General features: G+C 49.2%; 3 protein-coding genes across 3 annotated transcripts; 2 read left to right on the plus strand and 1 right to left on the minus strand.

Moving 5' to 3' along the window:
• Positions 1-26,107: 26,107 nt before the first annotated feature.
• Positions 26,108-31,970, plus strand: CD93 (CD93 molecule). The gene has a single exon (XM_067293854.1). The coding sequence runs from the start codon at positions 26,108-26,110 to the stop codon at positions 27,887-27,889; it is 1,782 nt and encodes a 593-aa protein (XP_067149955.1). The 3' UTR covers positions 27,890-31,970.
• Positions 31,971-45,153: 13,183 nt separating this feature from the next.
• On the plus strand, positions 45,154-47,693 carry THBD (thrombomodulin). Its single transcript, XM_067292606.1, has one exon. The coding sequence runs from the start codon at positions 45,164-45,166 to the stop codon at positions 46,838-46,840; it is 1,677 nt and encodes a 558-aa protein (XP_067148707.1). The 5' UTR covers positions 45,154-45,163; the 3' UTR covers positions 46,841-47,693.
• Positions 47,694-53,785: 6,092 nt separating this feature from the next.
• SSTR4 (somatostatin receptor 4) lies at positions 53,786-55,024 on the minus strand. The gene has a single exon (XM_013945766.2). The coding sequence runs from the start codon at positions 55,022-55,024 to the stop codon at positions 53,786-53,788; it is 1,239 nt and encodes a 412-aa protein (XP_013801220.2).
• Between the last annotated feature and the right edge of the window lie 15,791 nt (positions 55,025-70,815).

The raw sequence follows: 70,815 nt of genomic DNA on the forward strand, positions 1-70,815 counted from the left end.
CTTTTGTGAGCTCAAAATTCCAGACGTAGCTTAACAGTATGTGTTGGATCGTTTAGCCTTAAAAATCCCATGGTTTATTTTTGTGGCCAGAGGGTGTGTGCACAAGCCAGGTGTCCTGGTGGGATTCCGACAGACACGATGGAATTAATATGCTTAAATCTCCCTCTGAAATAAAGAGGGGCTTTTTTTTTGGTCTGTCATCTTCTTCACCTCCCCCTTACTACAACTAAATCCTCCCCAAAATGTGTGTTGTATAATATTGCTAGTGGTAGCAGCACATCAGCGGGGGGAAAGATCACTCCACACACAAGTGCTAATGAACAGCATCGAATTCAGTGCTTATTTTCTCTAAATTTACTCCATCTGTAAGAAAGATGTGGTGAGATCTTAGTACGACACTGCATTTTATAAATCCATTAATACGCTCCAGCTCAGACCACCCAATACAAAGTAGTCAGCAATTTCATCACTTATAAGGCGCTACGCTGAACTTCTAAATATGAGGAACAGATGAAGGAAACAAATCACTATAACAATGAACATCTAAGGGCAAATATCTGCCTAAACTGCCCAGCTCATAGGGGATGTATAACTCATCTCACGTTAAATGATACTAGATTTCCTTCGCCACGGCTGACAGTCTCTCTCAACACAGTCGTGCCTGTTCCTTTGTCAGCAAAGTCGTCAGATTTTAATCTAAGGCAAAGTGGATGTAAACACGCATTGCTGCAGGGGATGACGGCCTCTGAATAAAGGACATAAGAGACATTAGCTCAGAGCGGTTCCCAGGAGGCCGGTTGCTCTGTCCCTCCACCTAAGACAGAATCATCTATGCCTTTTCCTTCCCTGCCCTATGGCTGTCCGGGATGCTCTTAAATATTTCCAGCAACGAAGTCTCCACAGCCTCCCCTCATGTCACACGTGAGTACTTTTATCCCATCGTTTCCCGTTGTGGGCAGATGCATAACTCCCAGCTGCTCCCCCTTACAGGAGACCACCTTGCTCAACTCCCAGTTTTTTTTAAGGGTATCCAAGTGCTCTGACACAGGGGCTCCGGCTTGCTCTTCCTCTGGTGCATTCCCATGTGGGTCGACGGGTCTTCAGGTGTGCCTGTCGCCCTTCCCGCGCATCTCTGCGTAGTGTCTCGCTTGCTCAATTCGCTGTCATAACGCTACAGTACCGTACTATCAGAGCACCTCACGGCACTTACAGTATTTCTCTGCCCATCACCTTTCCAAAACGGAGAAGTGCCATCATCCCTGGATGTACACACAACAAGATACTGCCCCTGCCACCAAACAAAACCAGCCCAACGAAAACCAGCCTAACCTAAACGAACCAGGGAGAGGCAACAGATTGGAGGACTGAAGGATCGCTTCTGCAGAACGAAGCTGTAGAGGTTTTATGGAGCTTTTAATTTACAGTTAATCAAATGCATTTTAATCTATGAACAATTTGGCAAGAAACCTTAACTTTGTAGGAATTAACAGGCAAAACATCTCTTGGTGTTACTGTACTAGGACTCTATCCTTGCAAGATATTTCTTTGTGTTTTGAAATTGCTCCATGCTGTGCCTGTGCTAACACATTTCACTTAGGTGTTGTGCGAACTATTTAATATGGATGGAGCAACTGAATTTTGACTCACAATTAACAGTAAATAGCATGAGCTTGTTGCTGATATTGCTTCTGTTCTTACTAGATGATTCCCAAACTCCCAAGAGGCTTGGTGGGCAGCTGAATGCTTTCAAGACTAGTGTCTGCTAATATCCTGTTCCTGTAAGGATTTGTGACACTTTTCCCACAGACTTTTGTGTAAGCAAATCCGTGCCAATAAACTGCCCTGCCAGTTCTGACGGTTTTGTTATGATTTTCAGAGTGCTACCATCTATTTTCTTAATGCCCCTGCTTCTGCTCTCAGGTCATCCCATTTTGTGAAAGTCTGAGATTTCAGGTACCGTTTTGTCCTTTTGTTTGAAGGAAAAAATCTTGGGAAAAGTGCCATACATATAACCTAAGAGCACAGAAAAACCCTTTCAGCACTCTTGGAACTTTTTTTTAGATCTCCAAATTTTTAGGTCAACCTCCTGATATTCAGCATGATTTCAGCTCCTTGAATTCTCAGCCAACAGCACTGCATTCGAATAACCTCCAAACAAACAGAAAGGACTGACCAAAGTCTGCAAAAACAAAAGCTTACCTTAAGGCCACCAGATTAAATACTCAGATGCCTACAGAAGCAGCCTTATTTTCCGATATCCCCAACTTCCCTGCCGGTGCTAAATCTTGTTGTTTGCCTTCTGTCCTATAGTTCAGGGTGTTCTTAATGGGATACCATTGGCTTCCCCTGTTATTCCAGCAGAACTGGGTTGATGGCCCGTTGGAGACAACAGCAAGACCTGTCTGTTTACTCAGGCTTTTCCTGAGTTAGTAGCAAAAGTTGCTTTTGGAGACTGGGAACTCTTAACTTTTTTTTTTTTTAAAAAACTATTGTTATTGTTGTTGCATGATGTGATTTATTAGTCAGCCAGAGATTACTGATGGGCATGCTAAAATGAAAGAGTGTGTGTGTGTAGAAAATAAAAGAACATTCCTAAAGATGTTTAAAATGTCTGGCTTTAAAAGCACAGCCCCCTGACTCAGCCCTCACCACGCTGACGGGCCCAGCCGAGGTCTGACTCACTGCACTGCAAGTATTTCAGGCATAACAAACAGGTGCTGAAAGAAGTAGAGATGCAGCAGAATAGATGCGGGACCACTGTGAGGTGAAGCTCCCAAGGGAGAGAATGGGCAACAGAGATGAATATATATCGGCCCACATTTCCAAAAATCCTTGTTCCTATCCAGGGATTAAAACTCCAGATGACCAGCCTTAGTGTGAGCTCATTTCCACTCTAAATGCCTGCACAAATAAAAAAACACATAGTGTGTGCAGGAAAAAACTGACTATTCCCTTACAGAATATCGCATACGGGCTCAAAAGTATAACTTTGAATTTGGGTTGGAAATTGCTACGTGAAAGAGGGTGTTTTGCTAAACAAATAATTACTCCCTCCCACTACCAGGCTTCGACCCCACACGAGCACAGCTTTGCCTTCCAGGTTCACCACATCTGTTGCTTTGTGGGGGTCTGCACAGAGACCATCAGCGCCAGCATAACACGCTGCAAACATACGGTAATAAAAAGAGCGATGTCATTTTCCTACATGCCAAGCCACTAGGTTCGTCTCTGTGTTTGGAGTTAAGTGGTCATTTGCCAAGACAGGACACGAAAACCACTCAGCAAGTTCAGAGAGCCCCAGATCCGGCTCTGAACAGAGAGCACAACTCAAAAGGGCCAGAGTCAGGCTCTTGGATGAACCCTGCGCAGCCCCGAAAGCAAGTGGGAGTCCTGGGATTGCATAACCCAAGAGCCACGTTACTCCGGGACATGCTCCGACATCAGTTAGAGCAGCCAAAAAAGTTCATCGGCGCTGGGAAGGCTTAATGCCTCCAACGCCCTCCGGAGCGGGATGAGGGAGCACAGCTGGTCCCAGAGGCTCCTACAGCCACACGGACTTCCATGCACCGGGAAATGGCATACTGTCGCTACTGATTTTTGAGTACTGGCGATGCTGGGCGTTGTGCAGGTAATACTGGTTTTTGTGCAATAAATAGCCGGCTCTTGGCAGGGGAGGGTACAGGAAAGCTGCCCACCTCTAGGAGATCTACATGCAGCCGCCTTCAACAGAGCGTATTTTGACACGAAAGACCTTGATTACTGAGGATTTCAATCCAAAGCCAGTGGAGTGCATCCCTATTTGACCTCCAACAGCATATGTTACTCATTATCATTAGAGCCGCTAATAAAATACTCTGCATCAGCCTCCCTGCGCGCTCGCTCGACATTTGCTCACTCGTGCCTAGAAAAGCACAGAGGCTGGGTGCAGCGTCTGCAAACATCTTGCTTAACTAAGCCAGCGGACCGTTACAGACGGGCACAACTGAAACACAGAAATCCCACTCCGAACCTCGCGCGAGGGACAAGCGTCAGGGAAGCACGCGGGCAGCGATGACACCTTAGCCGGTGCCACAGGCAGGCTAGTGGTACAGAGCCACCGCCTCTGCAGACGGCCGTCGCTGTTGTGCCACGAGACGCCCTGCTAGCAGAGGTGCCGCAAGCCGGCCACCTTCGAAGCTGTCACCTTCTCCCGATTTTTCCGTCTTGGGTGCTGCCAGCTCAGTGTCTGTCGCGCAGATCGGAACTGGCATATACCATCTGCGCCCACCGGGGAAGGACGCTCGACGGATTTATGGTGCAGAGGAGTCGGGCGAGAAGCAGATCAGGGAGAGGCGGGCTTTACGAAATTGCACGATCTTATCCCGCTTTTGGCTCTGGGTGGAAATCTGTCCTGCTCCGCTGCCCAGCGGGGCAGATAAGGGAGAGGAACTGCTGAACGGCAGCGGGATGCTGCTGCTCCAGGGAGCAGGTCTGTGCGTCCCAGAGGGCATGGCCAAGAGGAGCTCGCGCCAGGGCTCCCTACCCCGCTTCTGCCCCGTGAGCAAAGCCCACGCTCAAGGTCAGGCCGAGATAAACTCGGTGTTATCTGCAACAGATACGAAATGGCTTGATAACAAAGACGTTGTTTTGAACACTCAGTTTCTCTACATATCTGAACTAGGGGGAGAGGCTCCTCCGTTGGAATCCATCCAGCTTATGAAATAGGTGAAAGAGCCTCCTTAGAGCGCCGGATTGCTGAAAAACAGGAGACATGTAAAATCCAGCCGGGGTCAGAGTCCACACCCAGATTCTCCGTGCTGACCGGGGGAGCTCTGCAAACTATACAGCTAGCCTGGGAATAAGCATCTCTTGGGAGAAAGCCCATCTCTGCAGGCAAAAAAAAAAGCCCCCATAAGTCACGTGTGAAGCTGGCCTGGGTGCAGCCTTGAGATCAGCAATCCAGCGTCCTGATTATATCAGACTTCCAGAAAAGAAAGAAGAAAAAAACCCTGCAGCCTGAAAGACACTTCAATTTTAGAGAAACACTGACAACAGCAAGAAACCGCAAAAGCTGATAAAGTTTTGGGGATGGTCTTAAACTGGATGTTTCCAGGATTTAAGGGGGGGGGGTAGGGAAAGGACGACCTAGACTGCCATGCAAATAGCAAAATCTCCCCTGCTCCTTTAAAAAAAGGTGTGTGTGTGTGTGTGTGGGGGGGGATTAAGAGACACGTGTGTCGTATTGCTGCTCAAAACTAAAGTGGTGTTTTGGGGGGGGGGGAACTGATCCTTCCGTTCATTACTCATTTATTTCCTTTCATCAAGATAGATATTTGCTTACTCTATCAAAAGAAAAAAAAATACTACATTCATACAATTACTCTGCTATTTAGCAAGGATTTTCCTGATAAAAGGAAAAATGTCCAAAGGACAAAACTCTGTACTGACGATTTTTTGAACGGTGTAGCAACTTGAGAGCTAAGCGGTTAAACATGCCAAGAAACGGCGCGTTTCAAGAACAAAAGCAGGAACCACCTCTGTCCTAAAACCCTTCCCCTGCTGTTTTGGCCTTAACAAATTATGGAGGGGAGGGGAGGGGGGTGGGAAAGAAAAAAAAAAGGGGAGAGAGAAGACAGAACACCCCCCCAAAACAAAAACAGCCCAAACCCCACAACAAACCACCACGCACCGCCAAAGCCCCTCTCCTAATGCTAGCAGAAAGACAACACGAAAACTGTGGGGGGGGGGGGGGGGGAGAGAAAAACTGGCCTCGCAGTGTTGTCAGATGGGGACCGAATGTTTTTAAGATGACATTCTCCCATCCACCAGTCTCTTGCAGTTGACTCCAGTTGTTACTTTCAATACCAGAAGGAAAAAGAAAAGGAAAACAAATCCAAAATAAAAAAACCAAATAATAAAAAAGAAAGACGCTGCTACATTTTTTCACCCCCTAAAAAGATGATCGCTGCTTAAAAGAAAGCTTTTGGACAGCATGCAAAAACCCTTGAATATTTTCCAAAGAGTGTTTAACTCCTCATTTTAGGGTCCTGCAGCAAGGCCTTAGATGTAATCCAGGATGTTGACAAGTGTTTTGTCATTTGTTGTGACCAGTAGCACACGGAGTAGATGCATGGTGGCCCTTTCGGAAGCAGACGCCTAGCCTACCCTCCCCTATGACTGCAAAGGACAAGAGTCCGAGGGACTGCTACGGGATGACAGCTCTCCTCCTGAATTTATGGATCAAATTCAAGCATTGATCCTGCAGCCAAATTCCCACTGCTTTGAGCAAGATGAGCAAGGAATCACTACACAGGGTCGGTTCCCCTAGCCATGGGGAACCTCCAGCCTTGAGTAAACCACTCACGCAACTGCAAATACTTTTTTACACGCATGGCTGCTGGTGCACAAGCTGCTTCCTTGACCAGCACTGGGATGAAGCCTGGGCAGCAAGACGACACTGCTCCAGAGCAGTGTGTCCAGCTCACCAGTCCTCCCCATGTCATCTCACCAAGGGCAGTTGTTGTCAGTACCCCAAAAAGTGACCATAAGGACCCTAATAAAACCATTGTCCCCTCATCACATAGAAGCAGCCTTGGAACTCGGTTTTCTGGGAAGACATCTCAGGAAGTAAGGGTAGTTCAAAGGAGATAGGAAGGTAAGAAAGGACTTGGGTCCCAGGTGGTCATAGCTGCAAGGTTTTGCTGACCCAGACACTGGATCTCACAGCTGGGCTCATCCCCAGGGTCCGTGGATTGACAAGGCATAACTTCCCAGGCCCACAAACAGCAGTCTAAGCACACAAAGCAAGACACGATCTTCACCGCATCGTACCACTGACACCTTGCGAAGAAGGTCATACATGCCATAAAACTCAAAGTTGTTCTCAACAGTGGAAAGCAACTGAAGCTCGGAAACCACAAGCATATATCCTTGGTATAAAACTATTGAAGAGCAAATACCGTCACAAAAAGAGTGTTTTGTCTAGCCGTTCCTTAAGTGGATTATCCATCTCTGTGGGACAAGTGGCCAAACTTCACATGATACGCTGTCTTTGATGCCCAACGCAGATATTTGCTGCCTGCAGTGGGCTCAAGCAGCTGTCCCAAATGGCCCCCTGAGGTCCTCTGCTCGGGCGGAAGAGCCCATTTGTAATCACCACCTAACATCAGTGTCATTTTCCTCAATATCTCAGCAGTTGCCCAAAGCAGTGCTGACAAAGGTTAGTAATAAAAGCAGAGATGCCAGCAGATCTGGGTGCAAGCTGCGAATAGCTGTCCTTTTCTGTTTATCCCTAATGTCCATGATCAATGGCCTGCATACGAATATTCTCATGACCAGGTTTTTGAGACAGCTAGTCCTATGAAATAGAGGATGGAAGAGATGTACTTAAGAGCGTGACTACCTCCACAAGATGTCTATCCTAGCCAGCACTGCTACATACAAACACAATCTCATCTTGAAAATCAAGAGTTTGACTTTGATAATATAGTGAAAGGAAACAACCTGGGATGTCAAATCTGGCTCAGATCCTGCATCACTCACGATATTTGTGTGTTTAACTCAGAAGTTTTATTCCATGTGCACTTCTCGTTGTATATTTTTATATATATATATACATATATATATATATAAATATATAAAAGACAGTCCCCCCCTTGTTAAGGGCCTGTGAAAAAACACAGTAGAAGTTCCTCTTAACAACAGTATTGAATAGACAAGTTTAATAGAACTAAATGGATGTGTGAAACTTTTTGCCCTTTTGTAACTAGCATAAACTGACAGCAAGCAAAAGGATGATCCAGTACACAGGACGATCACCTGAAACCTGGGAGTCTTTTAGCTTCCTGCCTCAGACTTCCAAGACAGCCGCTTAGTCTATCCACGCCTCAGTTTCCCCATTGGTAAAACTGAGATAATGGCATTGCTCAGTTCAGTAACACATTAATTCTCACCAGAGCCTGAAGACTGCGTACAGCAGAGCACAAGTATTTAAAATAGAACAAACTATGATTTCCCATATACTGCATATGCTTATGTTTTATAAATGTATTTTCAGTGAAAAATGCTTGCAGTTGTCCTATAAATTGCATGGGGCATGCTTTGCATGTTCTGTGTGTATTGCATGATGCAGGCTTTTGCAAGAAAACTGTCAAAATAGGACATCTTTGGAGTTTTACATATGCATATATTTAGATTTTCTTAATATCTGAACTGGGTTAAATACTGAAAAGATGGGACAAAACAGTCTCTTATCTGGAATACAAAATTCTTGAGGGAAGCCAGTGACCTCATAGAAGTGACCTTAACTACCACTTGGTCATTACTGCTCAGTTTTTGGAAATGCTAAATAACCCTCAGCAGTGTGGGGATTGACTGCGTGTCAGAGAAGTACGCAAAAGCCTGAGAAAGCCAGGACTCCGAGAAGAGAGCTGTTAGGACCACTTTGTTTTAAGGACATGACTCATCACCTATGGTCTCACTAGTTATGGGAAAAGCCCATAATGAGCATAACAGCTTACTTCTTGCTTTGCTCACAAGGCTGAGATAATAAATGTCCTTGAATGCTGCTTCGATGACAGAAAGCATAATAGCACTACTAATAATGTCCTTCTGACTTTAAATGACATAAAAATTAACCTTCTAACCTGCCCCAAGACAGCACCCTTCCTCTCCAGAAAGTCCCCAAGCTTTTTGCCTGCTTATGACTTGTATTCAATGCAGATGAGCCAGAAGCAGAGAAACTGAATGCATCAAAATTAAGAAATGCTCTTGCTTATCTATTCAAAATTGTGAGGGAGCATTTCAGACAGGAACATTCTTTACCTAAACTAAAAGAAAAAAACCACCCCAAGAGATTTAGCTAGCAGCAATACAGACTGATTAGTATGTCCTTGGATACAAAGTCATCCCTTCCTGGAACTCAAAAAAGCAAAGTCAGTGGACCAGATAATCTAGATCTCTTTTGCCACAGCTACACAACAAGGATGGCTTGAAGCTACCTTAAGACAGCAGTCAGTCTTATAACCAAGACTAAGAACCTTAAAATCTCCAGTTCCACAGCAATAGCCTGGGGGCAGATGGTCCAGGACACACCATAACTGAGTCTCATATCTCTGTCCATCAAAACAGCTTTTTGAAAATTACCATCTGGCAGTACTAGCTAAAGCAACACTAGATCAGAATCCAAAAATGACAACGCACGGCGCACCCATTTCATTCCTTGCCTGGCGTAACAAAGCCCGCGGTTGCTCACCTGGAATCCACTGGACCAGTAGGTATCTAATTTGGAGCAATAGTTGATGCACGCCATGAAGAACTATCCAGGGCCTTACATCGCAAGCGCTCAAAGGAAGTGCAACTGAGAAGCCACCTAGCAAAACAGCTGCAACTTGACAAGGCTGACGCTTATCAAGTCTTACTCATCACAGCCTCATTGGGTTGCATGATTCCTATCAGCTGAGGAAAGGTGCTCCACGGAGGTGGAGCCACTCGAGACAATCAAAGAAACTGTTGGCCTCAGACCAAAAGAGATGATGCTGCTCGTCACACCTTTGTTTTGGCAATATGATAGGTGCTTTGGCCAATAGGGACGCTTAGCTTCATCATGGGACGTTTCCTCAAGGTTTGCAGCGAGCTCTGGTTTCATTATTTAGGCTGAAAAGAGGAGCAACTGGGAAAGCCTGCCAAAGACTTCTGACTCTTCCCCTGTGACGCCCTTCTCAAACCTCCTGTCAGGCCCTTGAGCACACTGCCCCTTGCCTGGCTCAGAAGGGTAGAAAGCTACTCTAGGAAAGGTAAAGCAGTAAAGCAAGTGGACTGAAGACAGTCTATTCCAGATGGTGAGGAAGGGAAGACACATTTCTTCGTCTTTAGCAAAACAGAAGCAGCTGCATTGACCCCTCAGTTTAACTCTGCAAATTAAAGCTATTCAGAGATTATCCCAAGTTATAGGAAAAAAAATTTTTTTTTTTGGAACCAAGACATGAAAGCGTTTTTCCAAAGCTCTTATAAGCACGAAAAGAAATATCACAAGTACATACATGTTGGGGCTGACTCAGATATTTAAATATTATTAAAAAAGGCATTAGCAGTGTTCTCAGAAGGGAGCCAGACCTTTGGGCAACTGCAGTTTAACTCAGGCTAGCTGATCAAAATTAGAGGAGTGTCAGAGACTGAAGCCAGCTGAGGATCCGGCCCATTGAATGCCTTCTCCTCCTTGCTGCTTGCTCAGCACGGTGGCCTCCTGAGGGCTGCAGAGCTGGGGTTTCACAAGCACAGGGACCACGTGTGCAAGCAGACATCAAAACAGCTAGGTGTCACCCAGTCACCCATACTGGGAGATGAAAATATGCTCCTTCAGCGTGAAAACAATGACTTAATCCAAACAGACTGTAATAGAAGAATAACAAAACAAATGTTATTTAACCATTGCCAAAGTATCGCACGCCAAAAGGGAGGAAGCAGCTCCTCCCAAACCTCTGCACATAGCACCAGGGATGCGCCTGTAAAAGCTGAGTGCGTTGGTGCCTGCACTGTTGGCTCGACGCAGGCCAGCTGGCAGGCTGCAGCTCGCCCTCTCTTTGCTGGTTAGCATCTGCCTGTCGCAGGCATGCATGTCCTTCACCAGCTCCTGGTTACATCACTGCTTTTTCCAGCTTGTTAAACTGAGGCTCATCTCAAACTCTCAGCTGCAGGCTAGTTATGCGGTAAAAGGTACAGCTGTTGGGAGCAAGCTGGAGAGGAGAAGGATGCTAGTTGATGACAGTGATCATCCTTAGCCTCGGGGAGAGTTATGTTGTAGAAAGCAAACAGCAATGTGCTGGGGCGCGGAGGGGAAAAAAAAAGAGGAAGACAGAGAGATGGTGGGCTCTGATAGTTCAATTCACTACACTGGTATTAAAAAAATTCTTAATGTTTGGAATGCAGAGCCTGAGGAGATCTAGATAACGCAGCTCGATTGCACTGCAGAGTTTGACACCAACAGAGCAGCTAGACTTCTAGGGTTTTCTTTTCATTGTCCCCTTCCAGCTAAGTTGACTGGAAAATTAAAAAAAAGAAGTCTTTAGAAGGAAAATCAGAAGCGGCAAATGTCCATCCAAAGAGGTTAATTGCCTTGATTTACTCTGACTATGTCCACTTTTCCAGCAGATGATACTTCCATAGGTTTCATGGGTTATTGAAAATGTGATTGTAACCACATCTTTGGCATTACAGCAAATGCATTAGCCGTTTATTAAAACATCCAGCGAGTACTCGCTAACCTTTCATAAACCATTAGTAAGCAGAACCTTGCTGTTAAGTGAGATTATTTCTGAACATGCTGCAGATCAAACTCTCCAAAAATCATCAACACAGTGTTGTGCGACAACCAGAAGGAAACATTTCTGTGATGATTGTGCGTCGTTTTCTTTTTTTTCTCCCAGCAAAGCCCACAGTCAAAATGAGTTACGTGAGTTTCGCCTAAGCAAAGTGGTTCGGGATCCGTACTAACTGCCATAGCGTCTGCGCCGTGCCCTGGTGTATTTAGAAAGGCTGTTTTTTCACTCTGCCCTGTCTTTATATTGTATGCATAGCAGCCCTAAGGTGGTTCCTTCCTGGAGACAGGACAGGCAGGAAGAGCTACACTGCTGCGCACCAGCCACTCCATTTTTATTTGTAAATAGCCTATTTTTGAAGATGAAGATCACTCTGTGTTTGAACAGTTCTTTCAGGGAATGATCTCCCTGTGGCTATTGTTTCACGTCCGGCCCCGTTGCTAGGCTTTGCTAAGACGGGTTGGACTGGTAGAAGCGTAAGGTGTTTCCCGTGCGATAGGGAAATGGGCCAAGTGTGCCATAGGCAGGGGCTCTTCAATTCAGTCCTCAGGGGAGGTAGAATGGAAATAACTCAGAAGAAAACGGGCCGGGTGCGTGCGGGAGCTGCGTCTCACTCCACCATGGGACACAGCACAGCTGGAGTTTTGGGCAGGGATGTTCTCCTTTGCATTGCGAGTCCATTTCCCACTCCTCTGCTCTCCTAGAGGCTCATACTGCTCTAGGGCTTCAAGTGGCTAAAGCAAGACCTAGCAAGGTGGAAGAGGGCAGGGGCTTCGCTCCCTCCCATCTCCCTTGGTCCCTTCTGCGTCGGGGTAGAGCGGCCGGAATGAGGGCTAGCACAACAGGATCTGGAAGAGGAGCTGCCTGGGGGAGAAGGGTGCTCCATTCCCCTTCTCTCCCTCGGTTTCTTCCTGTCCTGCTGCATCTCTGATCTGTCTGGAGATGACAGCGAGGAGGTGGGAGGAAAGGAGACCTGCACAGTGGCCCCTTCCTCCTCACGTGTTTGAAGGTGCTCCTTGGGGTGTGGAGCCTGATTTGACTGGGCTTCGCAGGCTCCATTTGCTGGTGCTACTTGTTCAAGAGGCCAGGAGGAGGAAGAAAAGGAATTTTGCTCCAGCTCCTCCAACTTCTTCTCGGTTGAAGTTTTCAATAGTTCAATGCTTTCAAGGAATTCCTAAACATGACACCTATATGCTCATCAAATCAGATGTCATGGCTTTCCCTTTTATTTCTGCAAAGTCAGATCATCAGCCAGTGTATTTCAGGGAAACTACACTAAATTCACATGCATTAGGCTGATTTATTCATCTGAAGATCTGGCCCATTGCCTAGGTCCATTTTGCATGGTTACCTGAGTTTTAGACTCTGCTCCTCCTGAAATGATGGGGAGGGTCTGTTGTTGATTTATAGCAGGATGGTAAAACTCCCTGGGAGTTAGAGAGGCATATGCAAGCCGGTGGCATAGACGGGTGTATTTTACCTTTGCCAACAGTATGGCAATATGCTGTGTGAAAACACTGGTCTCCTAGCAATTTGTATTTTCACCCAGGCAATTTTATGCTTTAGTGCCTATAGTCCCTGGTGTCTCATGGAAGCAGCTAGGAGAGAATCCAACTCCCGTTGCTCTAAAACATCAGGGTAGCACCGCGCAGACTACGTATGATGCCGAAGTGATTCACCATTGAGCAATGTTGAATCTGTCCATTGAAGGGCAGGGCTGTGACCACCCCACGTTACACAAAACCACTGGGAAATGGGTGGCTTGGGCAACTGGAAGGGTTATGACACAGTGTCAGCGTTTCCACAAGAAGATCCTGTTTTGCGGAAATAAAATGACAAAGGCAAATAATTCCAGCCTACCGTGTTATGATGCATGTTAAAAATTAAAAAAAATCCCGATCAAAATTGTTGCTCTTCCCCGGTTCAATTAGATGTTGTGTCAGTTACCCCTTGCATTTACTCTCTTTTTCGGGGCCGTTGCGATGTGGACAGGTCCAGCATGGCCACAAACGACCCACAATAACAGATCGCGATGATCTCCCGTGCTGCTTACATTTTACGCCGCAGTGTGACTGTTCTGCATTGCTCTGATCCCAGCGTATGTTCTAGTGCAGGAATCTGTCATGAAGCCAACTTTCCTTCCTCTGTGGTGCTGGCCTGGAGCAGGGAGATGTTTTCTTTTTCTTTCTTTAATTCCAAACACATGGAGGAAAGTATACGACTATTAAGTAAGCATTACAAACAGACACAGAGAACTAATATTTTACTTTATGAGTTAGCATCAAAACATCCCACTAACATTTTGGTTCTTTCCTTAAATATTGAGTAATAAATTCTCTAACTAATGTTCAGGGAGTCCCACAGAAGAGAAATGAAAGACTGCAAAGTTTGGGATGCAGTTAAAAACTCCTTTACAATAAATATGGGAAAGTTTCACAGTTTCATTGCATTTGTACAGGTGGGAAATACAAATATTTCAGGCCAAAATTGTTGACCTTTCTTAGTTCAACAAGATACTATGTTAGTTATTGCTCACAGCATATACAATCTAGGAACAGATATGTAAGTACGTGAACACAAATCCTGATAAGTAATAGAATGCAATCAGACTTAAAAAAGCAGTTAATTTGCATATACAAAATACTACTTAGCATTGCTGATCTTCTCATTTGGGTACTGTGGTTCATTGTGGTCTCGTCAGTAATACTTTTGGCCCATGCACTATTGGATTTTATTGTGTATTTTCAACCCAACTATCACACTTTTCTTTCTTTTTTTTCTTTCCCAGAGTCCTGGGGAGCTATATCAGAGCTGCTGGAATGTGTAAAACATTATTAGTGAAAAGCCTTTCAGAACAGCCCCCCCCAAAAGACATTTTTCATGCAAAACCATCTTTTTGCTCTTTTCTGAAAGATGTGCCTTTGTTGCCACGACTGAGATGGTGGAGTCTGAACATCTCTTCCCCTCTGCATGCAAGCTGTGAGTGTGCTCAACCTAAAGCTAAGCCCGAAAGAGGAAGGCACGTTTCCTCTGTCACCAGATCTTTTGGACAGACATATTTAGGCTCAGACATATGTTTTAACTTTATATGTAGCACAAGTCCCAAGGCAGTGGGTCTATGGAAGTACTGACATGCATATAGGAAATGTCCCCAGGAGGACACCTAATCTGACTCCCTGCCAGGAATACCAGTGCTTTATTTTGTTAGGAAGTTCTCCAAATATTTAACTTGAATCTCTCTTGCTGTGATTTAAGTCTTGACCAGGGACCCAGAGAGCAGATTATTACCCACTGAGTGAAGTGTGAGCGTAATCATGAGCAGGACAGGAACTACAGGGCCTGTAGGGCCAAGCTGACTGCAGGCATTGGAAGCCTTGCAAAAACCAGTCAAGCAGGCTGGAGGGGCGTTAGCAGGGTTTGCACTTTACGCCTTTCAAAACCAGCCGTGCTAACCTTGATTGCACACGCTCTGTGTGCGCCGGCTGGATGGCAAGCCGAGTGTCCCAGAGCAGCGTGTTTCATGCTGCGATGGGAATAGCATCCTTATAGCATGAAGGTGGAACAAACGTTCCCCTCCCAGCCGACGGCAGGCAAACAGGACCAAGGATCATGATCCTCCTTATTTGATCACTCGGCACAGATTTTAACAGTTTGCTGTCCTGCGGCGCAGATAGAAGGACCCTTCCCCAGTTAGCTTGGCATACCATATCCCCATCCTGCAGAGAGCCTCGTGTGCCTGTTAAGAGCAACACTTACAAGACAAGGTAACTGAAAGACGGTGATGTCAAGTTTATTCCTATGAGAATTTACTCTTTTGCATAATGCATGGCCGCAAATTGGCTGCTGGTTGTTTTTCGGTTACAGAAATACTGCCATTTGGTAATTACCATTGCCTGTAAACATGAAAGAAAAAGTCACTGAGGAGACAACGATCCATGGCCCCACTGCTGTTTGAGGTGGAAAGCTAACAGGTTTCAAAGCAAAGAAACACAGACCTGGTCACATCATGATGCATTCTTCGTTCAGTCGCAGTCTGGGTTTCAAATCCCTAGGAGGATTTTAAACCAGATCCATTTCAGAAAAGCTGCCCTGACACCAGGTGAATTTGTAGTAGTACATCCTATTGACAAGGCAGCTGAAGGTCGTCCTCCTCACCCAGAAAAAACAGTACAGATTTACCATGGACCATCAGGATCGCACTCAATCCCTAGCAAACATAAGAGAGGACAGAGTGATGAGAAACCAAGTCCAAGATTTAATTGGGTAACAGACTTCATAAAAATAACATTTCACAGTAATTTCCAAATCACCAGTAAAGACAGATACTCAATTTACATGGGAAACTCATATCCAGAAAAATAAATAAACACAATAAGAATAAGTGAAAAGGGAACGTTTTACGGGTTTGGATTTGCACTGCTTTTTCTTCACATCTTGCCCTCTTCACATATATTTTAATTTTCCTCCTACTCCCATCCTTATTGTATTTTTATTCCCAAGGAGACAAAACAAAGTGATCTTGTGACTAAAACTGCCAATAGAAGGAGGAGTAAATATAGCCAACTTAACCCCCCTTAGGATTCAATTCCATCCCAGCATGTCCTCTGGGCAATCCCTGTGCCTTCCAGACCACTGAAGTCTGCAATAAATATTGTCCTGACACGACCCAAGCAGAGATGCTGAAATGTCCTGTATTAGATGTGCTGGCATGCGCTCAGACAAAATCCATGGGCTCGAAAGTTTTGCAAATGAATAGCATCCAAAAAATCAAAGCGTGGGAGAGTCTGCCCTGGTGAAATATTACCTCTGCCCACAAAGAACTATTGGAGAGCTAATTGAGCCAGGCAGACAGGCGCCTTCAGGGTCCAGAACAGGCTGAAGTGGTGGTAGAGGGCTCAAAAGCTGGATTTAAGATGACAAATATTGTTACGATCATGTCAGAGAATGTGATTCTGTAATGAAGAACCCAGGAATGCCACTTTGGGCAGTTAGTAAAGTGAGAATTCAAAGAATAAGGCACATCTCCACAGTATTTTTAAATTAGTAATCATTTTGATACAAAAGCTGTACTGAAAAGGGAATATGTGGGCCAAGATTTAAAAAAGATATATGCTGAACTGCCAGACTCCTCAGTCTGTCTTTACAACTCTGAACAGTGGCTTGGTCTCCGAAGACTCTAAGCACATTTCTCAACTTTGCAATTTGTGCGAACAAATTTGATAATGAGGTCTGCAGCCTGCTGGAATTTCGTGATTTTCATGACTCCTGGATACAGCAAACTCTCTGTGGGACATCACTGCACAAGATCATTTCCATCTAATGATATTCCTAAACATAATAATCAAAGTAGAGCTTTAGAAAGCCTTGTGATTTTCTGCTCGAAAGAACGGAGGGGTATCTTGAGCAGCTGGCAAAAATGGCACGATTTCCTCTATCATTAGGAAGGAGAGATGAGAGTTGGCGAGTAGGGCATGGCTCATCAGGCCAGGGTTTCTCGCTGAAAGACCTGATCGTTATTTGCAGGCACCTTTCCACTGACAATCTGTGAAACTTCCCTGTCAAACCCTATGAAGTTACTGAGCCGGCACTGGTTGGAAAACTTTCTCAGTACAAGTCACCTATATGAGATACGCTAAGAGTCACTTACAAAGGAAAAGCCTACAAAGCTCATCGCTTTGGAACCGAACGCAGAGAACAGTCAGTGACTTTAGCCGCAGGTCACGTAACGCACGCTTTGCCCGAACAAACAGTCATTATATTCCTCCTAAAAGTGAGGGGTGGCGGGATCCAGGGGGACGGCGAAAAGCAAGTCGTAGAGGAACACTCAGCAGCACCCAGGCAGTAACGTCGCAGAAGGGGAGATGCAAGGTCTCGGCGTCCTTCCAGACCACCCCTCGCTGGGAGGGAGGAGGGGGGGACGCATGGCAAGGCGCTGGGCACTACGCTGCCTGACCGCCGGGTCCTTTGGTCTGCGCTGCGAACCTCTGCCTGCTCTCTGTATAGGACTAGCAGCACGCTCATAGCCATAATCCAAACATCCTCTTCTTCATCTGTCTAATAAATCAATAATACTTCGTCTGTTCCTCTGACTGAATCCCCAGAGGTTTCCTAGTACCACCGCTCAACTGCATAAGAATGTTTGGCCAAATGCTCATATGGTACAGGCATTACTTGGGTGTGGGATTAACGTTGTTGTGCAGTTTTCCAGAAAGCAGAGTTTATATCTGTAACTCACGTGCTCTTTAAAACGATATGAGAAATGGGAATGATCTTTGAAACCCTCAAGCTTTGGAATGATCGCCACTCAGAATATTTTCCCTTACTGCTCGATCCAAAAAAAGAGAACACAAACAAACAGAAGTGCTATGACTTTTATGTGCCTTGGCTTTGCAAGATAATTCCTGTGAACATACTGCAACATCAGAATGGAGAACAGGACACCGGGCAGATAGGAGATGTCTTCCTCTTTTGTGCTTACATGGCAATTCTCATCCATGAAAGAGGCTCACAGGAACTGCCTTCATACAGCTGAACAAATGATCGTCTTCACCGCTATGACATAGGCATGTATTTGGCTCAGCTGGCAAAATTATAGTAATTTTTCAAAGTCAGTATAATTTTAAAGATAATTTTGTTTGCGCTGGAAAAGTTGGCCGCTTCCTGGAGTGTTCTTTGCAGAAGGAGAGGAAAATCAGAGCAGATTGCTGGTGGCCCTTGATAATCCTTTCCTCAGGATGAGGGGAAAAATATCTTTGTGAACGTATCCTAAGGAACATCCCAGTGAAATGTAGCCTGTCCTACAGTTCTTCCTAGAAGAGTCCTATTTATAATTAAAGGCCTTAATGTAATACTATTGCATGCCATACTCCCCATTCCAGATTGCAGTCCTAACTCATTTCTCACCATCGCTATTCTACCTCCAATGCTGAGCTTCCTCCCGCTTTGATCAGACTGTTAATTTCTTAAAAACTCCCCATTTTTAAACATGTTGAATTTCTGGTCTTCATGTCCTGATCCACACAGAGACGTCCCTCCCACGTCTCCCCCACACCTGCCAGCTGGTGCATGCCCAGCCTTCAAGTTCGGGCGAACGTGGCACTGGCTGTGACATGGGCTGCATTTTCCGAGACCATAATCATTGAATAGCCTTTCCTGACTCCACCGTTTCCACACAAATGGCTCAGTCAAAAACTAGCAGTCTGTGAAAAAAAATCACCAGCTTTAGAGAATGAAGGAGCTGGCCCTACATTAATTACCTGCTGAGGTTCTGCCAACCCTTTTTCCTGCTTAAATGCATGTTTAGGTTTCAAGAGTCCCCATCCCAACACACACACTCTTTGCTCCTTTTTATCCTCCATGTTTCAGTGTTGAACCTCTAATTGAAAGTATTGTCCATAGTAGAAAGGAAAACAGAACAAATAAATAAAAGCCCACAGCACAATGCCCAGCTCAACCCTTTGTTGATAAAATACCTGATTTCTTCTCTGTTGTGTGGGTAGACCAAGCTATGGGCAGATTAGCAGGAAAGGAAAGGGCTCTCTTCATGTGGCTGCCTTTCATGCGGGATACTGATAAAAATCTTTTTTAAAATCTTGCTTTTCAAAAGCATCCAAATGCTTGTAACTGTTGTATTTGCATAGCCAGACTCAGAAATGTCTGCTGCAGCCACGTTTAGGCTGTGCTAACCCCGTGCCCTAAGAGGCTTCCTACGAGGCCAACCTATACTCTTTCGACGCTGGGAGTAATTAGATCTCTAGGCTCTGCAGCCTATCTGCACCTCAATAAATCAGCATTATAATACAAGTTCTGGTCTAGTTTGCTGTTATAGGAAGCTGGTGCCGGCTGACTGCTCAGCCTTGTGCTTTTGGCATCAGCAGTGACTTTATGAGCATTCCCAGTTGCTTTAACAATTGAAAGGAAGGTGGAAACACATCCTTTCCTTCCACTCCGAGGCCATTTATTGTCTGCTACTTAAAGAAAACAACAAGACTTAAAGGACTTATAAAATTGATTCTGAGCAATTATCACTAAAGAATGTGAAATATTTTCATTTGTTTTTTGTTTTTTTGTTTTTTTAATAAACCAGGCCTTGTTACATTTATCCACAGGGAGTATTTTCTTTCTCTGTGTAAAGCCCCACGCAAAAATCCTAGGATTTGTGGAACATGATATTCCTCAGTTTGAGTTAGGACAACCTAGTGTAACCCTAAGTGAATTATAATGTACACGTGAATATAAATAAGTATAATAATGTTTATAAATATAAAACACACATATGTGTGTTTGCAATATATAATGCGCCTACATATATAAAATAGTTAATAACTTCAGAGGGTGTAGATGTCCTATAAGGACAAATATGTTGGATCAACCAACGAAATGTGGCACCAACTGCCACTGCAATTGTACTTCACTATCCTGAAAAGCAGGCTGCACAAGCTCAGCCCGCTCTTGGCTAGCGCGACAGCCCAGGCTTATAACTTCATCTGCGGTGTGAGAAGAAGAACACGAGGACAAGACAACAACAGCTTGCAAATGGGTCCCCCCCCGAGGGTGAAACCTCACTTGCTGTTGTCCCAGTTGTGCGGGTGTTTTCCATTAGCCTGCTTTGGCTCTTGCGGCTGTTTGCAGAGCATTTCTTGATGGAGTCAGTGATCCATCCCATTATGCTCTCGGTTTTGGAAGAGTTTTTTTTTTTTTTCCCCTTGTATTCAGTGTTGTTTGCTTTTCTACATCCTTCCAGGCATTTTGAATAATTCCCAGGGTCTCCAGCAGCTTGGCTAAAGCATGTGAGTCTGCTTTGTGACTTCTGGTGCCTGTCTCACCAGAGGACCTTCAGACGAGCGCCAGTGCGTTCTGCTAACCTTGTAAAGCAGCGGCCTAACTTGTGGCCCGAGTTGCCAGGCTGAGCAAGGGAAAGTGGGGAGGAGGGAAAGAAGAGCACGTCCTGATCCCCTTGCAAAGATCACCCAGATTTCACCCTAAAAATATGTGGCCTTATATTAGAAATACTTTTTTGGAGTGCTCTGGCTTTGCTGAAGAAGCAACATCATAACATTTCACAGCTTCATAATGCACAGGCATAGGAATTCAAATTTTGAGAATCTGGGTTTTCCCCACATAACTAAGAAACGACCTTCTAGATGAAGTGCAAAGCTGACCCTCTGTCTCATATTCAAGAATAGGAGGAAGACTGGAAATCAGTCAGGAATGCCAAACAGCCCAGTCTTTCATAAGGCAGAATGGGAGAAAGTCACCTGTTTTTTGTTGTTTTTTTTTTTTATCCTCAAGGATGCTAAAATTCCCGCAGAAAGAATATGACATGGATGTACATCTGACAGATCGAGATGCCATTTGAATAATGGGAAGACACTGTATTTGGAACCCGTGAAATATATGAGAACCTCAACCACAGTTATTTTTCTTTTTACCTAACTTCTGTTGCCATAAATATAATAAAGGCGATATAGCTAGAAACTAAACAAAGAAACACTCTTTCCCAGTACTTATCTTCGACTTTGTTTTCATTATAGCCTTGCTAATTCCTACTTATTAGCAAGGGACTCCAACACTGGACCCTAAGCATCATCCTTCAAAAATATTTAGCTGGAAAATGTTCCAATCAGCTCTCACAGTATTAAGATTTTATTACTTTAAAAGTAGTTGATAAAAACCTTACTTAATGTTCCAATAAGGTATTACTGTGAATCGTCAAAACTAAGGCACACTTGCCAAAACACACAATAGCCTCTCTTCTGAGGCAGAATGTCCTTCGATACTTTTTAATTCATCTTGTTTGCTTGACAGTTAGTGGATTTTAGCAACCCCGCCACAGATGAGTTTGTCGTCAGTGCAAATTAATCAAGTTCTGCCCTGCTCAAATTCACTAGTGAGCAATTACGTGCAAAACTTTAAAATACTGCCCCCACCCCCAGTGTCTGTCCACAGCATTTAAGTCATCTCGGTCCCACCGAAATGTGCTTGCAAAACACTTTTTCCGGCATCCATCACCCCCCCAGAGGATGCTGCACCATGTTGAGTCACGGCGGAGGACACCTCTCGGCAGGTCCCGCTCCTTGCGCGGCGGCGACGAGGCAGCTGCCCGAGCTGGCTAAGTTGTTGTCATGCCACCGAACACAAAAAATACACGTTTGCGCCGGCCGCAGCCCGGGGCCGGTTTGCTATATACGGCAACAGCGTCGCCGCAGAGCTCCCCAGGGGAAGCGCCGGTTCCTCCTATTCTTCTGCGGCGAGGCCGCGGCGCTGCCGTTCGTGCCGCTCGCGCAGGTGTGCCCCGCTGTTGTCTGCCTGCTGCTCTGACCTCGGGGTTGTGGGCACGCATTTGCTGCGGTCAAGCAGACCGTTTCCTCCTCTGGCCTTTGAGAAGCGTTTTCTAATCAATTCCTTCAATAAACCGATATATTTTTATGTGCAGCTGGATTCCTGACCTTGAAGAGATAATTTGCTTTTGATTATTTTCTGAAACATGGCTTTATAGGATTGCTCAACTGCAGGGGGAGGGCTGAGAAGCAAGAGAAAGAAACAAAACCCCTTTTAATTTAGAACTGGGGCTTTTATTGGTTTTCTGATGGCAATATCAGCCAAACCGAGAGGAAAATTTGAAATGCACGGTGTATTTAATAAAAGCTATGGAAGCAACTCTGTTGCCAACACGCTGGGTAAAAACGTTGACATAAACTTCATAAATGAAGATGATCTCATTAAAATGTGCGTGTGTTTGGGCTAGATTTCCTGTCCATGAAATTGTAGCTAGCCTGTAAATAGCTCTAGCAGGAACATTCAAATTGTTATTAAAAGATTAAAATTCCGGTGGAAAATTTGATCAGCTGTATTCTTTCAAATTTAATGAAGGGACCTGATACTGCAGTCTTGAAAGAGAAGTTCCATTTCATTTGGTGGGAATCCCTGACTTACAAATCTTCCACTGGATTAGACCTTCTATACATCATAAAGAAAAATATTGTCAGCTATCAATTAGTGCACTGAAAGAAAGTTTTAAAAGTAGCTTTTTGTCACATATCAAAGTATTTTTTTTTCATTTTGTTCATAGCCATGACTTTGAAGTGTTTAGAGAAGCTCTAGTCAGAACTGGCCATTTTTTTTGTGCGTGGAACTTTGTTCATCAAAAAACGCTTGTGTGGATTCGACTAAAACAAATTGTAAATTAAGTACTCAGTTTGCCTAACCATTTCAGCTGGAAAGAGAAAACACAAAGTTTTCATAAAAGCAAAGACATATTTTGAATTAACAGAGAGGAAATGCTTTTGTGTTGAGCACCGTATTCCATATAAATTTAAAAAAAAATTCCCCCATATCTTCCAGTAGGAAATTTTGAATTAAAACAATTCTAGGTGGCATCAAAGTATTTTTTCCTCCCAATCCTTTTTTTCTGTTTGGTTATTGACCCCTAGCCCCCAGTTATTCACAAGTGTTAGCGGCAGATATCTGGGAAACTGTAAATGACTTAGGTTAAATTCCTCCCTTCTCGGTCTACTTCCCTTTCCTGTCAGTCTGTCCTGTCTTAACGCTTGCTTCCTCCGTTACTGCCGTTTTTAACAGTTTACGTTACGCGGAAGCCTGTGGCATGCACCATCCGACGCAGGAGTCCAGCTCAAAGCCTCCTGTCGATCACCTGTCGGGGTCGGCAGTGGTTGAGGCTGCAGGAGCGTTACGGGCTGGGTTTTGGGTCCAGCACGCAGCAGTAAAGGTTGGGAAGCGCTCCCAACCTGGTGGAAAGGGCTGGGCGATGCAAGACCCTACCGTCACCTTTGGCTGCCTCCCCGGGCAAAACTTGGAATACGCTGCTGGGGGGGACGACGCAGCCCTGGCCTCCGCTCCTCGTCACTCAACCCCACCGAGCTTCCCCTCCTCTGTATCGCTCCCTTTTGGCATCCCCAGGACCCGGCTTGGCCAAAGAGCTGCTCCATCCTGCGTGAAGGAAAGAAGGGCAAGCGAGAGCCATGCTGTCAGCACCCGACACCGACACGAGGGCCGCAGGTCCTGGAGCATCGGCTGATACGATGGCCTGACGCTGTTCTTCTGTTGGGAAGCCACAAATCAGATCAGCACCAGAGACAGAAACTACATTTTTCTTTCTTTGCTCTTCTTTCTGCCTTCGCATCTCATTCTGCCAGATCAGACAGGAGTGACACTTCTGCTTTACCAAATGATACTTTTCCCTTTTTTCTCCCCCACAATGAAGGCAGTTAATGTTGTCTGGTCGCTTGCCAAGCTGCAGGTTTCATCGGTAAAGGGGATCCGGCTCCTGCCCCCTCCTCCTTTGGACCAAAGGTCTCTGCTACCTTCAGATGTGCAGAAGACCAAAACCTACCCTAACCTAGTTAGCATAAGTATCTGCTAGCCAGAGGGTATCCCAAAGTCTAGATGTTGCACACATGTACACACTTTTATATGTAGGGTATAAAATAAGGAAATGAACAGTGGGTTTTCCTTCTGTTTTGGTTCCTTAGATTGGAGCTTACTGCTGCGTTACTTAGCAAGCACAGCACACAATGTCAGATAAATCAGCAAATAAGCAGATTACCGGAAAGAACATTTGAGAGAGGTTTTGAATTAATGGTCATTACTCGTGTCTGCTAAGCCAAAAAAAAAAGACGAGAAAGACTCATGAGTCGAGGGGTTAAAATCCGAGTTGACTGCTGCGAGAAAAAAACTTCAGGAGAAGAGCCTTGGGATGCGCGAGGACAGGCAAACAATCTCAGCGAGGAAACGGCTGATGCAGATAGTTATTCCGAAGACTGCAGCCGTGGTTGCTCAGACCCCACGCCTCTGCTTTTAAATGGTTGCTCTGCCTCGACACGCTGCAGGCTGTAATCAGGACCCTTTTGAAGCCCAAGAGGATACACTGAAACTCCCAATTAGGGGATAACAGATGTGAAGATATCTCCAGATCACAGCTGTTACTCATTCCGCTTCTGCCTATCAGACTGCACTTTCTCATCTCAGATCGTGGTTTCTTCTTGTGCCAAGACACTCTGCTCTTTATTAGCTTTTTGCTCTTTTGTTATTTCATCCTCTAACGCTGCCATATATTCTGAGGATTGTGCAAATAAACTGTCCAGTGTTACTTGACATGTGTAAAGCCTCTATCGGCTGTCATCAAATCAAGTTACGAGTTTATCTTCATCTAAATATCTCCAAGCAACAAACAGAAAGAAAAGGAAGAAAACTGTGTCTGGAGATACTCTCACAGTTTTCCCTTATTCAGGACGTTCCATTAATCTTCACAGTCTATAATACTGTCACCATCTTGAACTCTGTGTCCATACTGCTCCAGCTAACATGCAGCAGGTAGGAATCAGCCTTAAAATAAGGGCAGTTTAGAGATTAAAAAAAAAAACCAAAAAAGCCCTCAAACGCTGGGGGATCTTTGCATGTCTGTCTGCAGGTCTACTTCTGAACGCACAACGTATCCAAACCAGGACATACAAGGAGGTGCTGGGATGTGTGAAATATTTGCTTGCGTATGTGCGCAGCCAGATTACATGCGTGGCTGCAGTGAATGCACACTTGAAAGCAAACGAGCAAGCAAACTGTGAGCAAACCCATTACGGTGTTGTGTTGAAAAAAAGGGAAGAAATTACTCTGTTGCTTTGTGTTTAGGACATCTCCTGGTCTGCAAAAAAATGACAATCTAGTAAGTTCTGCTCCAGTAAACAAGTAATTTAAATCACATTACTAAAATGCTTTTGGAGTCTGAAATACTGTTGCAAAGGAGTAATTTCAAGCCCGTTTAAGGGCTTTCGTAATGTTAATGTGTTTGTTTAAACATCAAAATGTACTGTATTAATGGCTTTCCCCTTTCTTTAATGGCCTTTTCTAAAGCTACTGACATCAAGAGGCAGCTCTTCTGCACTAGACCGGATTTAGGGTCAAGTGATTATTAAGATATTGACTTGGAGCATCACAGCAGGAATCTTCACGAGCGGCATCACAACACTGGCCGGCCAGTGTTTTTCTCCTATTTGGAGGGATTGCTTTTGATCGTATTAGGGACTGGCTGACCGCATGATGATGGAAACTCCCTTCTGCCTACCGAATAGGAATTGGTTTAGCGCCGATAAAGCACTTGGCTTAGTTTTTACAGCCTGGACATTCTCACGACCTAATTCCTATTTAAGGGCTTGTCCATCTATTTAAAGTGCATGAACAGGGGGGAAAAAAAATGCATTGGAAACATAATGTGCGCATGAGATATTGCGCCAAACACTCAGTTTCTTTTAGAAGCATGATACTGAGGGATCCCACGACTTTTATTTCCCCTTTTAGCAATAGATGCTTGAAAACTGTAGCACCCTATTAGGGATTAGAAGAATTATCTAACTGGTAAGTAAGTAGGTTGAGCTGTTTAAAATAAAAAAAAAGGAAAAAAAGAAAAAAAGCAGGATTCCAGCTAGTTTCTCATACAGAAAAGCAACGTGAGCCAAAATAAAGAAAGCCCCTTAACGGTAAAGCATTTAAAATGGGAACTAGGAGCCTTTTTCGCCGAGGGAGACGGCAAGAAAAAGAGCCAAAGATCTCAATAGCGATCAACAAGCTCTGAGTAACAAAAATACGCTACAGGAAGCGCTAGTCTCCGGCGATAAATAAGAGACCCGGCAGCACAGGATGCGTGCGGGGCGAGCTGCTGGGGCCGCAGGGATGTGAGCGGCAGGCTACACAGGCTGTCCTCGCTCGCTCGCGCGGCGCGGCACGGGCGGACGCGCAGCCCGCAGCCGAGCGCCGCGGCAGCCCCGGCCCCGCCGCTCCCGCCGGGGCAGCGCGGAGGAGGCATGGGCATCGTCCTGCCGCCGCTGCCGCCACCGCTGCCGCCGCCGCCGCCGCTGCTGCCGCTGCTGCTGCTGCTGGCCCCGGCGCTCTTGCGGGGGGTGCCCGGCCGCGCGGCGGAGCGCGCCGAGGTCCTCTGCGCCGGGGCCGCCTGCTACACGCTGCACCGGGGCAAGGTGGCCTGGAGCGGCGCCCAGGAGCGGTGCCAGAACAACGGGGGCAACCTGGTCGCCATCAGGAGCCCCGAGGAGGCCCGGCACGTCCAGGAGCTGCTGGGCAGCAGCCAGGCCGGGGCCGGCTGGCAGGGCAAGGTGTGGATCGGGCTCTCCCTGGAGAAAGGCAAGTGCGTGCAGTCCCACGACCCGCTGCGGGGCTTCGCCTGGGCCGGTGGCGGCGAGGCGACCAACTACTCGGCGTGGCTGGCGGAGCCGCACACCACCTGCCTGAGCCACCGCTGCGCCAGCCTGCAGCCGGCGGGTCCCTCCTCGCCCGCCGGCTGGGCCGACGGCCCCTGCCGGACCCCGCTGCCGGGCTACGTGTGCAAGTTCAGCTTCCAGGGCATGTGCGGGCCGCTGGCGCTGGCCGGCCCCGGCACGGTGAGCTACACGACGCCGTTCGGCGTGCAGAGCGAGCGGCTGGCGGCGGCGCCCTTCGGCACGCTGGCGCAGGTGACGTGCGGGGCGGGCGGGCGGGCGGCGCAGTTCGCGCTGTGCAAGGAGCGGCAGCCGGCGGGGGGCTTCGCCTGGCACCCCCGCGGGCCGCTCTGCGCCGCCGGCTGCGCCCACCGCAACGGCGGCTGCGAGCAGGAGTGCGTGGAGGAGGAGGAGGAGCCGGGGGCCCCGCCGCGCTGCGCCTGCCGCCCGGGCTACGCGCTGGGCCCCGACCTGGCGTCGTGCGCGCCCGCCGACGCCTGCGACCCCAACCCCTGCGAGGGGCCGTGCCGCCGCCTCCCCGCCGGCGGCTTCGAGTGCGGCTGCGCGCCCGGCTACGCCCTGGCGCCCGACGGGCGCCGCTGCCTCGACGTGGACGAGTGCCGGGGGCGGCCGTGCCACCAGGAGTGCCGCAACACGCCCGGCGGCTTCGCCTGCGCCTGCCGCCGCGGCTACGAGCCCGAGGAGCCCGGCTCGCCGCGCTGCCGCGACGTCGACGAGTGCGCCGCCGCCGCCGCCGCCGCCTGCCCCCAGCTCTGCCTCAACGTGCCCGGCTCCTTCGTGTGCGCCTGCAGGCCGGGCTACCAGCGGGACGCCCGGCAGGAGGCCTGCGTGGACGTGGACGAGTGCCTGCGGGACCCCTGCCCCGGCGGCGCCTGCCTCAACGTGCCCGGCTCCTTCCGCTGCGCCTGCCCGCCGGGCTTCGCGCCGGCCGCCGACGGCGGCGCCTGCCGTCCCCAGCCTCCCGCCGCCGAGGGGCCCACGGGGACCCCTCGGCCCACGCGTGTGCCGGCGGCGGCCCTGCCCGAGCGGCCCCCGGGCTCCTCAGCGCGGCCCACCGCCACCACCACCGCCGCCACCACCGCCACCGCCGCTGCTGCCACCTCCACCGCCGCCACAGGGCCGGGGGCCGCGCGCGACGCCGAGCACGCCGCCGACGGCCCCAAGCTGCTCCTCTACTACATCCTGGGCAGCCTGGTGGCCATCCTGCTGCTGCTGGCCTTCGCCCTGGCCTTGATGGCCTACAGGAGGAGGAAGGCCAAGGAGGAGAAGCAGCAAGGCAAGAGCGCGGCGGACGACTACTGCTGGGTGCCCGAGCAGGCGGAGAGCAGCGCGGCGGGCGGCGAGTTCAGGTGAACGCCGGGGACGCGGGCAGGCCATGGAGCTCTGGGCGCCCGCGGTGGCACCTCCGAAGGGTCTCACAGGGCAAAACGCCGAGCCGCAAGCAGCGGAGAGCGCTCTGCGCGTCCTCATTTAAAAAAAAAAGAAAAAAGGGGGGGGTGGGGGGGGGTGGGGAGGGGTTGGTGCTGTCTCTTTACTGCAATTTTGGATGCCTTCGTGTTTGAGAGCCTGTCTTGGATCTTCTCGCCATGGGAGGCCTGGTATTTCCCAAGGCAGGTGCTCAACCCTTCATGGAGAGACCCGCCGGGTGCCGGGCGCGCAGCCCTCACGGCAGCCCGCGTCGCTCCTCGCCTCGGAGGGGCTAGAGGTGATTTATAACCCTGCCACCGCTCCTGGAAATGAAAAGTTAAGGGGGGAAGGCGTTGCTTCCCGAGCAGTTTAGGAACTGCAAGATTTAAAAGCGATGGGGTTTAAGTTACCCGCGCTGGCTGTTCCTCAAGCCTGCAGAATTTCGCAAATCTTAAAAACGGCAAGTGACTAGTATTGACTTGTTTTCTTAAAGGAAAACAATTCATTTCATTTTTCATTTGATCTCCCCGACCTGTGTTTAAAATGCAAACGTGCAAAAGAAGCAGTTCTCCCCCTCCTCCTCCTCCCCCCCCCAAAGCAATGCTTGGTCAGCTCAACAGAAGTGTTAGCGTTTCCCCTTTGCCTGCATGTAATCAGATAATCTGCCACTCAGCCCTCATTTTCACCTTGCTTTCCTTGAAATTGGTTTCAAAACCTCACTTGTTTCACTAGGAGATGATCTGATTATCTGCAGTCATGAGCATTCTTTTTTTTTTTTTTTTGAAGTTGTTACACCACGGAGCTAATTAAATAAACCGCTTTAGAGCTACAGCAACAGAAAGCTTCTGCACATGAGCAGAAATAAGATTAGTGGAGCTAATCACCCCTGCAAAATTACTCAGATCCATTCACGTGCAAGGCTGGAGCCTATGCGATTCTGCTAAATTCTGGGAAGTCAGATAATGGTGCTTCTCAGAACTACTGACAAAGCAGGAGCGAAACCACAAGCACAGCTTTGTGCTAGCCACCTAAAAAAGGCCTCAAAACCTGTGAGAATGAGATGCATCTTAATGCATCGCATTGAGCTCACAGGTATGTGTGTGAAAATTGTTGAATTAAGCCTTTCGTATAAGTAGCTAAGACAGAGAATATGCGGTAAAAAAGTATGTTCAGGAAGAATCGCCCTTCTATTTCTGGTGTATTCAGAACAAAACTGCTTGAAAAATACGGAAAACAATCCTCTCCTTCAAACACAGTCAGATGAAAAACCAGACTCTTCCTGCTGCATCATGTTTTTGGTAGGCTCCCCTCCCACTTGCTTGGGTTAAGCTTGCGCGGGCTCCAGGCTGAGTGCGTTTTTCATCCACCCCCCCGTGTAAAGAGTACACTGGATGCAGCACGTTTGCTGACTACTGAAATTTAAACACCCCCCTTCAGAACAACACGCTTTCTCAGGGTGAAGTTGGTCCCCGGTCTTGGTTTGGGTGCTGCAGAGCAGAGGAAGAGGAGCCACTTTGCATGTGGCACGTGAAGGCCACGGTCTCAGCCTCAGCGCTCGTTCCCTAGGAAGCGGCAAGGATGGAGAGACGGCACCTTCACCCTTACCTCCACTCGCCAGCTCACAGGCAAACCGGGGCAGCTGCCTGCATCATTTTAAAGGCCTGAGCGCTGCGTTTCTGCCGGTAATCCTGCTCGTTTCAGCGGGACTCTAGATGCGAGCAAACACCCCAGCACCGGAGCGGGCCGGGCAGGAGGAAGGCGTCGCGGTCTGAACCGATGGTACAGCCTATATACAGAGAACGGGAAGATTTTACCTCACACACGTCTCTCTTGCTCGCTCTGCGCTTTCCTAGAGGTCAAATTGCTGCCATTCCCTTGGAAGAGAGGGAATCCTGCAGGCTGAAAGCTGGTCTCAGCCGAGCACCGACATTACTGCAAAAATCTGCTTGCGGAGAACAACAGGGGCCTTTTCCATCTCGGGGGTACGAGCTTAAGAGGTCTATCGAGAGGGCTTCGTTTGCTCAGAAACCTCACGCAGGCTGGCAACCTCGATCTATTTATAGATGCTTTCGATATTCTGGGAATAAAGTGCGCTGTGCTGTGCTAACCTGCATGTGCTTTTGCACAGACTAAGGGCTGCGAAAGCTGTTGTTAACGTGCTCCGCGAACTTCCCTGGAAGCTGGAGCGGACCCAGGGAAGTACGTGAAGCAGTGGCACTCTGTACACAAAAGTCCCTGATTTTGGTAACATTACTGCAATTTTAAAAGCCAGCGGATCCAAAAAAAAAAAAAAAGCTAAACCCAGTAGGTGCTAATACGGCTTGTAGGTACTCAGCTTTCAGAGAGCTGTTTTTTCAGCTGTTTCTGAAAAGGAAGTCTCTCTAAACTGTTTCACAGCGAGAACCACCCCAAAAGCGAGACGGAGGGTAGGGGCCGTTCCTGCTTCCAGTCAAAGCAGCGCCAGTTGCCTTATTTACTGCAGTCCGCCAAGGCTATACAAGGCAAAAAAGGTGCTAGAAAAGAACAGGCATGTTGTCTGAAGGATACATAAGTTCCCTGAAATTTCTACTGTTTTTATTGTGTACTTGAGGCTTAAATTGTGACAGAAATGGGAACTGAACACAAAAGAGTTTGCTGCGGGCAGCAGCCTACATCCTGTTCTTCAGTATGCGGAGGAAAACCCTTTCCTGCTTTTTTTTTTTCTTCTTCATTTCTCCATTGTAAAATAAAAAGAAAAACAAACAGGAAAATGTAGCTTCTAGCTGATAGAAATGTTGTGTTCATGCTTCCTTTTCTCTGCGCAGTAGTCTGAAGAAGCTGTGAATTTAACAGTGGCATTCTCGGAATTCCCACAGAAAATTCATAGCATTTCTTTGTTATGACAACAAGCCAGCAGAGCATTTTGAATGCATGAGTAAATTAAGCAAACAAGCAATCCTACTAAAATTCAGTGGGACAACCTACACGTGTAAAATTCTGCCTGTACTGAAGGGCTATGGTGCCGCGGGGTCTGTATGGGGGGAAAAGCCATCATACCAATGTGCCTCACACTTCGGGGACTATTGGGTTTGCTTTATCTAAAGCTAGGGCATTTTCAAAATGCTTATAGTCTCAGGAGTTTTTCTGACATATTTTTCAGTTAAGGGATCAATTAATTTCCATATTAACTCTTTTATTCCACTATGAAGAAGGGAAAAGGAAGCATAAGTACAGGCTTGCAGCCGGTAAACATCTGAGAGCTATTATTTGTTCCAGAAATGCATCAGTAAAACCTATAAGCCTATTTTCTCTCGTCACCTTTGTGTATTCTGCTGTGTGTACTGTAGAGTATTGCAAATGGAGTACTGCAGTCAGTTAAGCCTGGAGAAGACACTAATTTGTACCTAGGTTTAGCTTAGATTTGATCTTGCGGAATTATTTCCTGATGTAGCTTCCCTCACCTTGGTGGAATTACACCAGAATAAACTCATAGCTCATTTTCTTCCTGCCACGAACACAGCGGGAACGTTCTGATATGTGTCGTTGTTTGGGTGTTATCTAGGGCCCAGTGAATACAATGGGCTAAAGCAAATAGGAACAGCTTCAGACAATTTGGTACATCTGGCTTAAAGTCGGGAGAGACGGGATATTCATCCTGGCCCACGGCAGGTTTACTGCGTTGCCCTGGGCAGCTACCTCTTTGCTTCCCATTCCTTACGTATAAAAGAGATGTAATTGCAAGCAAGACCTATAATTGTCTTTCTGTCGACCTGTCGGGACTGGCTAGCTAACACATCTGAAATGCTTTGAATGTATCGACTGGTTTGTAAGCCTAAAGTGTTATATTTTTATGGTCCAGAGTTACAACTTTCTTCATCCTACCTGAGAGCTGCCGCTGTCCGGACTGACTGATACTGCGCCATGCAGCAATGGCACAATGCAACAACCTTACCATTGCCTTAAACTGAAAGAACAAGGTTATCTGAAACTTTGAATAACACTGTATGTTGCTTTTCTGATGAAACTAATAAAATCTAAAGAAAACGTATCATTAGTGATTTTTTTAATATACGCAATGTCAATATCTATTGATTCAGAACATGTAAATTTTGTATTCCTTACAGTCCGTTCTCTCTCTAATCAAGGAGTTACCCTGCAGATTTTCTGAGGATTTTAATCATGATAAACCTCAGTTTAAGAAGCAAAAGGCAAGTAGAAATGCTTGCTAAAGCACTGATCTCTGAATTTGTTTAAAATCTATTTTATACTGTGACTTAGGAGCAAATAAGTCTATTTTTAAGTCAATACCTTTCTTAACTGTTGCTTTGCTAAGCCATGCACTAGATGACTGGATAGTACAGGGCACAACAAATGGAAGACAGACATATCTTACTGTGTGGGGTCACACCGTTAAGCTCTCTTTCTTTCTTGAAGCTGTAGTCTATACGTGGAGGCGATGGCAGGCCCTCCCTGCCCAGCCCAAGAACTGCAAGTTGGCCCTATTAAAAGCCTGTCTCCAGTGTTAGAAATCAAACGGCCATGGAAACTGGACAGATTAGTGATGTGACCAGCTGTTTTTTCTTTTTTTTCCCCGTCTAAATTTGAACCAAAAAGAAAAGTTTTTGCTAAAATACCAACTTTGATTTCTGAGGGAAAAAATAACTCATTTCATTTTTAACATGTACAATTGGCTTATAACTCCTAACCCCTCCCCCAATGTATTTTTAAACAGCAACCAGAAAAACCCATTCCTGAAGAAAGCAAACATTTCTGAGGCAAGCATTTTGTTGAAGATGCAGATAACTGTCAGGAACTAGATAAGTGGAAGATTTCTGAGCAGCCCTCTTGCAACGTACCTCTTGCAAGGCAGAGGTAACGCCCTTAGTCTGGAGAGTGCTGATGCATCATCTTACGCTATCACTACTCATCCTGTGTGCAATGAAGTTGACAGGATCTCAGCCCAGCGAGCTGCCAGCAGTCACCTTTCATAGCTGTCTTTGTATCGATAGAGCTGGGCTTCAGGTGGTATCAAGGCACAGTTGACCTGAGTGAGGGTTAGTCACTTCATGTCTACCAAGGCCATGAGAAAGAGAAAGGAAAGCCCTGTCCTAGGCCATACAGAGATGTATATTGAGGCATATCTCCCGTTTCTGTGGGGTTGTGGCCATTGGGATGATCTCGGTCGGATCCTAAACCCATAAGCAATCCTGCTGATTTCAATGTAGCTCTGTACGAAGGCAGAGATCGGCTTTTCTGGCTCTGGTCAGTGACAGAGCAGAGCAGTCCTTAGATGCTTTAAAACTGCAAGACTGGTGGTGGCTAGAGCTGTCTCCACAACATGCACCACCAAAGAAAGTCCATGCAGGGAAAAGGTAAATTCTCACAAAGGCTGGAAAACACCTCAGCAACACAAAGAACCACTTAATGTTGCCCACACCTGCAATGGCATTTGTGTGGCCTTTTATTAGTCTTCAATGTTTTTCTTAAATAGTGTTTAAAAAAAAAATCAAGCAAACAAAAAAAGAGGATGTGACATCTAGTGACAGATGGATGTTCAGTGTCTGCACGTATCAAAATACAATTTTCAGGTTTGTTCTGGCTACCCGTGGGAACTGCCACATGAAGATTATGCGCCATCCATGCTAAACTTGGCAGCAGAGTCTGTTCGTGGAGGTGGGAAGGATCCTCTGCTGAGTTAAGGAGCTGAGGAAAGTGGGAAGATGATTACGCTGTAGTAGGAACAGCAGCGTGATGACAGTGAGCTACGATCCAATAGCACTCACAGCCTGTGTGTGGCGAGAGACTCACCTGTCTGCTGCAGTCATTAATCCTATTTATTTTGCGTTGCCGAGGGACCGGCTGAGATCAGTACATACTGCATGTGCACAGAGGAGGTAGAGTTCCTCCTGGAAGACCTTCAAGTCTAACTCAATAAACCAAAACAAAGGAGTGCGATATGGCGATTTATCCACACTTCCAATTTACCCCGGTGTTTCTGAGCTAGGAACCCAACGCCGGGACACCCTTCCCGGGTGCTGGCCACATGCCCCGCTCCAAAGCGGCAGCGATGCTCCTCCGTGACTGCTCCCAGTTCTGCTCACGCTCTCTTTTGCCAGCCTGACCGCTGCAAAGAGATGTGAGCGGCCAGGTCCGGGAGCTACCCAGTCTGGAGGGCTGCCTCCATCCTCCCTGCAGCAAAGCAAAGCACCCAGTCTCCTAGGTGGTAGCACCAGTGGTAGACTGGTAGACTAGGTAGTCTCCAGTGACTGCCGAGCTAGGGCGGGCGGGAGGAAGGATTCAACAATTTGAGCTCTGCTTGCTTGGCTTTTCCCTGCCTTCTCCAAAGCAAACGCTGCAAACGGCATGGGAGCATCCTGTGGGACCACCCCAGACCACGCAGGCCTCACACCGAGTCCTCTGAAGTTAGCGGAGTTTGGGCCCACGTGGATTATTTTAGCTACGACTTCTCACCGCACCGAGGTATCATGTCTTTGGCTGGTGACATCTGTGGCCATGCAAGTGCCACAGGGCAGTTCAAAAGGTCATGTATATATATTTTTTCCCCCTTTTGTGGGAAAGGTGCTGCAGGGAAACAGAAGAATTTAGAGAAAAGGTACTGAGTAATGTTAAAATATACTCTACCATGCTCCACATTTCAAATCCCACAGAGTCAGACACTGCAAAAACAAATGCTTTAAATATCTGCTCATTTCCTCTTCTTCTTATTTTTATCTTCTAAATATTTCTTGGCATTTGGTTCTCTCAAGTCCTTCCAAGGCTGGTGAGTGAAGTTAATGTCTCGCCAAGTAAATTTCAGCACTACTGGTGACAACGCGACAGAGGAAAAGAGTCAGCCTACTGTGGAGAAAAGATCAAGCTTTCTTAACAAAAAAATCCAAAAAACCTCGCAGGTGGCTAAGCTGTTGTGCAAAGGCGTGCGCTGGAGATGATGTAGGGTTCAACAGCAAGCTCGTGGAAAAGGATAATAGTCTGATCTCCCCCAAAAAGCAAATCTTCCAGTATTTTCCCTGTCAAGAGCCTGAGGAGGATAGGTTTGCACGGCTGAACACGGATGAATTCAAAAGCCTCTCCCTCCTTTGCAAGCTGAGCCTCACATGAGCCTTCATTTATAGAATATACCAATTAATTGACCTAAAACGGCTTAGGGCATGGGCGCGGTGGCATAGCAGCGTAGCGGCGCAAAAAGAGAGCTGTCTATTTCTGACGACCGTTTCGACCGCCAAGATGCTTAACACGAGCTAGGCGGATTTTTCAGCCTGACCCCTCCGAGGCGGGATCCAGCCCTGCACCCCTGCTCAGGCTGAGGACACGCGTCCCGAGCTAGGGGGTCCAGCCCGGGCCCTCTGCCGTCACTCTGCCGAGAGGGACAAATATGTCCGATTTGCAGCTGGCACCCAATTCGCTCCGATAGTCCCATATTTTATTTACAGGCAGGGCAGCTGAGGTCCGTTCCCTGTGCATGCAGCTCAGATCCTCCCAAACGAGCCCCAAGGATGTCCCATACGGCGCTTGCAGACTCTTGTATCGACTTTACAAACACTGGGAAAGCTTATGGACCTTCTAGACATTGTATTTTTTGCTAAATGGTTCCGATATGGGGTGATTCCAAACAGAAGTAAAGTTGCCAGAAGGTGAAGAAGATGGTGGCGGGGACGATAATTCGTGCGCTCACCAGTGCCAGATCAGTTCAAAGATCCAGCCTTTTGAAGTTTTAATCCCTGTGGGAAACAGCACTTACTATTTCTCCTGTTATTAACCCAATAATTAACATAAGACTATGAACTAGACGAAATATATCAGACGTGCTTGCTTGCAGGGCCTAATTCAGTCCTAGCAAAATTTGGTGGTGGTCTGCAAGGACAGGCGCATTGTTTTGTTGTCTTATAAAACAATAAACAGCTTTTTGCTTTGTAAACAGGCCTTTTGGGGCATGGTTTTGCCTTGAACAGAAATACTGCACTTTATGAAAGCTGCCTAGGTTTTGATTACCCCTGTTATTGGCCCAGGGAGGGGTGGGGGGAAAAAAAGGGTTTGGGGTGAAACCTGTCCTACTGAGATGATTAAAATGAACTTCAGACTGAAGAAATTCAGGAGCCCTGGGTCTTAGCCTAGAGGAAGGAAATACCAGTTCTTTCCCTGAAAAAGCAATGGCTGCATGTGCTTAGTCTATAAAGAGGCAAGAAATGTTGTTATAAGTTAAAGTCAACCACTCTGAACCCGGTACATTCATTTTCTCTTCACAGCCCCCTTTTTGTCGCTGGCAGCAAGGCACAGGACAAGCTTAGAGCATCTTCCCATGACTAGTACAAACATGACCTGGCAGGAAAGCAGCACCTCTCCTACCATCTTTCTGGAGAAAGAAAATTCACTGCTCTCAGATGCTATTTTCTGTACCTGTATTGAAAATTATGGCTATAACATGCTATTGGGATGTGAACATACCTGTGGAGAAAGCCTCTTTTTCCTCCTGTCGTAACAAGGGAGAAAGCTCCCCCACCACTTGACATGACTGCCACAGTCCTGCCTTCTCCAAAGACATTTCAAGCAAAAAAACCCCACCCTTGAGATGCATCAGCAATACCAGGAGCACCTGTTCAGGCAGGATTTCATTAAGCAGCACTCTTAATTAATATGCAGCCTATTAAACATACTCACTGCAGGTGTGTCCTGCTTGCCCATAGCATCGGCACCCCCTCGCAGAGCCCTTTGCGTTGCCTTGGAGCAGGGGTTTGGCCATAACTGCAGCCAGCTGACCTAAAAGTACCTGGTTCAAAGGCTCTCACGCGGCTCTGATTTCCAAAATAGGAAATCCTCAAGAGGCTAAGTGTTTATTTGTGACAGGACGCTAAGACCTTAATAATAAGTGATATCATTTTCGCAGTCGCTTTTATGGCAGTTTTGGAGAATGCTCTGCATCCCTGCAGAACAGTTATAAGTCCTAGTGACGTACTCCACCTCTTGCTGTGCGATGCTAAAATAAACGGCATCGGGTGCGCCCGCCTAGCCGTACCGGCGGTCAGACCTCGCCTGGGCTTGCAGAGCTCCTGCGTGCGCAGACCGCCTCAGCCAGCGACCGTTCGCCCACGACTTCTGGTGTCCGCCCAGGCGGCAGGACAGGCTTTGGCACCAGGCTGCGCCAAGGAAGTACGACGGAATAGCTGAGGTTGGAGGCAAGACAGGGAGGAAATAGGAGGTTTCACGGGCTGAGCCCGTTTCTTAACCTTGTTGGGTAGGCAGTAGGATGATAAACGCCAGGATATCCTGACGGAACTATTTATTAAGTTTTCCCATGTTGCCCAGCATCTTCCTAAAAGTATGGGGAAGCCGAGCAGCGGACTCCCTTGGGACCCTTATAAAATCCCTGTTTGAACATGTTTGTTGTAGGTGCCTGCAAAGCTCACTAGGGAGGAGCTCATCAGAAATTCCCAGGGAATTCCATCATATGCGGTGCTGTTCCTCTGATTTTGCATGTCAGAAATCATGCAGTTGTCTTCAGAGAAAACGGGTAGAAGTAGGTAAGGCTGCGGGGGTTTGTTTCCCATTTATCATTTGAATATGTAGAGTCCCTGTTTTCAGGCTGCTTCTCTAGTGACAGAACCGCACCAGGGTTTAAATGCAAGCTGAGATTCTCATCAATAAACATGAAAAAGGAGTTGAGAGGCCTTTGGAAAAACGACAAATGTCGCGAGATTAGCAACAGTAGTTAGCGTGATAACAGAAAGCCTTGCAAGGGGTATAAGCCAAGCTGTGTAAATTGAGGCTGCTTCATTAGATGAGAAAAATCCCTTGCTGTATTTTGGAGCTGTCTTTGAATCTGCTTGAGAAGAGATTCTTGTGCAACTCTCTCTTAGGGTCCAGCATGCTTTTGCAGCCAAATTTTTTTTCCGCATTTGTTTGGACGTGATGGAGGGAGACCACAGGTTGAACTGCATGTGCATCTTTAATAATCCTAAATGGGATTTTGCATATATCATGCATGCCTGGGAAAGCACGTATCTGTTATTTGGATAGCCTGGTTTTATTTTTTTAATTTATAACATAACAATTTAATGTTAAAAAAAGAACGTTACGTATAATTATTAGCATTCTAATATTATCAAGCTTTCTTTCAAAATCAAACAAATAGGCAGACAAAATCCTTGACAAATACCCCCCACAATCAAAGGTCAAAGGAAGCGATTTGAAATATCCACTGTTGGCATTCCTGTGGCGTAAGGGTGACAATGACATTTTGGATGACTCAGACTAAAATAAAATGAAAGGTCTTTCTTCTGTTATCACAATGGACAGCTGGTAACGTCTTGCAGTAACTTTTTAAATTGCAGAAAAGCATGATTAATCAACTTTTATAAAGGAAAAGAAGTATGTCAGCAGGAAAGGCATTTCTGTATCTGACTCAGCCTGAGAGCCGCATGAACAAATGCTGACGGTGGTTTGAGGCAACAGAGGGTCAAGATCATCAGAACACAAAAAAATTATTAAAACGTGATTAATCTGATTTATTTTGTCCTGATTATGTTTCCTTTCTATTGGCAAGATCGACCCTGCAAGCTGTCTGCAAAGCAAAGACTTTTGTGGGAGAATCTCACGCCTCACAATTCTGAGAGAAATTGTTGTTTTAATAATACTGTATTTTTCTTGGAAATTTTTCAAATATTTTTCATCATGCTGCCTTGAAAAGGAAATTTATATCTATTTTATAATTGAATAAAATTGAAGGAAAAAAGTGAACCGAAATCTACTGATGCCTTTTTTATTTTCCACTGGTTACATTCGGTATTCTTACTTTTTCACTTGTTGTTTTCCCTGACCTTTCCCCCTTTATTTTGCTGTTTTGCTTCTGAAAACACTGAAAAACAAAAAAAAAAAAGGGAAGAGAAAATAAAATTCTGAGAAGTGAAAAAAAACAAAACAAAACCACAACAGAAGAAAACTGGAAAACAGAGCATTTTATCTAAGCAAAGAAAGATCGGTGCTACCAAGGCTCAGTGACGACTCCCCTTCACGAAGCCTCTGAGAGCGATCTTGTCTTGAACGTTTTGTGAACTAGCCGTGGGTCTGCTCCCTTTCAGCATCCCGTACGCAGGGTCTGAGTGGATTAGGGGCAACCGAGCTCTTGCTGAGTGAATGATTATATTAAGCGAATGATTGGCATCTTTTCCGACTGAGAAATCCTTTGCAGAATCACCGACGGGTATTACAGCCATGTACGGTCCAACTTGTCCTTTCTTTGCAAAGGAATAAATGGTTATGTGAAGTCGCAACAACGGAGGATCAAAACCTGCAGGATGTTTGTCACGCAGGAAGAGATGATGACTTTAGGTCAAGGTTAGCTGATCCTGATCCTGGCCTTTGCCCTAGCATTGACTTCTGCTGGAGAAAGCAAAGTTGACCTGCACCATGAGGCCATAGCTAGTTCAGGGGTAAGGAACAAATCCTCTCTTAATCTTAGCCTTTTTTTCTAATTTCAGTAAATCCATGCTGACGAAATTAAAATGCACAGACACTTCCCTCATTAGATCCGAAATTTTCAAGTGGGTGTAAATTGCTTTGAAAGTTTATGGAGTATGGGTGAAAAGTGTATTTTCTGCCTGCAGAGAATGCAAATTCAAAATAATGTTTTTGACCTGCTGATAACCTAAAGCACAAAATCCTTTTATTTGTCAATGACAAAAAATGCAAGAACGTATTTTCTTTTTCAAAGAAGAAATGTAAAAATGAGGACAGTTCCCAGGAAAGCTGTCATTTGACAAAAGGGACTTTTATGTGGAGGAAGCTATGGCCAGCCCCACTCAACGTGTGCTGCTTCAACAGCATCATCAGGACAGTCCGACAGGCGCCAACGTGCACCAGCAAAGAGCTCTGAGCTCCTGGTAGGCAAGCGTTCCCTTTGCGCCGTCCCGGGAAGCTTACTCCAGCGTCACGCTGGTATAATCGCATTTATCAGCGGGGTCACATCAACGTCAGTGCAGCAACCGGGCAACGAATCTGGACCAAAAGGGTTGTGTGTCTCAGCCCCAAGGTGTCAAAATGAGGGAGGCGAGGAGAACATCTGCCACCACCTTTCAACGCAACGTGGGTCTGCAGTGCCCTGGGCTGTGCTGGGGACAGGTGAGCCCTGCTCGGGAGACCTGGCTGGTAAATACTGCCTCCCGAAGCTCTCCGGCAGCAGGTATTCCCGCTGTCTGCCCAGCTGGATATATATACTGTTATGGTAGAAGTCATCAGCTGGCCCAGTTGCACGGAAGTCGTACAAGTTAAGGTGACAGCATTTTTGCAAATGCTCTTGTTTGTCCGTTTTACCAGGCGTAATCTTGTGAGAAGATGAGCGATTGCTCTCTGCTATGAGCTCTCTTACTCTTGGGGAGCGAAATACCGGCCTGGGAACTGAAGCTCAGACTTCTGTTCATGTGTTTAAAGAATATTACGTAAAGAGACAAGTTTACCTAAGAAAAGAGCCTGCTTCTGTGTCACTGATTTCTGCTTTTATCTGGAGTCGATCACCAAGATCTCTAATTTACAGCATCTCTCATTAGAAAGACAGCAAGAAAACACAACAGCTGAAGAAACCCAGGAAATCCTCCAAAAGCCATGGTCTGGGGAAGGCAAGGGCTGAGGGAAAACAAACCTTTCCAGCAAAGCCTATGTAATAACTAAATGATAAATTTGAATGCTCTGTAGGCCAAGTTAGGACCTGTCCATCTCTCCTATGTAGTCTAGGTAGCAAACGGCGTTTCCTAATAATTCCTCTTCCCAGCGACAGGATGATGGACAAAGGTGTGAAAAGAGGTCAAAGAGAGAAACCAGGGGAGGCACCTGATAAAGGACACGAGCTCTTCATCTCTTGTTCCCATCAGGCTAACTTTGCAGATCACCTAAGAGCAGGGTTTAGGGCCATTATTAATTATTATTATTATTATTACTCTTTTCCCCATCTGTCTTTTTTTCCACAGCAGGAGTGTCACGCTACGACGGTTTGATAGTAACGACTGAGACAGCAATATAATAAAAACTATGCTTACTTCCTCAGGCAGTCAATACCACCGCCCTCCTGTGAGCTATGTGAACCAGACAGGGCTGGAAAAGGACGAGACATAAAGTGAGAGTTTAAGAAAGTGACCTTGCTGGAATGAATTAAGTAAAGAAAAAACTGATTTGTTTCTCTGCAGGGGATCCTGAAGGCCAATTGCTGTGACTGAGCTTTATGGTAAAAGCACCACTTTCTAAACTGAAGAAAGGATCAAATACCCTTTTCTCTGAATGACTAAGCTCTAGATGTTTGTTTTTCATCTTTCTTTTGCTCTTGGGTATGTTCTGATAGTGCAGGTGGATCCTACAAATGTAAAAACATTGAAAGGAAAAAGTTGTTAAAAGAATATAAGTGAAATTGCTCCGTGGGGAAGGCGGGAACACGGGGAAGACTCTTGTTTACTGAGTGCGCAGTTCACAGGTGCTCTGCGTTGATCACAGCACTACTATATACCGCAAGGTTTATTAATATTTCATGCATTTGCTAAAAATGTGATTGTTGTGCAGGCACGCAGCATGATAAAATGTGCTGGGAGCGTGGGTTTACTTTGCTAGAAAACCAGAGACAAATCCGACCCGCCATAACTGAAGTGCCTTTTTGCAGTGTGAGACTTGAAAATGTCAGTCCCAGATTTTTAAACCGCCAAGCAACAGCGAGGTATTTGGCAACCCTCCGGTTCCCCCGTAGGAACCATCCGTCCTTTCCACCTGGCCAGCTGAGGAGGCGTTGCGTGCTTGCAGCCGGCGCAGCGTGCTGGTGCGGAGGTTGTGCAATTCCTTCTGAGCAATCCCAAGGCCAAGCCCGTGTCAGCTCTGTGTGTTTGGGCAACTAGGAGCTCATGTGAAAAGCCCCGAGGAAATCCACTCTCCTCGGGCGTCCCGTCTTCCCTCGCATCCTCTGTCGTCGCGCTGCAAGCTGTAAAGCACGAAGAGATAACGGTGGTCATCCATCACTGCCAACACCAAACCTTTCGAGTAGAAGGAAGCGCTTTCCCGAGTCCCTCACTACTACAGCAAAAAATCACTAAATCCCCAGGGGCACTTTAAGATTTCTTTCCTCTTTGCAGAAAGCACAGCTTCTTCCTTAAAGCCTGCCTTTGCCCTGCAAGGGCTGACATCCTGGCCCCTGCCTTCACTCCGGTGCGTGTTCAGCTCACAGAAGAGTAGCGAGGTCTGCCGTTGCTGCACGCCTCTCGCCCAGGGACGTGGAGCTGCCTCCCGGAGACACGGCGAGCAAAAGCAAGAGCGGGAAGCAGTAGCAAGAACCAGACGCTTCTCCCCGCTGGTGCAGGTGGCCATCGCTGCCTGCGCTCAGCTTCAGTCCAGCCTCCCCCAAAATTTCCAATCAAATGCCATCTGCTGTCGGAGACGGGAATCACCACGGATCGCGCCCCCATGTGCTTCGCCAGCATCCTGGTTTGCATTGGCTGTGAAAGGCAGGTTTGGAAAGGAGGCGTTTTCCGAGCACTTCTGGGCTTGGGCGGACTGGGGGAAAGTCTGGACCTCGGGGCGCCGGGCTGTATTCGGGAGGGGGGGTGTAGTAACCTCCAGTGTTGCTCTGAAGGAAGGGAAGAAAGAGCCCCTTTTACTGCGCGCTTCCCAACTCTCCTCACCTCCCACCAAAACTGTCCCGTAACACACCCCGGTGTGGCCCTACTTGGAAACGCCTCTTCTGCCGTAAGGGAAGGACTGAACTGCATACCGAGAGAAACAACAGCAAGCGATGGGAGGAGGCAAGTGAAAGCACAGATGTGGCCATTTACCCTTTGGGTCCTGATCTTTGCTGCATCAAAGGTACGAAACTAAGACGCTTGTCCTAACGCTTCTGTCGTTACATGGTCAACGGAGTTGTCCTTCACCAGGACACGTGTTGCTCCCTCCCCCAGAGAGAGGAGCTCTTGGCTAGAAGACATTCAGGGACATCAAAACTGAGCGTCGGCTGAAAACCAGGCCTCCCTCCCCAGTTCTGTCACAAGCTTCCTTGCTGCACGCCCTTGACCCGACCACTTAACCGCTCAGTGCCTCAGTTTCCCTGCTTTCAGTTTCCCAGTAGTGATGGTAGGCCCCCTGTGAAGGATTACAGAAAAGTGACCCCAGTCCTCTTCTGGCAACGTGCTACATGAAGTGCTGTGTGGCTAATCGGCCCTGGGAAACGCTCAGAGCACAGCAGTGCTTTACATGCTCTGGTGGGAACCGAGCTGGCTGCGCGTTCCCTGCAAACGCAGCTGCAGGACACCTGGCCCGAGAAGCTGGCATGGAGGAAGAAAGCTGACGGCCAGGAGCAGGTTATGTTCAAGGGACGTTTACTCTTTCCTTCTCCACGGGTCGTAACTGTGGAATTGAAAAGCAGCCTCCCTTGGAGGGAACAGAAATAACTAACGTGAAATCAAGACCCTGCAAAACGAAGCTCCAAGAGAGGTAACAGGAATAGCGGTGTTTAGGCCAGAAGAGACCGATAGACCGTAGGTCTGACCTCGGCGTGTTGTGGCATCCCAAGCGGCACGCTTACTCGAATCGCTCGTGAGGCTGCCATCGTAGCTGATATTGTCACTGCCTTGTATCGGCTTCCCGGGCCGCGAAGCCTCCGGGCTGTTGCTGACTGCGGTAAGAATTGCTGCGTGTACCAAGAGCAGCGTACGGCAGGTCTGTAAGCACCTGGAGGGCCTTACCACCCAGGTGAGAAACCAGGCTGGGCTTTGGATGGCCTGGTTTCACTCCCTGGGTGACCTGCAGCAAGTCACCCTCCCTCTAGTTCTTGCTCCTCCTTTTTAGAAGGAGAATAATGATTCTTCCGTGGTCTGTTCGGACACTGAAGCCCACATCCACAAAGCTGCCACGGTCACAGGTACCCAGCACCTCGTATCTCAATGCTTTGGAGAGCTGGACCTGCAGAAACTTTTGGAGGGACTTTTTCCATCACATACGGTGCCCTGCAGACCCACAGAGATATTGAGACTAGCTCTCAGCCCTTCTGGTTTTGTTTTTTTTCCATCCGTACTTCTCTGAGCTCCTTAAAAGGGCAACAGCATCATCTTATACACAGCGAGGGTACTGAGGCAGGAGATGCGATTTGCCCGTGGGCAGAGCCCACGGTCTGAGCCTGCGGTCCCCGCTCCTTTCCGGACCCTGCGGATGCTGCCGTAGCATCGCCGCGGCCGCTGCGGAAGCCAACTCCGAGTGCAGCTTGTGGGGATACATGCCAGGGCAGGTGCTGCGAGACCTCTGGGTGGGAGAAAGCACCCCGAGGCTCCAGGTGCCCTGCTGCCCGGCTGGGAGTCCCCGGGGGGAGCAGCTCCCCTCTCCGGAGTGATCCCTGCTCCAGGCGCCCGGTGCAAATCAGTGCCTGGCTTTCCGGACCCCCGATGTGGGGGGCAGGCAGGGCTCCCTGCACTCGGGCGGGGGGCAGGCAGGGCTCGCTGTCCTCGGATGGGGGGCAGGCAGGGCTCCCCGCCCTCGGGTGGGGGCAGGCAGGGCTCGCTGCGCTCGGGTGGGGGCAGGCAGGGCTCGCTGCGCTCGGGCGGGGGGAAGGCAGGGCTCCCTGCGCTCGGGCGGGGGGCAGGCAGGGCTCGCTGTCCTCGGGTGGGGAGCAGGCAGGGCTCGCTGCGCTCGGGTGGGGGGCAGGCAGGGCTCCCCACTCTCGGGTGGGGGGCAGGCAGGGCTCGCTGTTCTCGGGTGGGGAGCAGGCAGGGCTCGCTGTCCTCGGGTGGGGAGCAGGCAGGGCTCGCTGTGCTCGGGTGGGGGGCAGGCAGGGCTCCCCACTCTCGGGTGGGGGGCAGGCAGGGCTCGCTGCCCCCGCAGCCCGCAGCCTCCCGGCCCCGCCGATAACGCGTCCGCCGGCGCAAGCCGCCGCGGGGGCGGAGGATCCTCGGTGCGACGGCGGGGGAGCGCGGTGCCGCCGTGCCGGGGCAGGAGGGGGGGGGGGGTGGGTAGGGGGGGCCGTGCGCGGGTGGCCCCGCCGGGGCCGGGGCGCCTCCGCCCTGCCGGGGCGGCCGCGCTTGACTCGGCGCCGGGGCAGCGGGGCCAACCCGCCGCCGCCGCAATCACTCCGTGCAGCAGCATCAGCCCTTCCCCAGCGGCACTTCCTTCCTCGGGCGGGCGGCAGGGAGGGCCGGAGCCGTTATAAAAGCGCGGGCACGGGCGCCGAGGCATGACAGAGATTTCCCGGCGCCGCCGCCGCCGCCGCCGCCCGACATGCGGCGGCTCCCGCTGCCGCTGCTGCTGGCTGCCGCCGCCGCGGCCACCGCGGGGCTGGCGCTGGCGCTGCCGGCGCTGCCGGAGCCGTCGGGCACGCAGTGCATCGAGCACGACTGCTTCAGCGTCTTCTGGCAGCCGGCGCCCTTCGCGGCGGCGGGCGCGGCGTGCGAGCGGCGCGGCGGGCACCTCATGACCGTGCGCTCCACCGTGGCCGAGGACGCGATCGCGCTGCTGGTGCAGAACCGCAGCGGCTCCCTGTGGCTGGGGCTGCGCTTGCCGGCGGCTTGCACCGAGCCGGCGCAGCGGCTGCGCGGCTTCCAGTGGGTCACGGGCGACCGGCGCACCGACTACGCCAACTGGCGCACGGCGGGGCCGCGCTGCGGGCTGCGCTGCGTGGCCGTGGCGCGCGACCTGCGCTGGGAGGAGCGGCGCTGCGACGCCGCCGCCGACGGCTTCCTCTGCGAGTTCAACTACGCCGACAGCTGCCCGCAGCTGCCGCCGGCCGCCGGCCTCGCCGTCGCCTACAGCACGCCCTTCGGCGCCCGCGGCGGCGACTTCTTGGCGCTGCCGCCGGGCAGCGCGGCGCACGTCGCGGCGCTGGGCCTGGAGCTGCGCTGCGCCGAGGCGGAGGGCGGCGGTGGCGGCGGCGGGGGGCTGCGGTGGCGGCGCGACGCGCCCGGCGCTTGGGCCTGCGAGCTGGGCAACGGCGGCTGCGAGGCGGCGTGCCGCGCCGAGCACGGGCCGCCGCGCTGCCTCTGCCCCGCTGGCAAGCGGCTGGGCGCCGACGGGCGCAGCTGCGCCTCGCCCTGCGCCGACGCGCCCTGCCAGCACCACTGCGTGCCCGACGGCGCCGCCTTCCTCTGCATGTGCGACTCCGGCTACGAGCTGGCCGCCGACGGCAGCAGCTGCAGGGACGTCGACGACTGCGCCACCAAGCCAGGCATCTGCGACCAGGAGTGCGTCAACACCGACGGCGGCTTCGAGTGCCGCTGCCGCCGGGGCTACGAGATGGTGGAGGGCCACTGCCGCTTCGTCTCCCACTGCTACGAGGCCCCCTGCAAGCACGAGTGCGAGGACGTGCCCGGCGGCTACCGCTGCCGCTGCTTCGAGGGCTACGCCGTGCACCCCCGCGAGCCCACGCAGTGCGTCCCGCACTGCGACCGCAGCGAGTGCCCGGCCGAGTGCGACCCGCACGCCCAGGACTCCTGCGAGTGCCCCGACGGCTTCATCTTCGACGACCGGGAGGGCGGCCTCAAGTTCTGCGTCGACATCGACGAGTGCGACATGAACTACTGCGACCACAACTGCACAAACCTCCCCGGCGGCTACACGTGCCACTGCGACGCGGGCTACGAGCTCCTCGACCAGCACCGCTGCGCCAAGGCGGGCGAGGAAGAGGGCGCGTATTCGGGCGACGCGGCGCCCGGCTCCGAAACGCCCGCCCCCACCCGGACGCCGCCGAAGGCGAGCCCCCTCCACCCCGGCGTTCTGGTTGGCATCGCGGTGGGTATCCTCTCCATGGTTTTGGTCCTGCTGGCTTTGGTCTACCACCTGGCGAAGAAGCGCTGCAGGTCCCCCTCCACCATGGATTATAAGTGCAACAGCGGCGCGGAGAAGGAGATGGGACTTCATCAGGTGACCCCGGGATGCACCGCTTCCAGCCAGAAACTGTAGAGAAATCGGGGAGAGCGGAGAGCGGGAGGTGAATGGAACTGGTCTAAATCTTTCTCACGTTTTTAATGAAAAAAAGAAAGAATTTCAGGAAAAGCTGTGATCACCCCCGCCCTTCCAAAATCACCGTTTTCCAGCTAGCCCTAATAATACTTGCTGCAAAGGATGGGGAGGGTGGAAAGCACGCCGTCCTGTGCTGAGCTTTTCCATTCCTGCTCCCTTTGCAGAAAGTGCCAGGCCTTTTTTGGCTTTCCTCTTTGCCCGAGTCAGCAATCTCCGTGAGGTTTCAACGAAAAACTTTGTGTGTGTGTGTGTGTATGCGTTACGGGAGGAACGTCTCCATTTGGAGCTGACTTTTTAAACCCATATCGACCGGGAGGCAAGAGCACATATGCAATAGGCTATTTAATTAATAGCGATGGACCTTAAACAGTCTCTTGCCTGATGGCTGTCAGCTAGGCCACCCAAATTCCTCCTCTTCTCAGCTGAAACGTATGCCACCAGCTTGGGGGTAAAGGTTTTCCAGGGAGGAAGAGGAGCTGGAATGCTCCTGCCTTTGTTTAGGTTCGGTTTAATTTTTTTAAACTGATTAATTATGAAAGAAGTCGCAAAGATCTTTTGGTCAGCACTTCTCCTGCCTTTACTGCGCCGGTCTGCATCGCTGGCAGACATCGCGTGTGCTTTCTCTTCTCCTCTGTCTTTCTTACGCAGCCTCTCACCTCCAGCAGCTGGGCGCTTTTGGCATGAAACCGATAGCAATAGCAGGGCCCCTGCTGAACTTCACCGTGCGAGGGCTAAAGTGGCTGATTTTTATTCCTTCTTATAGCTTTGGGGGTGTTTTTGCGCGGGGAGGGGGGGGGAGGGGGTTGCAGAGGTTAAATGGGGATACCGAGAATGTGAGAGTACTTTTTTTTTTTCAGGAAAGGTCTTTCTCAAAGCCTGACCGTGCCTTGTGTTCGCTGCACAGCTTCTTCTGCAGCTTTCTTTCGCTGTTGGATTAAAACGTTGCTGACGAACCCACTTAACTGACCGCTCCTGTCAGCAAAGTTTTTTCCCTGTGTTTCCTTTAGTTTTGTCCCGATCAGGGCTGAGGCTAAACCCTATTCACGTCGAAGCCGGCGGCAGCACTTCCAGCGGCTTTAGCGGGAGCAGGAGCCAGCCCTGTGTTTGCTTTCCAGCCGCGGACCGGAGGAAATCTGGAAAACTGTTATATGTGTTTTTCCAGGTCTTTTATAAAATAGTGAGACAATGGGCTTAGGAAGTTCCCCAAACCCAGCGCGGTGCCGGTATGTGTATCATGCAAGAAAACACGCGGAAAGGAAGGGGCGAGGGGGGGAGGCTCTTCGTCCTCGAGCCTTATCTCGCGTGAAGCCAGTGGCTGTTTGTGCATTAACTTCGAGCTTTTGCTGACAGGTTCATGCCTGTGAGATACCCGCATGCGGCAGTGCTTAGTTTCCTGGTAGAAAGCTGGTTTTTCTAGTCGAAAGTCTGGTAGACAGAACTCCGGAGGGTCGGATGCTGCTTGCAAATTAGCTGAAACTAGGGCATTGCAGGTTGCCGGCTAGTTGTGCCTCGGGAGAGCGACCGAGGGTTTTGTGTTTCTTCCTCTCCCCTGCTTTTGGGTGGATACCACTTTACATGCTAAGGGAACTTGCTGTCACACGGCATTTTTCCCCTCTGATAGGCCAGAATGATGGAGCAACCCCCAAGAAAAATAAATGTGTTTTATGAACTGTAGCTTTCTTAATGGAAATGGTTCAATCCGCTGTTTTGTACACCCAGCACATTTGTAAATACTTATTTATTTATTGGAAGTATACCCTATGCAACGCACGATCGCACTGTGATTTTGTGTGTAGACCAATAAAGCTTTTACTATCCGGTTTATAGAAATCTGGTAACGAAATGTTCTTTCTTTTCTCCCTCCCGCCCCAACCTTCCCTAAAAACAAGCAGCTCTCTTTTCTTACTGACGGATTATCTTTGGTAATTCCGGAAATCCCAAACCCTGCTGAAACAAAAAAAAGGGACTGTGGGATCCTAGCTGAAAATGAGGCTAAACATACCCTTCTGGTTATTTCGCCAGTGTGATTATAATAGAAGGAACGAACCATAAATAATGGGGAGCAAGAATAACATTGAAAGGACAAAGTTAAACAAATAGGCTAGAAATAGCTAATTTAATGCTGCCTCAGTGCAGTCGGATTGGTATAACTCCAGTGCTGTTCTCCAAATGAAACAGCTACGTTTGCGTGTTTTAAATACCCTCGAAGGCAAGGGGTATCTGTGGCAAATGGAGAGAGCAAGGCTCCGTGCTCTTAGGTTTTCTCGTGGAAAACACAGACTTGGTCTGGTGTCTGCTAAAATCCCTTTGCCCGGGAGGTTGAGGTTTTTTTGTTTTTTTTTTTGGTGTGGGGGGGTGTTATTTGTGGAAATTGAAGTTTTTTCCTTTTCCTATAAGATGAAGGGAGGTTCTGGGCTCCTTGGCACCTGCTAAAGCTGTGTTGAAGCATCGCTTCTGCTGAAATTCCTCTTCTCCAGCTGCTCTGAAATTTGGCAGTTAACTTTTTTTCTCTGACTTGCTCTTCTCAGGCCTTTTTTTTTAGTTCAGAGATGAATTTTTTCGTGGAAAAGGGCAGAATTTTTTCGGTGGCTTCTTAGCGCCGTACAGGGAAGCGTATGGTCTCCCCCAGGCGCTGCGGACAGGAGCGGTGGGCTCAGACGGGCCGGGCACGAGATCGCCCTGGCTGTTCTGGTTACGGCAGCGACGGGCTGCGGGACTTTATCACGTCCCTTTGAACGCTCCACGCTTCGGTTTTCCTATCTGTAAAACGAGGAATGATTTTTACCTCTCAAGGGGGTAGCAATTCTCGCCCTCCTTAGCGGCAAGGCTCCCAGATCAGCAGTTACCTGCAAATCAGCTAAAGCACGCACCAACCCCAGTTTTAACCACTAACACCCCCCCCAAAAAAAACCTCCCATACAGGGATTTTCAGGCTATGTCTCTTTTTCACGTAATCTCAAGCGCTGATTGCTCAGTTATGTGGGAAAACCCTTCTTCACATCAAAGAAACCCAAAAGGATGAAAAACGATCCTGCGCTCTCAACCCCCTGCGGAGTTAATGTAAATGTCTAGTCTGCTCCTGCTCTCTAGTTCTGCCGTAGGACGTAGGTGAAGGATGTACCTGGACTGATCTGCTTTATTGCTTTGCTCCGTCCTTTAGAGCTGGTCTTTGGGAGGAACCGTGCGTTTGCCGTGGTTTATGTTAAACAAGCAGGAAGAATCCAGCATAGCTTAGGCTAAGACGGGCTGTGACCCTGTTCCCCCTTCTCTAAGCGCAGAACTGGGGCAGCTGAGGAAACCTCGCGCCTTCCCAGAACTTCCCTTCGCTTCGGATCTCGCTCAGAGCAGGTGCCGTTAAACGAGATGCAGGTATTTCCTCTTAAACCTACCTCCGCGAGGGACGGAAAGCTTAAAAACCCGAAGGGGCACGCGCGCTGAAACGGCGGCGCGCTGGCGGCGTCTCGGCGGAGAGGTGGTTTCGGAGGGCGGCTGCAGCTGGGTGCTGCATCCGCTCGAGCGGGTGGTGGCGGGTTGCCTCCCGGAAGAGCTGCCCTCTTTTTTGCCTTCGGCAATCCTGACTATCGTTTGCCCCCCCTCCCGCCCCCGTTTTCCCTGCGTAGTGTGGCCCCCAAATCGAAGCGCCGCGCTGGGAGCTCAGCAGCCTTTCAGCGCCCCTCGGAAGTCTTCTCCTCCGTTAGTGCCATCCTGAGGGGAAGCCGGAGCTAAGGCGAGGGATGAGAAGCTATCCCTGGCACTCCTTGCTTTCCGGAAAGCCCTATGGTTGAATACCACTGATCCCAAATATTAAGAAATCACGGCTTTCTGCAATCATGCTATAAAAGGTGCATGTCATTTCTCTTGATTTGACGTCTAGGTTTTGAGCTTCTAGCGTTCGCGCTTTTACCCCACAACGACAGAGGACAGAAACTGTCTTTAAATGAGATTTCTGTAATATCGCGTGGTTCCAGGAGCTGGGACTTTAGGTAAAGCACCGCTGAACTACATGAGCTGGCAACAGTGCGCCTGCCCGATGCTCTGTACGGCTGAGACACGAGCCACGAAGGTCCTGGGAATACAGAGTGTATGTATATGTAGTGGCCCTACATACATGCAGCAAAATCAGCATCAATAATTTGATTGACTCCAGTGTATTAACATGAAGGGCGTATCAGTGAGAACAAAACATGAAACGAGTTGGAATTCCTTTAAAAGGAACCGCACTGCTTTCAGGTCGAGGGCTAGTATTTTTTATGACGGAGCATGTATCTGTCTGTCTGTCGGGATGCGTATGTGAGCAACAGACGGGTACTGGAGGGTCGTGGAATAGCGATAAAGCAATAAACCCCCATGTGGTACTCTTTACTCAGAATTAAAGTGGCTTAATCTCATTTGGTCTCCTCCACATCTTCTTTTTCATCTCCTTAAGGGCAGAGAACATTCGGCTACCCTAATGACAGGGACTCCACTGTTCTGTCTGAGGGGCCTGAAATCTGTTTATAGAGGTAAAACAGTCTGTTTCGTTTTTTTTTTTTTTAATTCTGGATGAGCGTCTGCCCCACGATTTTATTCAGTCTTCCTAATCCATTTAAAACCCATCATTCTCATTAATTTGCACGAGCTTTCTCCCAATGTCTCTGCAGCGCCAGCTCTTGGTCCGTGTCTGGAAGAGGAGGGGAGGGTGGGAAACCCTCCCGTCCCGCAGAAGCGGCGAACCCCCCCCACTGCCACGGGCAAAAAATTGCAGCAGTCCAAAGCCTGGAGGTCACCGGACCTCACCTACACCAGCGTTAGCGACAGCAGTGTGGTCCGAGGGGTGCCGCTTCCTTCTGGCAGAAAGCCCCGCTGCATGTGCTCGAAATAGCCAGAAGGTGTAAAAAGGGACTGTTCCCACTAACTGCACTGGTAGCTAAAGAAGAAGAAGAAAAAAAAAATACTGCTAATTTTTTCTCTTTTTCCCCTGTAACAAAGCATTGTTTTTAGAGCAGAAAAAAAAAGTGAAAAAGTCAATAAATTGCTGAAGGGGACGTTAACCGGAGAAAGGTCACGACAAACCCAAAAAACGGTATTTGGACTCAGCCGGAGGGAGGAGCCGTTAAAGGGATTAATAACTGTGTCTTAATCCAGTCCTAACTTAGCGGAAATGAGCCGAGTCTTGCCAGAGGACATTCTTGCCCTCCTCTCTTCTTCCCTCCTCCAAACACAGCGTTCAAAGGGACGTGGCAAATTCCTCGTCCCGCGGAGCGTGCCGGTCTAGGTGCCTTTGGGAAAGCTGCGCGCTGCCGTGTCTGCAGTTTGGGGGCTGATGCGTGAATTGCGGGGTCTCTCCCGGCCGTAAGGTCTCGGGGAGCGAAGGACGCGCGGTCAAAGCCGTCCGAAGGCTGCGACATGCCGGTGTCTTACCGGCGTCGCGCGACGGTGGAGGGCTGGTGCCCGTACCGAGGCTGGCAGCGTCCCGGCGGGGAGCAGAGCCGCAAGCCACGCTCACGCTTTATCCGTTCGCCTTTCCCTCCTCCTACCCCCCGCCCCAGGGAGGATATTTGCAGCTTTATTAAACAGCCTCTCAGGGGCCAACGCGGCAAAGCGGTCTGCAGGGGCTGCGGCCCCCGCGCTTGCTCCGTGCCCTTGCGCCGTGCCCCGCAAAGGACCGCCGGTGGGGGACCGCGAGGCCTCCTGGTGCTCCTTCCCCCCCGGGGGACACGCGGCCCCCGGTTGCAGAGCAAGCGGTCCTTGTTCTGCGTGGGGCTAGCGCGGGAGAACCGGTGGCCTCCCAGGTCATGATGACCATCCAGCAGATGTTATTAACCGTATTACGGGCCAGCGTTATGGCTTTTTATTTTGTCGAACTGCGCAGCACAACTGAGGACCAGCCGCTCATGGCACAACTGCAGACCAGTTATATATGACATTACTCTTCCTAAGGATGTGAAACCTCCTCGCTCAGACGAACGCGCCCCACACCAAAGACACTCCCAAACCCAGCACCTCCCGGCCTCCGTTCCGGTCGCAGCTGTGCCAACGACAAAACCGTCATTGCACAAATAGGAGCAGGAGTGGGACCTAAATCAGCCCAGCTGGGTCAGGGTAGCCACCATACGGTCTGCAGATGATTGCACTCTTTTCCCCTTTCGGAAGGACCTGCGGTGGGGCAATGGTTGGAGCTACAACAGGGTCCCGCAGCTGCGGCTGTCCGCATCGTATCCCTGTGGCTGTCCGCATCGTATCCCTGTGGCTGTCCGCATCGTATCCCTGTGGCTGTCCGCATCGTGTCCCTGTGGCTGTCCCTTCTGGCTGCCTCTCACAGGAGACGGAAGAAGTTTAGAGTCTCCCTATCTTTTGCATTTGACGTACCAGCCTGGCGTTAGGTCTTATCCCCAGTGAAAGCAGCCGGAAAACTCACAGTGAGGTTATCTGCCACAGGGTCTGGACCCAGCGCTTCCAGCCACCCCTGTTTGGTAGATTCCCAAGAAACGTGAAAGCAGAGGAAACCCCACAGAGAGCTCCAGCACAGCGCGGCGGAAGGGGCAGAGAGAAAACAGATGTCTCAGGGCGGGTTTCCCACAGGTTCCTGCAGGAGAAGCAATGCCTGGAGTCTGGCAGTAGGATCCACGGTGGCAGCATCCGATGCCACCACTGGTACAAACCCCAGCTTGGCCAGCGATCGAAGGAAAAAGCCGGTTGCTCTCCCACCGGGGACACCACGCGGGCTGGAGTCACTCCTTCCAGCGTCCAGCAGACACAGGAATTTGCTCTCTCTCTCTCGGGCCGCGGTATCCGTTAGTCCTTCGCTTTGCCAGGACGAGGGAGGACCTGAGGGTGCCTGCGCCTAACGAACGGAGGTGCCCGCTCAGAGGTGCCGGAGAAGAGGCTGCGGGGGAGCCGGGCGCCTTAGAAGGTGGTGGTCTTCGTAAGGAGGGTGCCAGGCTTGCAGCAGGGCTCGGGGTGCACGGGCTCCTGCTGGCAGGGCAGCGGTGGGCACATGCAGCCCTTGCTCTTGTCGTCCCCCCGCGGAGCGGCGCAGTAGTCGAGAGGCTCCTCTTCCTCCTCCTCCTCCTCCGCCCTCTCCGAGTCAGCGTGGCAGCAGCAGAAGCTGGTGTCGACGCACCGCCGCAGCACGCCGTGGAAGGAGTGCCGGAAGTTCTCGGAGAGGAAGCCGTAGAGGATGGGGTTGGCGCAGCTGTTGGAGTAGCTGAGGATGAGGGAGGCGTTGTTCACGGTGGCATCCAAGCGGCCGGGCAGCAGGAGGTTCACCAGCTGGACCACGTAGAAGGGCATCCAGCACACCACGAACATGGCAACCACCATGAGCACCAGCCGCGTGAGCTTGCCCTCGGAGCGCCGGCGCTGCTGCCAGCCCACCCGCTGAGCCACGGCCCGCATCTTGCCCACGATCAGCAGGTAGCACAGACCCATGGCTAGCACCGGCAGCAGGAAGCCCAGTAAGGTCGTATAGACGACAAAAGCGGCCGACCAGGCGGGGCTCGGCCACAGCAGGTTGCATGCCACTGCCTGGCCATCGTGGGTAGTCGCCGTACCGGCAAAGATGGGGATGGGCGAAGCTACCAGCAACGAGAGCAGCCACACGCCCCCGTTGACCATCTTGGCCACCCGAGGCCGGCGGTAGGTGGCTGCTCTGAGCGGGTGCACCACTGCGATGTAGCGGTCCAGGCTGAGCACAGTCAAGCAGAAGACACTAGTGAACATGTTAAGCCCATCTACGCCCAACACGGTGCGGCACAGGGCCCGGCCAAAGGGCCAGTGGTGCAGGGCAGCCGACGTGGCCACGAAGGGGATGCTAAGCATGAAGAGTTCATCAGCAATGGCCAGGTTGAGCAGGTAGATGTTGGTGGCCGTCTTCATCTTCGCGTAGCGCAAGATCACGAAGATCACCAGGGAGTTGCCCAGCAAGCCGAGCAGGCACACCAGGGCATAGATGCACTGTATCACCACCATCCCTGCAATCTCGCCTGCCTTGCCACCCCACGCCGCCTCCCCTTGCTGGTCCGCTTCCGCCAAGGAGGCGCTCGTGTTGGGAGGGACCTCGGAAGCCGTCCAGCTGGATGCGGTCCATACGGGCACGCTCACCGCCTGGGTTCCTGTCGGGAGGTGGTCAGCGTCCACGCTCATGTTGGCAACTGGCCCGTAGAAGGGCCAAGGGGCAGAAGGTGGGTGACGCTAGAGCATGGGGGAGATGGGGCGTGCGCGCGTAGGACGCCTGGGTGCTGCGAGGGGGCGAGTGCTTCGGAGCGGAGGCGGTGAGAGGGTAGCGGACCGTCGCAGGAGGTGGATTTGGCCGGGAGACCGACGGCGGCTGTAGCAGGCGGAGGGGCGCCTGGCGCTGGTGGAGACGGCTGCTGCGAGGGAAGGCTGCCTCCTGCCAGGTGTGGTTCTCAGCCTGCAGACAGGGCACGGACAGAGGCGGGAGAGAGGCAGGGAGAAAAGGAAACGAGAGTTTGCAGCGCGCGGAGCAGGCAGCAGGTGCAAAAACGCGCTGCCGAATCGCTGCCGCACGCCTTCGGTCGCTCCGGTCGCGGCAGCCCCCTGCTCCCCCATCCTCCCCCCCGCTCCCCCCTGCCCTCTCAGTCCTTTAAGGATTTTACCTCTCAGTCCTTTAAGGATTGAAAGGTCCTTCCCTCCTGCGGGGTAGCACCACGCTCTGCAAACTGTGCCGGTGAGATGCCCAGGCTATTTGCAATGTAAAGTCCGACTTGACCTGAATCAGATGATCGGAAGAATCCGATCCTTTTAAAGTGAAAGACAGACCACGCTTTTTTTTTTATTTGAATACCTGCTGTTCTAATTCGCCCGCATCACCTACGTCAAGGAAATATCCTTTTCCATTTAAAAATAATCTGAGTTTCTGATTTATGCTCCCTACTTTCCCATTCAAAATAAAGCATCACACATACCCAACCCTTCCCCCTTCTGTTTGAGGCATCTGATATTCTACTTGCTCTGGCAATAGCAAAGGACTGTCCTCCTGCTTTTTGCTGGCGCTGCAGACATCTTCAGTCCTAGCAGGCTATTAGAGCCGGGAGGTCGGATTCGCAATCCGCAGATCAAACGATCCGTTACCGGCAATTCTGCGTGAAAGAGCCGTGGCTCGCACTGCGGAGGCTTGAGATGCTGCAATACAGGCATCTGGGCAGGGAGCGAAGGGGGGGCTCCCAGCACGCGTCCCCAGCTCCGTCGCAATGTTTACATCCCTCCGGCACCTCCTCTCCTCCCAAGGACCGCACGGAACCGCATACGTACAGGAATGGAGCAGGTACCTCCGGGAGACGGTCGTGCCAGCCGCTGCCGGCGGTGCCGGCACCACGGCGCGAGGTGTCCCCACATGGGCAAGGCTGGAGATGGAGGAAGGTTGCCCTGACAACTGCCGACAGCCCTTCCTTTCCCTTCCCTCCCCTCCCCGAGCCGAGCGGAGCCGAGCGGAGCCGAGCCGAGCACCGACCTGCTTCAAAATCCCTTCCCGCTGCAGCCGGAGCACATGCCGGGGCAAGGCATGGGGATTTTCCTTTTTTTTCCCCCCCTGCCCTTTCCTTTTCCCCGCTGGATCCCTCTCTTCCGACTCAGAGCAACAGCAAGGGGGGGGGAAGGAGGGGGAAAGGCCCTTCGGATCCCGTGGGGCTCCGTGATGCCCCCCATCCCATGAGGGCTCCCGCCGGAGCAGAGCATCCCACAGCCAGCCGGCAGAGGAGGACCACCTGGGATGCAGGATTTGGGAGGAGAGGGCAGGGTGCGCTGGCTGGAGGGGGGGGGGGCCGTGAACCACTTAGGCACCCGACATCCCGTCAAAGACGGACTTAAACGGAAGTTCGGACTGAATTTCACGCTCGCCTTGTGCAAGGAGCAAGAAGGGCCAGCGGTGCAGGGGCAGCGGCAGCATTAGGCGGTTACGTCCACCTGTTCTTCTCCGCTATTGTCGCATTCACCGTGGAGGTCTTCCTCCGGTGTCTCACCCATTGGGTGCTACGAGTAAAGATCATCCTCACCTCTGGAAAGGATTTGATTTGACACTTTTAGGAGAAGTCTTCCCATCAGGATCTGGCAACAAATCAATACCGTTCGGGGAAAGGAATCGGTTTCTGCTGCCATTACCAAAAAGGATTATACAGCCGGGACAAAGGTAAATTATGGATTAGAGAAAGAGACAGCTGCTGAAACCAGCGCTGAGGCCGGTGGCACAGGCTCAAGGTCTTATAGCGCATGTCTCAAGGCAGAGGTCATCCTGCCTGTCCTGCAAAATAGGAGCTCCTCTTCCAGAAAATTTGTCACACTGATGGTTTACCCAGAATTGGACTTTGAACCCAAGTCTCCCAAGTTTCAAGCCAAATGGAAATGCTGCTTATTTTGAACCAGAAGCTCTTTGCTTTTTTTGAAACTAGTGTTTTTTGAAAGTGATTGGTGACATCTTTGTGCAGAACAAAAACAGCAGCAAGGCCTCAGTGTGGTGACAACCCAGATTTTTTTTTTTTTTGGGGGGGGGGGGGAGTACCTCAGGTGATGTTCTGAGGGACTGGTGGCACTGTTTTCAGCACCTGGTCTTGTTTGACGATGACTTTTTGATTTATCTTAACGAATTGCGGTTCTAGTCCTACACCCGATTGCTCCTGCCTGGTCCGGGCTATGGAATTATGGAGCAAAGGATGTTTGCTCGGTTGTCAGTGTCTTACATTCGTAGGTCACCACATTCAGCAATCACTTCCAGGAGACCTGGCTCTCCGCAGATGGTAGCCATTCCGCAGACCTAGGAGGTCTTAGCGTCACCTTGCTCTCTTCTGTTGGCTTTGATGGTTGACCTTTGTGGCTGGTCCTTCGAAAAACCTGTCAATCTTCCCATTAAGGCTTCCCCAGAGCAGCCTGCCTTCCTGCTCCCGGGAACGTGTCATTCTCTCAGATAGCAGAAATAGCACAGTCTGGCTAAAGCGAGGGGTCACGTATCGTGTGAAGCAGGGTGCAACTGAAACTAATAGTTTATGGACATCTTTTGAGCTGACAGTGGTTTGTGTGAGTTTGTGGACACATGCCTGGGAGTTGTCAAGGTTTTGAGAAGTCAGGATGGATCTTTAAGCTGTGCGTTAGCTGAAAGTGAGCTGACCAAATGAGCTCCTTTGCGCACAAAAGGATTTTGACCGCAGAGATAGAAATATAGGTAAATGTATATATTATATTACTGAGAACAAGCTCAACATGGCATGGGAAAGCAGGTGCATGGTTTTTCTCGGTGCTTAAGTATATGACCATAGTTAATTGTACAGCTGACAAAGATGATTGGGCTAGGACATCATGGCTTAAATATCGTGAACATGGAAAAGCACGGAAAGCACTGGTATCCGGACCCCCAGCTGCTCTGAGCTGGCCTCACTTCACCGCCGCTAGGCTGGGTTACAGGAGCCGAGGGAAGCCAGACGCTGGGAGCGGAGCACACAGCGTTTCGGTGCAGGGGCCCTCCGGTAGGCAGGGTGTTTTAACGCAGGGAAAAAAAGGACGCTCCGGTCTCCTCCGGTGACACAGAAGTTCCCAAAATGAGCCGGCGCCAAGTTACGCGCGGAGGCCGAAGGAGGGGTGGAGGGCGGGGGCACCGCGTTCGCAAGGGTTCCTGTTGCAGCCGGAGACCGGAAAGCGTGTAATAAAACAATGCAACGGCCTGCAGATTACATCGAACCGCGCCACGTCCCGGGAGCTAACAGGAAACTTTTAAATGCTCTTTACTGTAAAGGAGGAAACTCCCGAGCGGTTACCACCATTTTTGCCCGTATTGCATTGCTGGTGCTATTCCTTATGTGGAAAAGATTGGGGCGGGGGGGAATGAATAGGAACTGCTTTTGCCGCAGAGGAACATTTTATTGTGGCTATTGTGATACGAGCCATTAGGCAGCTTGCAGAGGGCTGAAAAGTTCCCCGTACTATTCCTTTTCCAAATACAGAGGTGGGCCAGCGTCCCCAAAATCTGGTCCATATCTTCCAGCTTGAGGAACTGACCTAGCAAAACAGAGAAACTCTCCCCGTAAAGCTTCCTATAGACAGCAACGGGCTGTTAAAGGCTTTCCTCTACGTCTGGAGGCATCCTGGGATAACTCCATGCTGTGCTGGACACGCACAGCCACCTTTCAGGAGGGAAAGAGCTGGAACTGACCCGAAACCCAGGATCTCTGGCTCTGCTGCAGTCACCTGCAGCTACTCTTGGGGTAAAAATGTGGGGAATGCAAATGCTTTCCCTGAGCAACTAGCTGGGGCAATTCAAGGAGTCCCCAACATGGAGCCATTTATCATCACCCTTGGGAATTAGCACTCTACTAGCTCTGGAGGAAGAATCAGCAGAAAATAGATGCTGACATTTCAGCTGGCCACCGTCAGCTGACCATTTCAGACACCTCTGTCTTAGGAGAAACCTGCCTTCATCTGTGGTTTAAGCTCATGTCATATGGTTAAGCATCATGTGATGAAGGACTGTGTTTGGGGTGGTTAAAGTGGGGCAACATCCCTTTCTGCTGCCTCTGCGGAAGGGTATAACAGGGATGAGGTGGGTAGCTGAAGGCAGTAAATTCTTCAAGCACCCCAGCAAGATTCACCTGATGACACTTGCCAGCTGCAAATTGAACACTGTCTGCTAGTTTTCATTGCAAAGTCAAAAATGCGAGAAACCTCCAGCTTTACACACAAGCAGCAGAGCCGTTCCAATGCCACGCTGTTAAAATATTTTGACTGCAGCTTCGTATCCTGTCCTACTTTCGTACGTGGTGACTTTCTGTGCCTGTTACCTAGAATGGGCTGGTGGCCTTGGTATGATTCCCTAGAGGCCTGAACTTCATGCCTAGGAGGGGCGATTACAGACCAGCACCCTGTTGGGACCAGGTGCCATACAAATGAACGACAAGGCGATCCCTGCCTCAAAACACCGAGAGTCTCGGAGGAAAGGCTCCAGCTCTGCGGAGCACAAGGAGAGCAAGGCAATACTCATCAGTACTAAAGACAGAACTCTAATCCCATCATCTGCCTTTCTCTCTTTCTCTCCTATTTTCCTACCCCTGTGCAATGCCCTGCCTCCCCTAAATTTCCTCTCCTGGCTCTGGATTCAGCCTTGTTTCTGTTCTCTGTGCTGATCTTTTTAGAAGGGCTCCAAGGATACCGGATACATCAATCCAGCGTATGCAGTTTATTCCAAACTTGCCTGCAGAATTATCTCATTTTCATCTGTGCTAAGCTCTCCAGGAGGTATTGTCTGATACCCTTTTCCTCAAAAAGCAGTCTTTTTACAGCATAATTAGCCTTGGGAATCAGGCTGAGTGGGAATGCATAATTAACTAAGGAGAGGGCCACCTCATCATCAGTGAGGTTGCGTGGGCCCTTAACTGGTGCCGTTTGCCTACAAAAGTGCTGATGGCTGCCAAAGCCCGCGCAGTGCTAGACGTTGGAGAAGCGGAGCCATATGCCCTAAAAAAAGGCTTCACAGGATGATGTCTCCTGCTTCCCTTCCCTGGGGAGTAAATCCATCTCGTAGCAACCAGGGGATCGCAGAGAAGTCCCACGAGGGGAAGGGAGAGGAAGAAATCCTCCTTCAAGGCCGTGAAGAACAAGCTGTTCCAGGCAACTAAAAGATTGGCCTTTTGGGGCTGTCTGCCCCAAAGCTTGCTAGGAGAGGCCGCAAGGAACGGGACCTCATGGGCCACGCTCTCAGATACGCGTGCAAACTGCTCACAGAGTGGGATTTGCGCTATTGCAAACCGTCAGCTGAGCGATGGGTGCACAGGGTGCTTTCGGAGCTGGGTGTCTGGCATCGTCCCCTTCTCCCCCCCAAACCCTCCCAACGTGAGACCCGGCTTCCTTAGCGGCCCGCGGAGGTGGGGATCAGGGTCTTTTCCCTCGCACGGCGAAGAAAGCATGCTTATCTTCTGCTGCCTCCCTCTCAGCATGTGTCCTGATCTCCGGATAAAAGGTTGTGTTTGCTCAGTTTGGGTTTAGGGAGAACGTTTGCTGCACGGTATTTGTTTATCTGCTAAGAAATCAACGCCTGACACTTTGCATATTTTGACTATTTTGACAGCTGGCTAACAAAAATACGTCTTCATCCCCAGCCTCACCTCACACGATCACGCTGGCATTTTGTCTTCAAACACAAAGGGTTTTTTTGTTTCATGAATGTTGCTTTTTGAATTCAGTGACTGCCTAGTTACTAACTCTTCTGTTCTCTTTGTAAACCCTTCAGATTAGGTAAAATATTGCTGAAGACTGCCTGCTTTGGTTTCCTTATACTTTCTGCAAGGCACGCAGGTAAAACCACATAGAGCACTGGCAAACTGGTCCAGATAGTGGAAATCCTGGTCCCCGTGGAGTAAACCTCACCAGACGCATCTAGATCATTTGCATTGGTGTCTGTAGCACGTTGGTCAAAATCAGGCTTTTTCTTTTATTATCAGGCTGGCATCCCGGAAAGACAAAGTCTGTCCTGCAAAGAGCTTACAGCCTCAACAGACAGGGGACAAAAGAGAATGACAGAAAAGTCATTTTTCTTTTTTTTCTGCAGGCAGGGAACTGTGGAAAAGGATGCAGGACGATAGGGAAACGGAGGGATGGCGTGGTTTGCTCCAGGTCATGGAGGAAGTTTGTGGTAGGGCCACAAACTGAACTCCTTTGTCTCAAGCCCTGGTTTACTGCCTAAACAGGAGATCATTTTTAACCACGTACCATTTTTCCCTGCCATCACCCTCCCTCTTCTGCTGGCCTCACAGGGACAAGCGCTGTAAGGAGCTGGTTGAAAACTCTCAGTGCACTTCTCACCTTACACCTCTTCTGCTTGTCTTTTCATCAGTAACCTGAGTTTTTTCCCAGGCTCCATGCAAAACCCAGACCTCGTGGCAACCAGGTCTGCTTGGAAAGATCCCTCTGGTTTGTGCCTTTTGACTGCGTGAATTTTGGCCACAAATAGGCTAGTAATGATGCACCTCTATACCTGTATCTACACAGAGATATATTCAAGATGAGCAACTTTTGCTCGGTGAAACGAATCTCCCTGTGTCCCCTCTCTGGCTGTTGGGAAGGATTCTCAGGCTAAGTTAGGCTCCTGCTTTGGATCATTTTCTGGGGGATCCTACCTCCCTCTGCCCCCCAAAGGCTGCAGGAGATCAGTCTTACTAAGCCAAAGTGCTCCTACTGACTTGAAATATCATAAGCCATAATGGCCTTAAATGCTATATTGGTGTTAACAGGCCTCAGTGGGAGCAGAGTTAGACCAACATCCAGCCTCCCTCTTTTCTTCCAAAACTCACAGAGCTGAGAGATTTGAGATGAGAGACTCTTTACTGTGTTATTTTAACTGAAACTCCTAACAAGAAAAACCAGTCCCTGTTCCCTCAAGTAAAGCTCTCCAGATGGTTAATTTTAAAATAAAATGCAGACCATTTCCCCAGAGATAGGATCAAGTGGTATTTAATAGGTGGAAAAAAAAAAAGCAACCCAACTCTCAAAACCCATAGCCTGCAATAATAAAAATTGACTTTACCAGGTGAAATCTGAATCCTTCCGTTGTCAGTTTATTTGAAGCATATGACAATGGAGAGGTAGTTTGAACAGCCACAATTCTTCTGTTTATAAAAAAACCTTTTGATCTGCCTTGCCTGAGATGAAGAAAATCAAGAGTGATGTTTTAAAATATTCCTCTCTGAAGTATTGTTCATTTTGAACAAATCTGCCCGTCCCCAAAGAGGGGAGGGAGTGGGGGAGATAGAGTGAGAAGCTTGAATCAACACCAACATTTAAAAAAAATATGTGCAATTTCACTATAAAACTTAAACAAAATTTTTGGCATCCTTACATGACATTGGATATAGATAATAATAGAAAATAGACATAGCAATTTCATAAAAATCTGTAAAAGCACTTTGTTATTTTTTATGAAATGTCTGTTGAAAATTCAGACGGCTCGACAGTTTTGTAACGATTCACGAGAAGACTTTGATCAGTTTTCTTGCTTTCCTAGGTGGTGCAACGGATATTCAGCAAGAGGAGAGGTAAAGAAGGTGACCTGGATGTGTTCTGCAGAAGGGCGAGAGCTTACTCCTTGCTGTTATTGCGGTAGCTGCATTTGCCTGCGTTGAGTTTTCATGGTGCTTCAGATTAGGCTGGTATCATGTCGTTCAAGCAAGCATGTTGCAAGACCGCCTCTGTTGGCTCAACTCCATGGAAAAACATGCTGTAAACAGTTCCGATATTGCCTCAGCAGGGCATGTGAACCATCTGGAAACGTTTTAAAGGTATAAGGAAAAACATCGCAGTTCCTTTCCCCTGCTCCTCTGAAACCTTCTCAGGGCAGTGGTCTTCCATTACTGCTGTTGCGGTAGCAGGTATAGGACAGGGTGGGGTGAAAACACAACATAAGGGACAATCCCGTCACGCTTTCTCTCTTAGGCACAGTCAGGTGATGGATGCAGAGATGAAGGGATTTGCCTGAAGTCACCGAGTCCCAAGCTGGGAGTATAAATCAGATTTATAGATTCCAGGTCTAATATACCAGATGATGCTTTTTCTCTCTGCAACCCTGAGGCACAACTGCATCACTTCAGTCTGTCATGATTGTAACTCATCTGTGCTCAAATAACATAATAATAAACTGGAACTTGCACACAAAAAAATCCCTGTCACCAGATAGGGTTGACAGACAAACTTGGTTTAGTCCCTTTTTTGTACAATCTCTCTCCCTACAGGTTCTATGTGTCTTCTTACTTACCGCAGATATTGCCCTGGCTTACAGCTGCACTGCCCCACATTTTCCAGTTTATGGACGGATACGTTTTACTCACTGGAAATGTGAAATGTTTTAGAAATGCCTTTTTTAGAGATGCTGTATAGCAGATATGACCTTGCTTTTTCTCAGCTGCATTTTGACAGGGAGGAGGGTGCACGCTCGCTCTGCGCTCTGGTCCCCTGGTTGTCCACGGCGGGGATCTGCCGGTGCACAGTGCAGCTCCTTGCTGGCCGCCACGCTCAAACTCCTTCCTTCAGAAACAAGGCTACCGGGCTGGTGGACATCCAGACCTTTTGCTGATCTTATTGATCCAGATATCCTTGATTCTGCCCTAAGAGGGAATCAGGGCTTGGCTGGGGCAGATATCCAGACCTGAGCCCTGGGGACTGTGATCAAGGCTATGTTAGAATTGCTGAATCCGCAGGTTGGCAGCCCTCTCCGCTTTTCGTGGTTTGCTCAGTAGCGTTGGATGTCGAGCGTCCACCCGCCAGACTTGGCAAACTATTGACTTGCAGCCTTATAGACTCGGGTGCTGTAACGTTCAGTTCCCCAGACGTGTGACACTGACGGTGAATCTAGCGTAACGGTGCAGTCTTGACTGCGTGCAGACGTGCTCCCGTCGGCAGTTTCCCCTCTAAGTGCAGCCTGCAACTGCCACTAGCGAAATATTTGTAAGCCCAAAGCTTCCACCCTGCCCTGCCAGACCTTTTGACAAAAGACAGTCAGTGGCTCTTTTTTTTTTTTTCTGGCTGCAACAAAAATCCACCTCGCAATACAGCCGAGAGTTAAAAATGTTCAATATCGGTCTAAATGCCTGGCTTTATGGCACACACGTATGGACTGAAGGAGACATTGTCCCCATTGCATCTAACGGGGTAGCACTGTGAGTATTTGAGTGGGGCTGTGTCTTTACCATCTGCGGTGTGCAGAAGAGCTATTAATTAATCCATAACTTCCTGCAAAGTAAAAAAAAAAAGATCATTTGCCTTCTTCCTCCGCATGCCCTTAATATCATGTAAAATGTGTGCCTCCAAAGGTCCTCTTTTTTCAGAATAAGCTAGAAGTGTGTTGAATTTTCATTGTGTTTGGATCACCCATCCTGTCTCCACAACAGATGTCACATCCTTTCTTCTTTGCTGGACGGTCTAGGCCCATACATCATTTTTAACATGCAGTCCCAGAAGAGGGTTTGCGTTCAGCACTGTGCGGAAACCCATGCATACGTTCCTCAAAATATTTGTAGCTGGTGGCAAGAAAAGCTGGTGGGAATCCAGCTAACTACACGGTGGCAACCTTCCCGACCCCCGTGGTGGCTTGCTCAGCCAACCATGCCTAGAAAAGCTGGAGAAGGCACCGATCCTCCCCATGTTTTTAATTCTGTAGGGCTGGCTCGGAAATGGTGTCTGGCTTTGATTGCCACAAGGGTTTGGAAGTGTTGCACTGAAGTGACAAGATGCTCTTTAAATCCGAGAGCAAAATCCGCAGGCAGAGCTAATTGGCAGCGCTCCAGGGAGCCCGGGGAAGCTAAGCCAGGCACTGAGAAACTAGGGTAAAGAAACACCTAGCGGTCACCCCAGCTAAATTATAAACTAGGTGGTAAAGGTTTTATTTCTCTTGAGGCAGTTGATATGAGTCTGGTAGATGAATACACGTTTTAATTAGAGATGGGACTGTGCTCCCAAGCTAGGGTCTGGCTCTCAGCTTCCCTCAAGTTTGACCTAGCTGAGAAGTGTGATTTTTATTCTGCATTTACTTTTGCAATTACCAAGGCCAACAGCATTAATAAGCAGCCAGTGCTATTTCTTCATTGCATTCTACATCGGTTGAAAGTGTGGGCAGTTTCCTGTTTGTTTTTAAATCTCTTCTGTCTCTGCATTAAATGAGCATGGGCTTAAGTCTTCTGTAATAGTCACGGGAAACCATTCTATAATTCACGTGTATCTCTGTTCTCCAAAGTCACCACAAAAACGGCAACTAATAATTCAAGCTTTTGGCTGCCTCTGTGAGCTCAGGACAGACTAATCTATTGGATGAGTAGCCAAGCCAAACAAATAAAGCAAAATAAAATAATCCTTCTGGGCTGACCCAAAATGAAAATGTCTTGTTCTTCTCTGATCGAAATGAAAATACAATGAAATATAGTTTTAGGTAAAACAGATCATGTTGTTTCCTTTTGGGGTGGGTTTTTTAACTTTTTTCCTAAAAATAGGAAATATAGTTCCAAAGTGGATGAGGTGACATATTTCAATTTGAAAATGTCTGAACAATATATTTTAAAATGTTTTGCACACACACAGAAAAATCCCACTTTTTTGTTTTCCATTCAAATTTTTGAGTAAATCATATGTGTGAAAAACTGTGCTGATCTCAAATTCAGGGCCGGCGTCGTCGATTTGGTGTAAAGAATGAGTTTGCAACTCTTTTATCCCTTACAGCTTTGTGGAGGAATAGTGTGCATTTGCACATTGCAGTGCTTGATCTTCATCTAGCGACACTAAAAGACAGAGACGAGGAGTTTGCCCTTTGTGATTTGTGCAGGTTTCATTTAGTCATTTCAAAGGATGACGGCAAAAAAACCCACCCTATAAACACATAGGGCTTGTAGCCATGAGGGTGTTTGAAATGGGGAGTCTCCAAGATGTCTTCTCAGAGGCTTTGGTTTTCTAGAGGACAATCACACCTGAGTCCTTGACTCCAGTGTGGTGCCAGGAGGCTGGATTTTCAGCTGGAGAAAAATGCTTAAGTCTATTGACTTCAAGGCGGTGACATCTGTTCCTCACATCCCGAGAGCAAGACTTTCTGATTTTTTTGGAGACCAGAATATGTCAGTTACTGGGAAGGGTGGAAAGGAGGAGAAGACATTTTAAATTCTCTTTGCTCCTATCAGCGCTGATGTTTGTATAAATTTCTCTGAAATATCTTAGGGTCTCTCCTCATGTTGGATAACAGTGCACATCTTTGAATGGAAACTTTCTCTGTCATGATATTCCTTGTTTAAGTCTAATCCTGAGACCTAACTGTCGCCTGAGGGACCTGTAAGACAAGCTTAGACAACAGATGCAGAGATGGCGTGAGGAGTTGTCAGCATCCGCCGCCTGCTCTGATCTTCTGCTCTCTGCCCCCACTACCATGTCGGCAGAAACGACCACTTGTCTGCACCTGCACCGCCGCCGTTCACAGCTTGATACCAGCCTCTTCAAAAGTCAGGGATGGCTGCCTGTGAAGAGAGTTTCGAGCTCTTAAATCGCCCCTGTGTTGCTCTTCGAAGGTTGCCCATCAGTACCCCAAGTGCTCGTGGCTTTCGAAGTGACGTCCTATTGCTTTCTGCAGCCCCGGGGGCCCCAGGGTGCCACCTGCCGACGCCTGCGGGGCAGGGCGGTCTCCTGTCGAGCCCTTTCCTGAGCGAGCGCGGGAGAGCTGGGGCAGCCCCTTGCACAGATTAGCCACCCAGCTACTACCCAGCTTCATGAAGGAGGCTTTCAGCCCATGCCAAGCTCCACGACATGGCTGGGAGCACTGCACTGGGAAGGTTAGTCCGGAGGAGCTGCCTCACGGCAGTGACTGCGGTATAGACTTACCCGGAACGAACATGGGCATGGGCAGTAACTTGTGATTGTAGCTGAATTAGCCCAATTTTCATACCTCAGGGTTGATGTAAATACTTCTCATGATGGGGAATGTATCATTTCCTTTAGTAAACTGTTCCCATGGTTGATTATCTCATTATTAATAAGTTGCATCTGGTTTCTAATCTGATTTTTTTTTCCAGCTTCATTTCCAGTCACTGGCTAATGTTATGTTTTAGTCTGAAGACCTAAAGATACCGCTGGAAGCAGACATCCTTTTTTGCATGTAGGTAATTATGGACTGCATTCATGATCCCTCTTCTCTTTGTTACCAGTCTCCTTATGTCTTTTTTCCTAAGGCAAACTTTCCAGTCAAGATGTTTGAACAGAAAGAAGAAACTGTTAGTAATTGATGTAGGATCCAATTTCTAAAGTAAAATATAGTACTGAAAACATTCCAGAAATGCACTGCTCCTTGAGGGAATGTATAACTTCAGCATAGATTAAAAACAAAATTTCCCCCTCTTCTTAATGTACCATGGATGAAGAATTGGCTGGTTGAGCAAGCAGAGCCTTTTCCTTCCACAGAAGCAAAGACATCCAGACAGCGTTTATGCAGTCTGGCAGACCCGGATTTAGCCAGTTGATTCATTTAGTTTTCATTTTATTCCAGTCTCCTTAACTTATTTGCTAGGCCACTTTCCTGTTCTGTTAGGAAGGCTGTTCGGATGCTCAGTCCGTTGGGAGCCCTGTTTGTCAGCCTTTCTGCAGGCTGACATTTCGCCCGTCGCTCGTGTTTTCCTCAGGTTACCCTGCTCGGCTCTGAGCGGGGCTCTGATCTTTAAGGTGCAGTTGCCGCTGTTTTACGTTTTTAGTGGGAAGCACCACAGAAGGTGAATGATTTGCAGCCGTCTCCGTTGCCCGTGCGAATTCTCTGTTCCCTGTTTTCAGGAGGCTACAGGGGAGAAGGTGGCACGGAAAAGTTTGCTGGCCACCTGAATTATTTGATGGCTTTTGCCTTTCTCCTTCTGCCCCTGCTGGCGTGTTGCAGCCACGCTAGATGGTGATGGCTAAACGAAAAGCAAGCGTATCCTCAGCATCGTCGCCCTGCCTCGGGGAGGTCCATGGGCACTTCAAGCCGACAGAGGCGGTTGCTGCTGCAGAAGATCGCAGCCTCGGAGTCCTGCTGCCGGGTGCCGCTCTCGTCTCCGCGCTGTCCCCACGCTTTTTGTAGGCACAAGCGCTCGTGACTGCGGGGTGCAATGGGTTAACCTAGGGGGATTACAGCCAGCTTCTTCCCTCAGGTAGATTTAACCCCCGAGCTCTTCGAGCTCTTTGCTTGCTCCGGTCACTGCCCGGCCCTGGAGGGATGCTGTAGGGATGCGGCAGGGACAGGGACGAACGGCTGCAGGGACGACGAGGCAGAGCTCCTTTGCCGACAGCCTTACACTGGTTTCTCGGATCTGTAGGAATACAGTGTGGGAGACATAATTTACCTGTCTGGGCAGTTGCAGTGTAGTTAAGTATAGATATCGCTGCGTTATGTCGATGTAGTTATAATCAAAATAATGCACGGCTGAAGTCGATAGGAGTTTTGCCACCAATTTCCAATTTGTGCCATTTTTTCCCAAATACAAACAGAAAAACTCAGTTTATTCAAACATACATGCACCGTAGTCCCATCCATCTTTTACAACCACGTGAAGGACACTAAAGAATGAGAACCTCTGCTAGCTCTTTGTGGACAGACGTGACCATGACCAGTCATATTTGTGAATACTTGTGTGTTTGGAGTGAGCGGTCTCTCCTCGGAGCTGGCTTGCTGTGACTGAAGACACTGTAGCACCGTCCTGCAAATGCTTTGGAGCAGCATGAAATTCTTTCGGATCATTTCGCTTTGAAAGCTTTGTGATGATAACCCATCATTTGGAAAGGCAGAGGCAAAAGCTCTGTTCTTTCCTCCTAAATGCTAAAACCTCTGGGCTGTTGTGGCTTAAGGAATTCACTTTTAAGATCTCTGGTGCTGTTTTGCTATTCGAAATGCAATCACTTTGTCAGCAGCTACTTTTTTCTGCCAGTAGCTACTTTCTTAGCTAAAAATAGGATAATCCCTGAAATAAGATCTGAATTAATATAAAAATGAGACTGCCAAATACATATTTTCTCCATTCTTAGCCTTTCAAGCTCGAATGTAACATCTGAACTTCTTTGCTTTGCAGCCTTTAAGTACATTCCCCTCTGGTTTTAGCTACGCAGGGGCCAAAAGTTTTTGCATACCAAAACCTCTGCTGGAATATTGTGCAGCTCTGATCCTACACAGTCGGGAAAGATGAATTCCAGTTGGAACAGGTGGAGGAAGGGGCTGCAGGGAGGTGGTGGGGCTGATCTTTCAGAGACAAAAGAGCTGGCTTATCCGAACAAAACAAAGGCTAACAGTTGCTCGCCATAAATCGGGGGGAAAACTTTAGGGAGGGAAAACATCTGGTCAGGCTAAAGGCGGAAATTTTGGTATGAGATGTTGCAATTGGCTCTGAATAAGGTTTGGCTGGAATTCGTTTCCCCACCAGAGCATTCAGGTCTGGAAGAGCCACGTAGTGGGAGGAAAGGGGCAAAACCCTGATTCATTACGGAGCAGGGCTGGCTCAGTTCGGGAACGGGGTTGCGTTATGTATGGACTTAGACTCAGTGACCCACTGCGATCATTTCCGGCCCAGTGTTCGTGTTCAAATCCCCTGGGACTGGAATGGTGTGTGATTGACTTGCCTTTTGATCTAAACTGCATTTGAACTATATATGACTCTACGGGGAAGAGACTCCATCAACCCGGGCTCCCTTCCACTTGATATTCTTTGCGAGGTCGTCACTGGGGCTCCTTTTCAAATAATTGTTTCGTGTATCACTGCCTCAAAATTCAAACACTTTTTTTCACCGTCTCACTTTCTTATTTTCAACTTCCTCGCAATAGATGATTAACACGCCCAGCTTTCTTTTAGGCTGACACAGGAATAAAAATGCCATGAAGTGTCAATCACTCTTTCCTCTTTGAGGCTGACAGGGACATTTACCGCTGGGGTAAATTAGTGTGTGTCTGTCAAAGTCAAGGAGATTGTACTGTTGACCACCAGCCAAGGACCTGCCAGGTCTCATCACCTTTCTGAGGTGAAAAATGTGAGCAGCAATTGCTTTCACAGAAATAAGGGAGTGGGGGGGTCTCAAGTGTTGCAGAGGAATCTGGAGCTTGGACAAGGCATATGGCAGATCTCCAAAGTTGGGCATTTGATCTAAACCCCTGAAAAGTCAGTGATAATGCTTTCAATGGCTTTGGTGGTTTGTGGTTCATGTCTATCCTTCCTGGAATTACCTACGTGATTGGATGCAGACTGAGTAGACCACAGTGAACATAGTCCTATACTCACATCTAGACTGTCTGTGACCATAGCGTGCCCATGTTCTATCTGCCGGGCCATGAGGAGGTCTAGCAGAGAACCGTCCATGCAGGCATGCCAAAAGTTGCCTGGATATTTTTAGATCTCCTCTCCATCCAAAAGAAAAAGGAAATTAGATTCAAATGCAGGACAATTGTCTGAACTTGTCTGCCCGACTTTAAT

The sequence above is a fragment of the Apteryx mantelli genome, chromosome 3 (genome assembly GCF_036417845.1).
Source record: "Apteryx mantelli isolate bAptMan1 chromosome 3, bAptMan1.hap1, whole genome shotgun sequence".
Taxonomy (NCBI): Eukaryota; Metazoa; Chordata; class Aves; order Apterygiformes; family Apterygidae; genus Apteryx; species Apteryx mantelli.

Bases quoted from the DNA above. Each gene is read 5' to 3' on its own strand.
- SSTR4 (XM_013945766.2), bottom strand. From the start codon at position 55,024: ATGAGCGTGGACGCTGACCACCTCCCGACAGGAACCCAGGCGGTGAGC.
- CD93 (XM_067293854.1), top strand. From the start codon at position 26,108: ATGGGCATCGTCCTGCCGCCGCTGCCGCCACCGCTGCCGCCGCCGCCG.
- THBD (XM_067292606.1), top strand. From the start codon at position 45,164: ATGCGGCGGCTCCCGCTGCCGCTGCTGCTGGCTGCCGCCGCCGCGGCC.